General features: G+C 40.0%; 2 protein-coding genes and 1 non-coding gene across 5 annotated transcripts in view; 2 read left to right on the top strand and 1 right to left on the bottom strand.

The window, feature by feature from the left end:
• LOC132284485 (uncharacterized) overlaps window positions 1-3,772 on the top strand; it is an 8,571-nt gene extending 4,799 nt beyond the window's left edge. For 2 of the 3 annotated variants that reach the window (XM_059786597.1, XM_059786595.1), the window contains 4 exons: window positions 862-1,051; window positions 1,154-1,469; window positions 1,557-1,740; window positions 3,448-3,772. In XM_059786597.1, coding sequence (XP_059642580.1) covers window positions 862-1,051; window positions 1,154-1,469; window positions 1,557-1,733 — 683 coding nt within the window. In that variant the 3' untranslated portion in view covers window positions 1,734-1,740; window positions 3,448-3,772. Of the gene's footprint in view, window positions 1-861; window positions 1,052-1,153; window positions 1,470-1,556; window positions 1,741-3,417 lie in introns of all 3 variants that reach the window. The other variant, XM_059786596.1, reaches the window with a different exon arrangement.
• A 25,494-nt stretch (window positions 3,773-29,266) lies between these two features.
• On the bottom strand, window positions 29,267-29,371 carry LOC132287516 (small nucleolar RNA R71). Its single transcript, XR_009473050.1, has one exon. It is a non-coding gene; the product is annotated as a small nucleolar RNA R71 (small nucleolar RNA).
• A 244-nt stretch (window positions 29,372-29,615) lies between these two features.
• On the top strand, window positions 29,616-31,278 carry LOC132280906 (uncharacterized). The gene is made up of 2 exons (XM_059782661.1): window positions 29,616-30,497; window positions 30,580-31,278. The coding sequence occupies exons 1-2, from the start codon at window positions 29,616-29,618 to the stop codon at window positions 31,276-31,278; spliced, it is 1,581 nt and encodes a 526-aa protein (XP_059638644.1).
• The last annotated feature ends 40,811 nt before the right edge of the window (window positions 31,279-72,089 follow it).

The raw sequence follows: 72,089 nt of genomic DNA, 5'->3' as shown, positions 1-72,089 counted from the left end.
GGATTGTTGCCCATATTTGCCGATGTTGCTGACCATATATTTGTATTTTCACCCATGCATCAGTTTGGTCATTTGAAGATGAACCCACTGAGTTGTCGCCCTCATGGGGCTGTTTGGTCGCCCAAATGCCCTGGTACGATTAGTTACTTTCTCCATCTCCCCATTTTAGTAAGACGTCCCCTGCACGATGGTAAATGTTATACCTCTTTTCTTTTCTATTTTCTTTTTTCTTTTTTCACACAGGGCGCTCTGTCCGTACAAACACAGACCATATGGTGAAATGAGTTTCGAAGACGTAGTTACACTAGCACACCTAAAAAGTGTGGCTCAAAAAATCAAACACTTAATTTAGACCCAATTTCATTTTGACTTTGTTTTGAGTTAAATTGGTGGATTTGACACATTATTTTAAGGGGGAATGATTTGCCTTTGTTTATAGTTATCCAAACAAACATATCCCAATTGCGTTGCTGCTGCATCTGTGTTTTTAAATTCAGTAGCTCATGCTATTGCTGCAGAGGCTCTTATATTGATGTATAGTGTTACTCTGTTGCTTCAATGGGGGTGAGATATAGTTTTACTCTGTTGCTTCAATGGGGGTGTAAGGAGGTTGACGGGGATAACCAACATATTATCCACTTGAAGTCAATTGATGCAGTTACTCAAGTTATGGCTTTTCATGTTATTCAAGTTTATTGTAACTCTATTACTAGTTAATAATATCTGCTTTTATGTCAATATATATATATATATATATATAATAAAATAAAAAAATTTCATTTGTTTAATTTCATTACTCTATTATTGAGTCTACAGAATTTATTGTTTATGATATTATTGTTAATTTACAATTTTGGACAGATCCTGTGGAAGCTCTTCGCAAAGACATTCAAGACCTTGCTGATTTAGTTACCCTAGCGGTAGCTGCGCAATCTAAAGTTACGTTTGAAGAAGCGCAAACATCAAAAGTTGGCTTAATTGTATGTGTCAACCTCTTCCTGGATTTAATTGCAAATGTGCTACCCATTTGTCAAACACTTGATGAGCTCAAGTAAGTAAAAATTGTTTTCTAAAGGTAAATGTTACTTTTTTATACCTTTTCCTGGATTTAATTACATTTGTGATTTTTGTTTCTGTGATTTACTTTAATTAGGAAATTTTGGGGTTTTGTCAAAATGAACCCAATTTTTCAAGATGCCGAACAGAGATATGAGATGCAGATAATATTTAATGACGTGCACAGCAAAATCTCAATGGAAGTGTTTGAAAAAGTAACTTTGTGTAGTGCTGCAACAGAAATTGAAGGCTGGTGGTATACAAGGATTCCATCGGATAGTTTTCTGAAAGGTATTGGAAGTAAAAGACCCCTAGTTCAAGTGAAAGGAACAGAAAAATGGGTGCTACGTGGTTATGATATGCCAAACGCAATTTTTGATTTTCACGTAAATGCCTATGAGTGCGCCAGGGAGGTATGTTTTATTAATTTTTTTATTTTTTATTTTTTTCTTGGTTAACATTGTGGTTCATTTTTAATAATATTTCTTATTTATTGACAGGGAAAAACAAGAAAGACACCTATGGAGGTGTCGGAGGAATTATTTAAAATATTCCCGGACTATGGACCCAAATATTTTCATGAGCTAGTGCTAGCTGTTTACAAGCCACAAAACCGTACGACTGATGCAAATACTCTGCTTTCTGAACTAACGAGTAGAATTGATCCTTTGGACTAAATTTCTGGTTAGTGGCTGCCTTTTTTATTTTTTTATTTTTTTCCTGATGTGTGCTGTGTTTTGCCTTTTGCGTCGACACTCTAGTGATCTTCAGCAGTTAATTTTATTCTATACCGAACAAAGCCCTGCATTTCATTAAGTATGTCTCTTCGTACAAGAGTTGGGATCAAGTCCTAGACTGCCAGGGTTTAAGTGATATGTTTTGTTTCACATGTAGCATAAATTGAACTAATTTGTTGCAAATTGTTTTATTTGTTTCAAAGGAATCACCTCATTTAAGGGGAAAAAAAGAAGTAATTTGCTCACACTTCTGTTTATGCTAAAGATCTGGTCCGATCTGTGTCAACAAGATGACCATTAAGGATAGGTCCACACTAAATGCAATAGGGGAGATGGCCAGTGCATTGCCAGAGAGTTTAGAATTAAGTACCATAGGGAAAGCCTAGGTAAACTCTGGATCCATGGAGACTGATGGCGATAAATCACAGTGATGAGCAATGGAGGCAAACATCTACAACTCAGTCAGGTTGATGGCGCTAGGCCATACAAGGTTGACATTGGTATATAAAGTGGATGTAAGAAGCTCTAGTGGTGTGACCAAATTCCAAGTAAGGTACAATGGGATCAGTGTGCATGTAGGTGTAGGTGATAATCAACTGCATATGCTGAGATCTGGTTTTACAAGTATTGTAGAACCTCGATAACACTCCTCATGCCTAGATCCAAGACAAAGGCACTGTGTGCTTTAGTTTCTTATTGTTTCTAACTTTCAGATAGTTCTGTTACTGTATTTTCTGCTTACTGCCGATTATTAGTTTCTTATTGTGTGCTCTTGTTGCCAGTTGTCAAGCCTAGCTTGTGCCATAATTATTTGAATTCATTTATTGTAATTGAGAAATAAATGCTAGTTCTGCTTGTATTGACAGAAAATTGAACCTTGAAAAGGAGTGAATTTAAACAGCTCTGGTACATGCTTTCATTTATATTTCAAAAAAAAGTTTACTCATTTTAAATAATACTAGTAATATTAGTAGTAGTAACAACGACATCAACGATGATAATTGAACCTTGAAAAGGGGTGAATTGAAGCAGCTCTTGGTACTTGTTTTCACTTATATTTCAAGAAAAAGTTTACTCACCATAAATAATATACTAATAATAGTTGCAGTAATAACAGCAACAATGACGATGTCGATGACAATCATGGTCCTTGTTGTCTTTTGAGCTCTTATTTGCCAAACACCTTGCAATAATTATTTTTGGTGACTAACTGCGCAATAAATCATTGCAGTCATTTATTGTAATTGAAATATCAAGGCTACTCTGCTTGTACTGAGAGACGATGGAATACGGAAAAGCACTGTATTTATACTTTTATGAGGTTGAATTCATTGTTATTATAATATTTGTGAATGCAATTTAAAATAATTGTGTTAGAATGTTTTAGTCTTTTAGGTTAAAGAGGAAGCTATTCAAAGATTTAGACTTGGTCAATGCAACCTATAATCTTGTGGTAAATGCATGAGTTATATAACAATACTGTTCTTTTTACCTTTTATTTATTTATTTTTTTCGAAAAGTCAACCTTTTATTTTCTGTGCTAACTTACACTAGTTAGAATAGAAATATTTATATGTAATTGGTAAATATCCATTTGTGGAATTCTCTATAACTCGTATTTCAGTTTTGGATTTTCTTCAATCTTATAATGCAGATAGCGAGATGCACGAATTGTTGGAAGTTGCTGCAGCTAAGGGTAATTATGGCCAATCCAAGCTTTTACATAAAGTGGAGATTTAATTAACCGGCTATGTTTTTTTTATTTTTTCCTTGGTAAACTGAGTTCTTGCTTGTTCCCCTTTAAATCGGAACTCGGAAGTAGACTTGTGCTGGTTTGTTTAAACTATCTGTAAAGGTGTTATTATTCCGGTGCTCACTGTTTAAAATCTCTGAAGACTGATTAGGATAGATATATCAAAGGGATGAATATTGATGAACTTCCAATCTATTTATTATTATTATTATTATTATTAATTTTATATACTGTGTGTGTTTGCATCGCAATCTTTGATACAAAGATCAAGCAACTAGACCTGAGTTGGGTTTTATAACTTTGATCTTGAGAGTTGTCTATGTTGAGATGAACTTCCAATCTATTTTTAGGGTTGCATGGCAAAGTGACTCAGGATGTCTTGTCAACTTTTCATGCAACTAAATAAGTGAGATTCATTTGTTTGGATATAAAATATAGAAGTATATTTTTAATTTTTAGGTGTTTGGTTGTCATAAATTTACAAATATATATATATTAAAATTTAATAAAAATAACTTATTCATTAATTTAGTTATTTTACATGATAGATTTGATCTAGACCATTGTCAAATACCAAAAAATTTAAAATTAAAAATATTTTACCTAAATAAGAAAAATCTTTTTTGAGGAAAATATTTTAGTGTTAAGTTTTGAAGTAACCACGCTACATAATTAGTGGTTGGATAATTAGTGGTTGGAGACAATAATTTCATCAATTCAATTGCTAATTTAACTTGTTGACTTATTGATCACATAAAATTTATTATGAGAAAATAATATATATTTATAAATAAATATATAATAAAATAATTTTATCAAAACAATAGATCTAGATTTATGTGATGAAACAAATCTAAGTCAAAATAAATTATCTAACTTAGATACGTTGATGTGTAAATCCTCACGACCCGGAACGACGGCATTTACCTGCAAAACAAAGGTACGTCATTTCGAATGGTACCGGTGGGGTGCCAGTCAAGGACCCTCCGACGATCAAGCTAGTACTTGTAATCGTATTACATAATAACTATGTATCTTTTGTTTAGGAGTTTTTTCTCATACCATTATTGCCCGGTAGGATTTCCTTCTTATAGTCGCTCTACCTCTGTTCGGGATCAGAGGAAATCTGCCTGTACAAGATCAGAAGAGATCTGTTCGTTGCCATATTTGTAGGGATATGATTTAACCCTTTTGACTTCCTTGTGCTAGGATTATCCTTACCCTGTTGAACCACGTTGTCTTTCATTATCTTAGATAAGAAATATCATCATTCTTATCCAGTGAAATCGTTATATTTGATAACGAAATATTATCGCTCAAAAGTAGAAGAGGTCTGGTCAACGTTTAGTTGCCTTTTATCGTTAGGTCAAGGTAGGTCTATTTTTCCCTATCAATTGCCTCCCATTCCTAAGCTTGCTTGTCTAGCTTTGGGAATGTAAATTTTTTTTTTTTGACCTTGGGAACAGTACTCCGCGGGTACTGTTCATGTGAATAGTAGAAGATTATTTTTATTTTTTTTGCCCTAGGAACAGTACCCCGCGAGTACTATTCCCGCGAGTACTGTTCATGTGAACAGTAGAAGAATTTTTTATTTTTTTTTTCCTTGCCCTGGGAACTCTTCCCTCGGGTACTATTTTTAGTACCTTTGGGTAATCTCCTTACGGGTACTATTTTTGATACCCTTAGGTACTCTGCCCCTGGGTATTCTTTTTGGTACCCTTGGGTACTCTTCCCTTGGTAAGGAAATAAATTGGACGAGTTTCACTCAGGTCGTCACTCCTTTAATAAGGGAATTAAATTTTACGAGCTTTACTCAACTCGTCCCCTTTAGTAAGGAATTTTTATTTACTATCCCTTATAGTACGGGGATATTAATTACGGGATTCATTCAGCCCCGGTCCTTGTAGTACAGGACATTTATTTACTATCCCTTATAGTATGGGGATATGAATTGCGGGATTCATTCAACCCGAGTTCTTTTAGTACATGACATTTCTTTACTATCCCTTATAGTACGGGGATATTGATTACAGGATTCATTCAGCCCGTCCCTTTAACAAGGGAATAAATTTTACGAGTTTCACTCAGCTTATCCCTTTAGTAAGGGAATTAGGTTTTACGAGCTTAACTCAGCTCGTCCCTTTAGTAAGGGAATTAATTACCACATAGGTATAACACGTGAGGGGGAGGATCGTTTTTTGACCTGACCTTTGTAGGTTAAGTCTTGATCTCTGATGACCATACTTTCGTCAGTTAGGCCCTGGTCTTGGTCTCTGATGACCAGACTTGGGGTGACCGAGCACTGATCTTGGATGACCGAGCCTTTGTAGACTTTGGGCAATCAATTCTTAGTCTTGGTTGACTAGGCCTTGGTTTTGGATAACCAAGCCTTGATTTATGATAACCAAGGGTTGTACCCTTCCTGGTGTGTAGAGACTTACCTGGTTATGGTTTCGGAGGATCGAGCATTGGTCTTAGACGACTAGTGCCCCCGAGGGGTCGCTAAAGGAAAGAGACTAAAAACCCGACTAGCTCGATGCACCAAGGTATGTCAATCTTCTAAACCTTGTCATCATATGTAGATCAACGATTGATATCGTGTGATCCACTATTCTATCCCCGATGCTGGGATCTTGGGTGTTGACCCATTTTATGGACGTTTATACAACAGACGGGGTGTCTGGTGCTGCAACAATTTACAGTTGTCTAAAAATATTAAACTGTGTTAGAAAGAATTACTGAAAATTAACCTGCAATGGATTGTTAATCCAAAATTCTGCATAATCTGAAGTCGATAGGCAATTCCTGCAAGGGAAGAGAGGTGACGACGACTGTCGTCTAGTAGGTGGAGGCTTAATGTCGAGCGACTAGCTTGATGCTTGGTGGGTAGGGGCGTGGTATCCAACGGCTGACAGATGACGGTCTGGTGGCCAGTACCAGATGACGATCTGGTGGCCAGTACCTCGTTGGGTCCAATGATCGCCCTTAACTTAGGAACCTCCTTGGGAATACAGACCTCATGGGATCTTGAGGGACATTGAACTCCTTGGACCTAAAGGCCTTGATACATTCTTGGGTATAGAAGGCCACCCTGATTGCACGAAGGGACGGAGTAATGAGACTCCTTTGCTAGAGACATCCTTAGTAGTTGAGGCTTTACTAGTAGGTAGAGACCCCCTTGTTGGTGGTGATCTTCTTAATGGGTGGAGACCTACCCATTTATGTAGGTGCAGAATGACCAGGTCTTAGTCTTCAACGATCAGGCCTTGGTAATTAGCTGCTGCCCGATATGAGATGGAGTCTGGTCTTACACGACCAAACCTCAGTAGTGAGGGGACCAAGCATCGCTAGTTGGAAAACACCATATTGGACGGCCTAGGTCGACGTGCCAAATTTTGATTATTGTCATCGTACACTGGGTGGCATCACGCAACCCACTGTTTTGCCCCCAGTATGATGGACGGGTAATCAAGATGTAGAGTACCGTCCTTATATTAGAACATGGAAACCCGTTACCAACTGATGACTTTGGGATGATTTCCATGATCGGAAACTTTCGTCTTGCCGTCCGAGCCAAGTCGCGTCGGGATAATTATTTCTTCAGAGAACTAATCGTTCCCACAGACGGCGCCAGCCATTGATGCGAAAATTCTCACGACTCGGAACAATGGCGTTTACCTACAAAACAAAGGGACGTCATTTCGAATGGCACCGGTGGGGTGCCAGCCAAGGACCCTCCGACGATCAAGTTAGTACTTGTAATCGTATCACATAATAACTATGTATCTTTTGTTTAGGAGTTTTTTCTTATACCTTTATTGCCCGATATGATTTCCTTCTTATAGTCGCTCTCCTATAGTTTATTTGCGGGATCAGAGGAAATCCGTCTGTGCAAGATCAGAAGAGATCTGTTCGTTGCCATATTTGTAGGGATATGATTTAACCCTTTTGACTTCCTTGTGCTAGGATTATCCTTACCCTGTTGAACCACGTCGTCTTTCATTATCCTGGATAAGAAATATCATCATTCTTATCTAGTGAAATCGTTATATTTGATAATGAAATATTATCGCTCAAAAGTAGAAGAGGTCTGGTCAACATTTAGTTGCCTTTTATCGTTAGGTCAAGGTAGGTCTATTTTTCCCTATCAAATACCATTTGAGAATGCATGTTGCAATGCCAATGATTATTGATACTTAATTAAAATACAAAAATTTTATACCCTAGGGTCTATTGAAGACTTTGAAGTACAGAAAAAATAGTCACTAAAAAAGACAAGAGTCCCTATGTTTATTCTCTATTCTAATCATTTCACTTTATTTAGAAAGTTAGTTTGAATTATTTTATTAAAAAAATAAAAGAAGGGAAGACGAAAATCAACCAAGCATTAAGACTTTCATAAATAACTTTTGCAGTTTTACATTAATTGAATATGTAGCACGAGTGTTAATTCAAATCCCTATACAATTTCTTTTTCTTTTTTCTTTTTCTTTTGATAAGTAAGGATTCATAAAGGGACGCATCCCCTAAAAAACAACACAAGGTCAAATAGGGCTTCTAAACCCTCAACAAATCCAAAAACCCTAAAAGCTCATCGAAGGATTTGCAATTTCTTCTTAGGACCCAACAGAAAAGAGTGCTAAGAATGGAGAACTTCAACGACCCAATCAAACTTTAGTAGACCGTGGCATAACCCAATGAATCCTAAACAAACCCAAAAACAAAATCCAGCAATCTCGGACCACCGGGCAATTTTATACTACAAAATTGTGTCACGCTTCATGAATCATCATAAATTAAAAGAAAATAAAGACTATACTAGACTCTTAGGATTTTAGAATCAACAAAATGTAAAACATAAAGATTCCTGGTCAAGATTTTTCTTTAAGATAGTTAACCCTAAGGTTTCTTAGGACTTCTAATGTTTTATTCTCGGATTATTGCTTTTAGTGGTATCTAATTTTTCACCTAATTCTTCACAACTTTATTAATCTCATTGGACTCAGTTTCAGATCCTTTAGTAAATTTTTCTTCAAAGCATCATCCCTTTGAAGCAAGCCCTTGAATCTTTATTGATCTTCATTTAGTTTCAAAGATTTTGCCTTTTGAGAATAGAGCTTTCTTTTTTCAATAATCCTTTTTTATTGAAAAAAAAACACATTCCTGTGAAAGATTCCACCCCATCAAAATATCTACAATTCCACTCATTCGAGGTGCCCCACCAACACAAAAGTGAGCCACCTTCCAAAGATGACAAACATACCAAAAATCAAACCTCTCGAGGGAGCCACACCACACCCTCTCTAAGGGTTGATCAAACCTCTTGAGGATCAGGGCGTGACCCACTGTATACCAAACAGACCAAAAATCAAACTCCAACAGTGGTGAGCCACAGGGCAATGCAAAAAAGATAATCCACTGACTCTCCATCCCTCTTACACATGTAACACCAATTAATTGACCGTAACCTGTCTTCTCCTTCTGCAGTTATCAAGAGTCAAAATCTTGCCCCAAGCAGCATTCAAACAAAAAAAATCCACCTTAAGGGGAGCCTTCAAGCATCACACCGTCTTCTAAGGTAAATTAGCCCCTGCGAAGCCTACCTGAGAGGCAACAAGAACAAAAGGTTCAGACATCAAAAATCCCCTAGGGGAGGGCACCCAAAAAAGGGAATTAGGGCCTCCCCCATCCAGCGTCTGTCGATATAGCAAAGCCTGCAAGTTCCAATTCCCAATCATGAAACTGCCTCCAAAAATGCACATCCCAAGTGATCCTCCTACTATCAAGCCAATAATAGTCGGCCACCTAAGCATGTTTGTCAATAGTAATCCTGAAAAGCCTGGGAAATGAACGCTCACCACACAAAAAATCCTTCCAAAGCCGAGTGTTCGTGCGGTCTCGAACTCTAAATCTAATATGTTTAGAAAATTCATCCCAATCCTTCCGAATAAACTTCCAAACACCAACACCACAAGGAGATGTAACCACTCGGGAACACCACCCACCTCTCTCCTCCCCATAGAGGCACGAGATGACTGTCCTTCATAACCCGAAGTGTTCTTGCCGTCTCGAACGTTTATTTTTTTTAGAGAAGACCGAAAAATATTTATTCTGGAAAAGTACATTTAGATATGTTTTCTTGTTCAACACAAATGAGAACAAAATACATAAACAATAATATTTTTCTTCTAAAATTTTACCAAACTTATAATAAAATTTCTAAAAATTTCTTACAAAGTTTTCTTTCTAACCTAATACATGTTGAAAAAAATAGTTTTGCTTTCATCCACTTCAATTCTATTACTTCCACCTTCTAGTCTCTATTTCCTTCTAACTAAATAGAGCCTTCTAATTGTAACTTCAATATAATTTTATTTTTTACTGATTTATTTAGTATCCTTCTTATCATTTGCATAAAAAAAAAAAAAATTTAAAATTGCACATTTTTTTTCTTTTCAACAAGGTAATGATACAAGTCTCTTTTTTATATAATATATTTCTCTAGGGAATTAATTCATTCACAAATCACAATATATTGAAGACTAAATGAGCATCCGAAGTGAGTTTGACCATGAGAATGTAATTGGGCAAATTGACAACAAAGCCTGGTTTATACAGAGATTGTTAGTTTTTCTTTTCTTTTCTTTTTCTTTTTCTTTTTAACAACCTATTTAACTACAAGGGATGCAAAATAGACCCTCTTTTCCCACAACCAGTAGAGCTTTTTCATCTCACTCTAAAATGCCAACCCCCTCCCCCTCTTCTTTAATTGTATCTGATAAAAATGGTATACTGCATTAACAATGGCACTACCAGAACAATAATAAGCAGTGCCAAATTTTTGCAAAATGTTAAAGAGTTAACATAACCAAAAAAAAAAAAAAAAAAATTAGTGAAAAACTACTAAAATCATTTGCAACATTCAATATCAATAAACGTCTAAATAAAAGAAATTATGAACAATGGGGTAGCATGGGTTAAAAAGTGGAGAGCTGAAGAGTCAGAGAATTACTTACAACATTAGAGCACTGATGCCAGATGGTTGGCTGTCGCCAATTACATAGGATTTAGTGGAAAGGACATAACATGTCATACTATCCTCCCCTTTGGAAATTCGCATTCTCTCGCAGCGAACAAAATTAGGGTAGTCGTGCACAAAATCAGGTTCTGTTGGGAGAGATGACAATAAAAAACACAACGGAATAATTCTTCTCCCTATATGCAAGCAAATATAGTATATCTCTATTTTTATATGTGCTGAAAATAATAGAGAACAAATCAATCACACCAAGCCACAAGAACACAAGCAATTTTTTACGTGGAAAACTTTCCCAGTGTGAGGAAGAAAAACCACGGGACCTAGTCCAGTTAAAATCTCCACTATCAACCAAATAATGGGTACACAAAGTCTTCTCTAATCGCAATTAGAGGCTACAAAACATCTCATCAAGATAGCAACAATCTTGGCAAAAAACAAAGAGAATTGGAGAGGAAAATACCAAAACCCGGTTACTGTTCACGGGCACGAATCACTGTTCCCGAGCTCAAAATTTAATCTTCACCGTTCAGATTGTGCGTCACTAAGTCGTGAACCTCTTCTCCAAATTTCAGCTTGATCGGACCATGGACGAAGCAGGATCGGACGTTTGATCAAACCTGGGCAGAATGGAAAAAACCTGCGTTTTTCTTCTCTTTGTTCTTCCACTTGCGGCTAACCTCTCTCTCTTTTTATACTAACTTCCTTAGGGTTTTTTTTTTTCCCTAAAAGCTAGGCTTTGGGCTTTTAATAAAACCCACTTGGGCTTTCCTCCATATAGAAGGAAATAAATCCAACAAATCTCCCCCTTTCCGACTATGTGGAGGGAATCGCCATCCTGGCGATCGAACAACAAACTTCAAGCTTCTCTCTTGGTAATGTCTTTGTCAACATATCAGAGCCATTATCATCAGTGTGAACCTTCTCAAGTTCAAGTAACTTATTGTTCAACGCATCTCTGACCCAATGGTATCGTACATCAATGTGCTTAGATCTTGCATGGAAACTGGAATTCTTAGCAAGATGAATAACACTCTGGCTATCACAAAACAACACATACCTTTGCTGCTTGAAACCAAGTTCTCTCAAGAACTTCTTTGCCCATAGGAACTCTTTAGTCGCTTCCGTTGCTGCAAGAAACTCTGCCTCTGTCTTAGAAAGAGCAATATACTTCTGAAGTTTTGATTGCTAACCTACAGCCTCACCTGCAAAAGTGATCAAATAACCCAAAGTAGACCTACGAGTATCCACATCCCCTGCCATATCTGCATCTGTGTAACCAACTAACAATGGTTGTCCGTTTCCCAAACCAAGTCTCAAACTGGAAGTGCCTCGAAGATATCTCATGATCCACTTTACTGCATTCCAATGCTCTCTTCCCGGATTTGACAAGAATCGGCAAACTACACCAACTGCATGGGTTATCTCTGGTCTTGTGCAAATCATTGCATACATCAAACTTCCTACTGCTGAGGCGTAAGGAACTCTTTCCATGTCTCCCTTTTCCTTATCTGTAGAAGGACATTCCTTTGTACTCAGTCTGAAGTGGGTAGCAAGAGGAGAGCTAACCACTTTAGAGTTGTCCATATTGAACCTCTGAAGCACTTTTTTAATGTACTCCTCCTGTGACAAATATAATTTCTTGGCACTCCTGTCACGACTGATTCTTATGCCAAGAATTTTTTTTGTTGGCCCCAAATCCTTCATAGCAAATGACTTACTCAATTGCTTCTTCAACTGTTCAATCCTTGAAGCATTCCTGCCAACAATCAACATGTCATCCACATAAAGCAGTAGAATAATAAAATCATCATCAGAGAATTTTTGAACAAATACACAGTGATCAGAAGTTGTCTTCTTGTAGCCTTGCTCCCCCATAACAGACTCAAACTTCTTATACCACTGTCTCAAAGCTTGTTTCAAACCATATAGGCTTTTCTTCAGCTTGCACACATAATCCTCTTTCCTTTTCACTTTGAAACCCTCTGGCTGCTTCATATAAATCTTTTCATCCAAATCACCATGAAGAAAGGCAGTTTTCACATCCATCTGCTCAACTTCTAAGTCAAGACTAACTGCTAGGCTGAGTGCTATACGGATCGTTGACATCTTTACGACTGGAGAGAAGATCTCATCAAAGTCAATACTTTTTCTTTGACCGAACCCTTTGACAACCAATCTAGCTTTGTACCGTGGCTGTGAAGATAACTCATTTTGCTTCTTCCTGTAAATCCACTTGTTTTCCAAAGCTCTTTTTCCTTTAGGTAGCTTCATTAACTCAAAGGTGTGGTTATCATGCAATGACTACATCTCATATTGCATGGCCTCAACCCACTTTGTCTTTTGTTCATCTTCTATGGCTTCTGCAAAACACTGGGGCTCTCCCCCGTCAGTCAATAACACATACTGCTCTGCTGAATATCGAGTGGAAGGACGTCGGTCTCTGCCAGACTTCTTGGATGGAATTATTGGTGGAATCTCTGGCGCTATCAACTGTTCATCAGTCTCAACATCTCCCTGAACCTGTAAGGAAACATCCACATCACCTGTACACTGGTGGTCATCCTGACCATCATTCTCAACCCGAGATGGCAGATTCTTCAGAGGAGCTGGATCCATATCAGTCAAGATATCACCTTGTTGAGACATAGATTTCCCTGCTTTCTCAATATCCTTAATCGTCTGATCTTCTATAAACACGACATCTCTGCTTCTCACAATTTTCTTCTCAACTGGATCATAAAGCTTGTACCCAAACTCATCTTGGCCATAGCCAAGGAATATACACTGTCGCGTTTTCACATCAAGTTTGGACCTTTCATCTTTTGTAATATGCACAAATGCTTTGCACCCAAAAACCCACACCTGTCCAAACTCGGTCTGGCATATCAAACTGTAGAGGAACACAGGGTGTAAGATTCAACACATGAACAACTGAGCTCAATGCCTCCCTCTAAAAAGATTTTGGCAATTGGGCTTGTGAAAGCAAACATCTCACTCTCTCAACCAGTGTCCTGTTTATCCTTTCTCCTACGCCATTCAACTGAGGAGTTTTTGGAGTTGTCTTTTGATGCCGGATACCCTGTTGTCTACAATACTCATCAAAAGGACCAAAATACTCTCCTCCATTATCAGTATGAATGCATCTCAGTTTCTTCCCAGTCTGTCTCTCAACTAAGGCTTGGAATTACTTGAACACTGCTAACACTTGGTCTTTTGAATTCAAGGTATATACCCACAACTTCCTTGAATAGTCATCTATGAAGGTCACAAAGTATCTAGACCCACCAAGTGTTCTCGTCTTCATAGGGCCACACACATATGAATGTACCAAATCCAGTATCTCTGGCTTTCTCGAATGAGGGGAATTCTTAAAGGAGACTCAGCTCTGCTTCCCTGACAAATAATGAGTACACCTTTTCAGAAGTGTACTTTTCAGTCCACATAGTAGACTTTTTTTCCCTAGTAGAGCTAATCCTTTCTCACTCATGTGAGCCAGTCTCTTGTGCCACAATTCTGTTGTATCGTTATCCTCCATCGCATTAACAATGTCGTTGGAGATCTTTGTTTGCAGAACGTACAGTGCAGAGTGCTTCATACCTCGAGCCACAACCATAGCACCCCTAGTGAGCTTCCACTGGCCATCACTGAAAGTGCTGCAATACCCTTCATCATCAAGTTTACCTACATAAATTAAATTCAAGCGAATGTTAGGAATATGTTTCACATCTCTGAGAACTAACCTCGTGTCATTATTCATCTTCAGATACACATCCCCAATTCCAATGACTTTAACCAAGCCATCGTTGCCCATCTTTACTGTTCCAAAATCACCAGATTTATTAGATGTAAAGAAATCATTCCAAGATGTAGTATGAATGGAAGCACCACTGTCAATCACCCAACTAGTCTCATGGTATGCAACATTTATCATCTCATCATCATAAACAATGAGGAAGCCTACAGGAGTGGTGGTAACAACTCTGTCATCACCATCTTTATCATCTCCATTCTTCGTTTCCTTCCCTTTCTCATTCTTGTTTTTTTTCTACAATTGCCTGCAATATTTCTTAATGTGTCCCTTTTTCCCGCTGAGGATGCAGCAAGTGGCATGGGCCGGATATAGTTCGCTGGAACGGGATCGGGTCGAACAATTGAAGTAGGATCCATGCCAAAGCGCCCCGGAATGGGCCAAACCTGGGGGATCCACCGAGGAAGATCAAGCCCAGAAGGAGGAAAACTTTTGAATATAGGCCCAATGTAATCAGTTAAGAACAATAATGGTAATGGCCTATAAATAGACCATTACAGATGGAAAATAGAAGGAGAAGAATTCTAGAGAGAGAGAGAGGGAAAGAAAGAAGAAATGAAATCTTGCATCTTCAATTGGCGCCGTCTGTGGGAATTGAGGACGAAGATCAATTCGAGCCCGATCAGTACCATATTAGTTCAATCGAGTTTATGAGTACACAGTGTGGTTTCTGGAAGTTGAATCCAGATCAGTGAGATTGTAGTTTGTTCAGAGAGAATTCTTGCTTATTGTGGATTCTGAGGCATTTGCTTCGGAATGACGCAATTGTGATTTGCTCAATTGCAGTCAGATCCGATGAGTTCGAAGCTAGAAAAGTTCAGATCTAGTAAACAGTGATCACGATTCGGTGAAGTTAAGCCCAGATCTAACGGAGTTTGCATCGGTGACGCTTAGATCTATTTCGGAGTTCGTAATTCATGCCTTTGCTTCGATCCGGAATCATGATAGGGAGTGACAACTCTAATACGGTTGAGAACGTCCAGCAAGTGAAACTTGATGAGTTGATGAACATGATTGAAGCTCTTCGGAGAGAAAATGCGGATCTAAGGACTGAAATGCAACGTCAAGAAGCTCCAGTAATTCCACGACCACTCCCGGTTGGAGAAGAAGGTACACGTACCAATGCAGCACATCACGGTGAGGAGGTTGGAAACAATCTAGTAGATCCTCACCGCGAGGAAATCCGGCGAGACGGTTTGCCGCCAAATCTTCGTCGTATTGATGATCGTAAAGGATCAACTCATATAGATCCACGGCATGAGCAGATCAGGCGAAACGAAGCAATGAGTTTTGATCCACATCAAGAAACGCTCAGCCGAGGTGAAGCAACAGAGTTGAGTCGTCAGAAAGCTATGCCTCCATGGCGCAAAGACTTTGTTGAGGACAGATCATTCGATCCGACCTATTGGCCTTCCATGACGACGTTCAACTATCACAGCTCAGAGAGGAGATCAGTAGACCAGAGAGCAGCCACGGGGTTCTAGAGGGAAAATGAAGCACTCCGTTCAGCAGCTCGAACGGTTGATTCACCGTTTACCAATGAGATTCTGAATGCTCCGAGTCCGAGGAAATTTTCCATACCCGTTTTCATTCTGTTCGACGGAACGACTGATCCGATCGATCACGTGTATCGCATCCAGTTGAAAATGGCTCTAAACACTGAGAATGACTCTTTGATGTGTAAGTGCTTTCCTACGAGTCTGGCCGGACTAGCTCTGAATTGGTTCAAGAACCTGCCGAGGGGTTCAATGGATAGTTTCCGAAGCTTGTGTGATCGGTTCATAAGCCAATACTATGGAAACAAGCATCCAGCAAAAGATATTTTGAGCCTATTCACAATGAAACAACATGCTGAAGAACGTCTCCAGGCTTTCCTAACCAGGTTTAACCTTACCAAGAGCATGGTTATTGAATGTCACCCTTCAACGGCAGTTCAAGCATTCATACTGGCCATGAACCGTGGCACCCCATTCCACACAAGCTTGGTGGTGAACACGCTGAAGACTATGGATGAACTTAACGAAAGAGCCGATGGATTTATGCGCTTGGAAGAAGAAGAGGCGGCAAACGCTCGAAAGACATCTGTCATATCCATAGAAGAAAAAACCAAAGCAAAGATCAGGCAAAAACAGGTTCAGCCGCAACGCTCCTCGTGGAAATCTGAGAAGAGGCCCAGAGAGGAAGAGCTGGTTACTCCATTGAAAGTTACCCTAGCGAGACTGTACTAAGAAAATAAAGATAAGTTCCGACCTCCTTTACCAATCAGACAACCTCTCGAACAGAGGGATCAGTCTAAGCACTGTGCATTTCATTCTGATTTTGGCTACCAGACTAACGAATGCAGGAACCTAAGGAGACAGGTAGAGATGCTGATAGCCAGAGGGGAGTTCGCAAGTTATATTCAAGGACCAGCGGTGGAGCAGAACCGACCAATGGAGCACGTGAAGAAGAATCAGAAGTCGAATTCTCACAACACGCAACCAGTTCGAGTAATTAATGCAATTCACGGTCGGCCAGAACCTGCCGAGGAATCAGATGAACTGCTTCGAACACGCCTTCGCCAGGCACGGATGAAGAGAAGGATAGGCAGTGTAAACACTCTGCACCAACAAAGCACTTCAACGCAGATAAAGTTTGACGTAACAGGCTTGTTGCGTGTTCAGATCCCTCATGAGGACCCGCTGGTCGTAAGTTTGACAGTGGCCAAATACTTGGTGCGCAGAGTTCTAATTGACCCTGGAAGTAGTGCGAACATCATGCCAAGAGATACATTCGATCGGCTCGAGATCAAACAGGATCGGCTGAAATCCACCGGGAATCCACTATTAGGGTTTGATGGAAAGCGAGTGGAGCCCGTCGGCACGGTGGAGGTAGCGGTACATGCTGCCGAGAGGGTTTTGATGGAAACCTTTGTGGTTGTTAAAATTCATCCCTCTTACAATCTTCTGATGGGAAGAGGGTGGATCCACAGAGTTCAAGGTGTTCCTTCCACTCTGCATCAGGTAATGAGATGCCTGGGGCCAGACGGAACCAAAGTGATTGACATTTATGGAGACCTGGTTGCAGCTAAAGAATGTTACTCTGTAACGCTGAAACATGCCGGAAAGGGGAAAGCTCCCATTCGTTCAGCAAGTCCGAGATAGCAATTACAGGAGCCTCCCTCCAAGCAGAGTGGGGAGGAGGAACCAGTAGGCTTGACTGAAGAACCCCTGTTTGATGTGCAGATCGATCAGTTCCGACCGGAACGGACAACCAGAGTGGGGGAACGACTCGTTGAGGAGGAAAAGCAGGAATTAGTTGATTTTTTGTCTTAAAACGTAGATGTGTTTGCATGGAGTCACCTAGACATGCCAGGGATCGATCCTTCTGTATCTTGTCACTCCTTGAACGTTAACCCCAATGCAAAACCTGTAAAGCAGAAGCTACGACGGTTTGCCCCCAAGTGCAACCAAATTATTGCCGAGGAGGTTGACAAGCTGCTTGATGCGGGGTTTGCAAGAGAAGTGTACTACCCTGACTGGCTATCGAATGTGGTCATTGTGCAAAAGAAAAATGGGAAATGGCGCGTATGCATTGATTTTACCAATTTAAACAAAGCCTGTCCGAAGGATAGCTTCCCGCTGCCAAAGATTGATCAGATGGTGGATGCAACTACTGGATATGAACGCTTGACCTTTTTAGATACTTATTCAGGTTATAATTAGATCCCCATGGACCCCGCTGATGAAGAAAAAACTTCTTTCGTTACCAAACGTGGGACGTATTGCTACAAAGTTATGCCATTCGGACTGAAGAACGCCGGAGCAACTTACCAAAGACTTATTAGCAAGATTTTTAAGGAACAAATAGGGAAGACAGTTGAAGCTTACATTGATGATATGGTGGTCAAAAGTAAGAAGAAAGCTGATCATGTGCAGCATCTTCGAGACGTGTTTGATGTGTTGAGGCGATATGGAATGAAGCTCAATCCGACCAAGTGCTCGTTCGGTGTAAGTTCAGGCCAATTCCTAGGGCACGTGGTTAATCTTAGAGGCATCGAGGCAAGCCCTGCCCAAGCAGATGCTCTGACTAAGAATGCCGAGCCGACGACAATCAAAGAAGTGCAAACACTTACGGGACGGATTGCTGCACTGAGCCGTTTCATTTCCAAATTGTCAGATTGATGAAAACCATTTTTTGACACAATACGAAGCCACGGCAGGCAGGTTTGGGGAAATGAACAGCACCTAGCGTTAACTGCTCTGAAAAAATATATGCAGAACCTTCCGGTACTGTCAGCTCCAGAATCGGGCGAAAAGCTGTTTTTATGTCTCGGAGTATCCAGCATCGCGACAAGTGGCGTTCTGATCCGCTACGCAGAAGGGAGGCAATATCCAGTGTTCTATGTTAGCAAGACAATGACTGAGGCCGAAAGACGTTATTCAAAGGCAGAACGGGTGATACTCTCGCTAGTGCGTGCGAAAAGAAAGCTCAGGCATTATTTTGAATCCCATCCTATCATCGTTCTAACCACTTTCCCTATCAGAATAATCCTGCACAAACCAGATCTCTCAGGAAGAATGACGAAGTGGGCCATAGAGTTAAGCTCATTTGATATCACATACGAACCTAGAACAGCAGTCAAAGGGCAAACGGTGGCAGATTTTTTACTTGAATGTGATTCAGAGGACGTGGAGGAGGATCTTCGTAGTTGCTTATGAAAACTCTTCGTTGATGGATCCTCAAATCAGATGGGTGCAGGCATTGGGATCAAACTGCAGACGCCAGAAGGTACAGCCTTAAGCCAAGCGCTTCGGCTTGAATTCGCAGCCACGAACAATGAGGCAGAGTATGAAGCGTTGCTGGCAGGAATAAAGCTTGCCAAGGAACTTAAGGTCAGGAATTTGAATGTTTTTAGTGACTCACAGTTAATTGTTCGGCAGGTGAGGGGTGAGTATGAAACCAAGGATGAAACGATGGAAGCATATCGTTCTGCTGTTATGCGGGAGGCGAAGAACTTTGAAAAAATTGAATTCATTCAAATTCCGAGGGAGTATAACGAAGATGCCGACCGGCTAGCATGTAGTGCCTCGGGTTCTGGAGAAACATTGGTAAGGGTGATTCCAGTGGGAATATTAAACCAGCTATCCATTTTCGAAGAACCTTCAGGCTCGGATCCTTGGCAAGTGAATGTTATTCCATATGAGCCAAGTTAGATTGATCCGATCATAACTTACATCCGAGATGGTACTCTACCTGAACAAAGAGATGAGGCTAGGAAAATTAAAGCGAATGCTGCGAAGTACGCCGTAGTGCATGACCAGTTATACAGAAGATCTTTTTCCGGACCGTACTTAAAGTGTGTTACCCCCACAAAGGCTCGGTAAATACTACGAGCTATTCATGAAGGTGTATGTGGAAACCACTCAGGGGGGAGATCTTTAGCACACAAAGCAATGGCTCAAGGGTACTTCTGGCCGAACATGTCGCGAGATTTGGAAGAATTGTCCAGAAGGTGCGATAAGTGCCAAAGACTTGCACATAATGGCCACACCATGGCCTTTCGCACAGTGGGGGATGGATGTAGTTGGTCCTCTACCAACTGCCAGAGCTCAGAACAAGTATGTGCTGCTGGCTACAGACTACTTTACTAAGTGGGTGGAAGCAGAGCCATATCCGAGCGTTACTCAAACTCATGTGAGAAGATTCATTTGGAGTAATATTATTTGCCGGTTTGGTGTTCCGAGGTCAATCGTCATGGATAATGGTACCAACCTTGACAGTAAGCAAGTAAAAGAGCTGTTGGAGGAATATGGAATTAATCAAAAGCTGGCGGTAGTAAGTCACCCACAGGCCAATGGACAGGCGGAAATTACAAATAGAACAATCTTTACTTGTATCAAGAAGAAGCTAGAGGAAAAGAAAGGAAGGTGGTTAGATGAACTGCCAAACGTCCTGTGGGCCTACAGAACGACCCCTAGACGATCGACCGGAGAAACCCCATTCACCATGGCGTATGGAACTGAGGCAGTTATACCAGTCGAGCACTTAGTTCCGACTATTCGAAGCTTGGCATGGAACCGTGAGCATAATGACAGTATGTTAAGGTTTAACCTTAATTTGCTGGAAGAAAAAAGAGACGCAGCAGCGGTAAGGCTCGCATCCTACCAGCAGAAGCTTGCGAACAGCCATAACAAGAAAGTAAAGCACAGAGACTTTAGACCAGGTGATTTGGTTCTGAAAAAGAAGGTGGGGATAGTCAAAAAGATGATGCCACCATGGGAAGGCCCATATAGAATTGCAGAGGCCATAGGAAAAGGGGCATATACCTTAGAAACCATGGCCGGAAGGCTAGTTAACAAGCCTTGGAATGCTACTTCTCTGAAGAGGTATTATCAATAAAAAGTTGAGATTAAATACTGCATTTTGTTCATTTTCAATTGAATACAGTCGAATGTACAAGTTTCTGAGATTTATAAAGATTACACTCCTCTTTAAAAGGCTGAGCAAAGTAAGTGGCAGCTTGTACTATGAGCCGAACACCAAACACTTGCTAAGAAAAATAGAGGGCTAAGTGGCAAGTGGTATTCTAGCCGAGCGCCAGGCGCCTGAGCAAAGTAAGTGGCAGCTGGCACTATGAGCCGAACGCCAAACACTTGCTAAGAAAAACAGAGGGCCAAGTGGCAAGTGGCATTCTAGCCGAGCGCTAGGCGCCTGAGCAAAGTAAGTGGTAGCTGGCACTATGAGCCGAACGCCAAACACTTGCTAAGAAAAACAGAGGGCCAAGTGGCAAGTGGCATTCTAGCCGAGCGCCAGGCGCCTGAGCAAAGTAAGTGGCAGCTGGCACTATGAGCTGAATGCCAAACACTTGCTAAGAAAAACAGAGGACCAAGTGGCAAGTGGCATTCTAGCCGAGCGCTAGGCGCCTGAGCAAAGTAAGTGGCAGCTGGCACTATGAGCCGAACGCCAAACACTTGCTAAGAAAAAGAAGAGAGGGCCAAGTGGCAAGTGGCATTCTAGCCGAACGCCAGACGCCTGAGCAAAGTAAGTGGCAGCTGGCACTATGAGCCGAACGCTAAACACTTGCTAAGAAAAAGAAGAGAGGGCCAAGTGGCAAGTGGCATTCTAGCCGAACGCCAGACGCCTGAGCAAAGTAAGTGGCAGCTGGCACTATGAGCCGAACGCTAAACACTTGCTAAGAAAAATAGAGGGCAAAGTGGCAAGTGGCATTCTAGCCGAGCGCCAGGTGCCTGAGCAAAGTAAGTGGCAGCTGGCACTATGAGCCGAACGCCAAACATTTGCTAAAAAAAAAAAAAAAAAAATGTTTACATAAAAAGCTTGATCAAAAGTCGGCCATCTCATTAATAAAGTTCAAAGAGTTATAAAAAAAAAATGAGGTGTAAAGATGGCGAATATACCAAAGTTAGTACATTTAAAAAAAAAAAAAAAAAAGAGAAAAAAGAATTCTAACTAAGAGGCGTTTGCCTCGTCAGCCTCTTGATGATGCTGGGCTGTCTCCTCATTATTGGTGGTATCACCATCCTCACGAGGTAGAGAGTCGAGGTGAATGACAGAATCGTTCTGTTGAGTCCTACCCTCAATAGCGTTGGAAGAATCATTCTGCTGAGGGTTATCTTCAACAGTAACAACAGATGGAGTCAAGGTGGACAGAGGAAGAATGTCCAAAGTCAGAGCAGCAGAAGGAGTAGGAGTGATCCGAGAAGAGGCAATCTCCTGACATTCATCAAATATGCCCTCGGCAGCGGTAGAGTCTGGATCGGTATAAACACCAGGAGGGTCAATATCCAGTTCTTTATCAACATTATCAGGGGTAGAACCGGTTTGACCCTCATCCGGAACACGATCGGCGTAACCCTCTCGGAACCCCTGAGCATATCTGAGGGCTCCAACTCTAGAAAACCGAGCATGCAAAGCTAGCATACCACCATTTACCCTACTGATGGTATCAAGTAAAGCGTTGCGCTCGTCCAAGGCCCTTTTCTCAAAGGCCATCCGAGCGGATTGTTCATCACTCAGAAGGCGTAGCAGTTCTTCCTTCTCAGCCTTAAGGGATTCCCGCTCGGTGTGCCAGACACTCTTTTCAAGCTGCAATGCATTCCTCTCATCCTGAAGAGAGTCAGTCTCCTTCCTCAGCGAATCTCTCTCCTTTTCAATCTTACCAAGCTGAACCATCAACCCGGTTTTCTGAGCAGCCAAATCATCGTTCTCCTTGTTCGCTGCATTAAGGCTGTTAAAAAGCGCGCGGACCTTGGCATTCACATGCTCAACTTGTTTCTGCATAGCCATCATCCCGTACAGGGTCTGTAGAGATATACAGGACAACTGGTTAAGCCGAGCAGATGGTTAGAAGAAAATAAGTGTAAAGAGTGTGTAAAGATTTATTGACTAAGGGGCAGAAGTTACCTCCATGGCGGATAAGGGAAATCGGCTGAACACTTCCCTCTGAGACAGACCTTTGGCTACCTCGATGTCCTTGGGAGTCCACATACTCCTGTAGTAAGCCATTGCGGTCTGACCATCTTTGAATATGGTCTCGGTCGGTTTTACAGACGATCCGTCTGTTCGAATAAAGCGAGGGTTCCATGGCGCCGTTCCTAAAGCGGAGGCATGCCCAGAAGGGGTAGGGGGCCTAGTCTGAGGAGGTCTTGCTAGGGATATCACATTCGGCCCAGAGGGCCTAACCCTCTGAGACAAGGGAACGTCATCGATGCTGAGGGCACTATCAGGTTGGTGCCTTTTTCCTCTGGCCTTTTCCCGTGCGGAAGCAGTAGTAGAACCAGGAGGATTGTTGACAGAAGGGGTAACGTTCGGACTGGCAATCGATGTGTTAGCGACCGGGTCAGCAGCCATCACGGATGGATTGGTGGAAGGAGCGGTATCAGAAAGGGTAGCAGAGGAAGATACTGAAGCCGGTGAGGAATTTGATGCAGGGGTGATAGCAGGCCTGGGGGCAGTTTTCTTCCTGCCGAATGAAGGGATCTGGAGTTGGCTCATTGTCTTACCGAGGATTGAGATATCGAGGAGATTGTCTGAGGTGAGAAGGTCCAAGCAGGAGGGAACGTTGGTCAGAACGTACCGCTTCAGGTAGTTATCCCTATCCCTGCACAGACCGTAGCTCAAATCATCACAAGGAATGCCTAAGGAATGGCACAAGAAAGTACAAAAATGAGGAATGCAAATCTCGCAAGGACAGTCACTCTTATGGTTTTAATATTTCTTGTAAAAAGAGACAGAGCACTCTCCAAAAGTACTCGGGATAGGGAATTCCTCCGCAGCTGGAGAGAACTGGGCTCCCCTAACCCCAATTATATTTTTCCTCCATCCTTTCTCGGATTTGATTTTATCCGTGCAGATGGACCTCTTCTCAATGGGGAAAAAGTGGTAAAATGGTTCATCAGTTCTGATCTTGCTGACCTTGTAACAGAGGAGAAGATCTATGAGGTCCAGATCCAGACCTCTGTCACGAATCAGGAGTGGCATAACAGACAAAATCCTAAGGAAATTGGGGTTTACTTTCAAAGGGGAAAGATTTAGCTTGTTGAAAACATAGCAAAAGAAAGGATGCAAAGGAAACCTAAGGAGATTAAGATGGAGGAGTGAAAACAGGACCTTGCTGGGAAGAAGGCCAGCACCGGTTCTAATATTCACCTCTCGGGGGCAGTTTCTAATTTCTACATCGTCAGGGAGGTGAAGTTTCATACGAAGAATGTCTAGATCTACTGTCATGGTGAGAATGAATGAAGATTCCGAGGAGGAGAAAGAAGTCTTCCAAAAGAAAAATGCAAATGAAACTAACCTTAGAGAGTGAAAACGGCAGAAAGTACTGCAAGGCCACTGGAAGGAGGATCTTTTGCAAGAGATCACCGGAGAGTATTCGAGCAATAGAAAGTGAGATGGAGATGGTAAAGAGGATCGATGGAACATCTATGAAGCTTATAAAGACAAGGTGAGCCCAAGGGCCGAGGAGTCAGGAAAGCGATGAGTTTTTTTAATCTCGAAACGCCGACCCCTAAATCTAACCGTCCATTCTCCCACACGATCTTCTCGAGCCGCCAGGTTATCATTAGAAGCCTCTAATAATTACCCCCTAATCAATAAGGGGTAATTATGGGGGCAGTTGAGGATGCAGCAAGTGGCATGGGCCGGATATAGTTCGCTGGAACGGGATCGGGTCGAACAATTGAAGTAGGATCCACGCCAAAGTGCCCCGGAATGGGCCGAACCTGGGGGATCCACAGAGGAAGATCAAGCCCATTGGAAGATCAAGCCCAGAAGGAGGAAAACTTTTGAATATAGGCCCAATGTAATCAGTTAAGAACAATAATGGTAATGGCCTATAAATAGACCATTACAGATGGAAAATAGGAGGAGAAGAATTCTAGAGAGAGATAGAGGGAAAGAAAGAAGAAATGAAATCTTGCATCTTCACCCGCAATGATAACACTCAACATTTGCAAACTTGTTGGGCTTGCTTCTGTTGTTATCTCTGTTCTTCGGACCTTTGCTCTTACTTCTCCCCCTCTTATCTGTAACCAAGATCTCTGACTGTGAAGAGGATCCCTGTGTTTTTCTTCTCATCTCTTCATTTAGCAAACAACTTTTGGCTATATCCATTGTGATTACACCTTCTGGAGCGGAGTTAGACAATGAAGTTCTGAGCGTCTCCCATGAGTCCGGTAATGAACCAAGCAACCATAACCCTTATATCTCATCATCAAACTTAATACCCATTCCAGCCAGCTGATTAATAATTCCTTGGAATGTATTCAGGTGATCAGATAAAGGAGTCCCGTCCTGGTATCTCAAAGCCATCATCTGCTTAATCAGAAATAATTTATTATTTTCAGTCTGTCTAGCATATAGTTGTTCAAGCTTACTCCATAGAGAACGTGCATGTGTCTCTCCACTAATATGGTTCAAAACATTATCATCTACCCGTTGCCTGATATACCCATACACCTGTCGATGTAACAAAATCCATTCCACATCAGATTTGTTTTCTGGTTTTTCAGCACTAAACACCGGTAGGTAATAATCTTTCACATAAAGAAGATCCTCCATTTTTCCTTTCCATATGTGATAATTTGAACCATTAAAATTAATCATTCTACTCGTATTTGCTTCCATAACTCAAACTGCCAACCTGGCAATCTTTCAACCTAATGCTCTGATACCACTTTGTTGGGAGAGATGACAATAAAAAAACACAGCGGAATAATTCTTCTCCCTATATGCAAGCAAATATAGTATATCTCTACTTTTATATGTGCTGAAAATAATAGAGAACACCAAGCCACAAGAACACAAGCAATTTTTTACGTGGAAAACTTCCCCAGTGTGAGGAAGAAAAACCACGGGACCTAGTCCAGTTAAAATCTCCACTATCAACCAAATAATGGGTACACAAAGTCTTCTCTAATTATAATTAGAGGCTACAAAACATCTCATCAAGATAGCAACAATCTTGGCAAAAAACAAAGAGAATTTGAGAGAAAATTACCAAAACCAGGTTACTGTTCATGGGCACGAATCACTATTCCCGAGCTCAAAATATGATCTCTACCGTTCAGATTGTGCGTCACTGAGTCATGAACCTCTCCTCCAAATTTCAGCTTGATTGGACCACAAATGAAGTAGGATCGGACGTTTGATCAAACCTGGGCAGAATGGAAAAAACCTGCGTTTTTTTTCTCTTTGTTCTTCCACTTGCGGGTAACCTCTCTCTCTTTTTATACTAACTTCCTTAGGGTTTTTTTTTTTCCCTAAAGTTTGGGCTTTGGGCTTTTAATAAAACCAACTTGGGCTTTCCTCCATATAGAAGGAAATAAACCCAACAGGTTCCTCGTGCACAAAATCCGGATCAGGGTTGTCGTGCCAAATCAAGTAGAACTCATCACCATGGAAATGAAGAAATTGTATTGCAGAACCGCGGCAATCCCAAAAGTAAGTATGCACACCCACAATAGGCCCGTAAAAGAGTTTTTCATTATCGAAATCGTAAGCATATAAGCCGCATTGACGATAGCGGTTTTCCACACTCTTAATCCAGTAAAGAGTGTTATCAAACAACATAGGGTTGCTCCTACCCACAACATAACAATCTGGAGTGGTTGGCATTGGCATTGGGCGTGGGGTATTCCAAGAAGCAGCTCTGACGTTATAGGCAAGTAAAAAACCATTTATAAGAGAACCCAAAAGAACCCTACTTGAAGTGTCATCATACACTGCGAAGACATGATCATGAATGGCTTTAACTTGTAAGAAGGGCAGTGCCTCTGGAGGAATTGGTGGATTAATGGGCTCCCACTTATTCTTGCTCGGGTCGAAAACCTCGCACAAATATTTATCAGCAGTGGGTTTAGCAGCCTTGTCAATGCCGCCAAAGACATAGATCTTACCATCAGCAACTAATACTGCCCTGGTAAAACTGAATTCCCTTCTAATAGAATAACCGGCTTCCCTTTTAATGTTCATTGCAGCAACTGGTTCCCAGCGGGGAGTAGTAGTGTTGTTGGTGATGTCGCGAGAGACGTGTTCACCATCAACAGAACCACCGCAGTATATAGTGGAGCCTATATCTATACAGTAGCTACTCCGCCGAATCGGCTTGTCGGCCAGGAACGGTTTGATATAAATCTCTTTTCCCCCTCCTATATTCTTCTTCCTCTTCTTCAGACTGCAATAATCCTTGCTTGATAATTTAATTGCGTACCATTAAGTCACTGGTAAACCATCCACACACATACTCCCACAAAGATAAATACTTTTTTCGACCTCCTCCTCCTCCTCCTTTTTTTCCTTTGGCGAAGACCCGGACTTCTTCCGGGATGATTTTTGTTAGGCGCTGAATGTGACGCATTTTAGCCCCTTAACTTGCATGTCATATTCAATTTGTAGTAGTTTATTTTAGATTTTACATTGTTTTATTATTTTTACTTATTTCAGGACTTTAATTGTAAAATCAGTTAGGACTAGTGATTCTGAGATTTAAAAGATGACATTTCGTGGGACCGAGCAACATTGAAGATCCAAGTCTAATTATACTTAGAAAATAGTCCAAAAGAAGCCACAAGTTGAGAAGAATGGAAAGAAGAACAAAAAGAAAACTCCTTCTCCAAAAAGGAAACTTTCGCCAAAGTTGGTAGCTCAAACCCATTTTGGTAATCTGGCTATATCTCTCTCCTCGAGCGTCAAAGCAACTAAATTCCCACGTAAGTTTAAAGGAAATTTGAAGAGCTACAATTTTGTATTTCATGAGGATTCCCTAAAACAGCTGTTTACCTTGTCAAAATTGGCCTAGAAGTCTGTACAAATTTTGGAGTCCTATGTATGTCTCCTATATGAAAAAGGGAACTTTAGGGCTGATCTTTTATTATTTAAAGGGGGGGTCCTCTACAACATTGGACGATCATACAGAGGAGCTTGAAGCTACGATCAGAGAGGAGCATTCAGAAGAAAGAAGAGATCAATCCATGGCGGTGAAGATGTCTTCCTCAACCATGAAGAATTCCACTCCAGTCATGCTTGGCTAAACGCTTTGCTAGGGTTATGATGTAGCCTTAGCTTAGCACCCTGGTTTGATTGTATTTAATTATTGGAGAATAATTTTTATCATGCATGATTGTGTAATCTATAGGGTTTTTAATTGAATTTTCAATAAGAATCGGTTTTAAAGTTTTAATTCAATTACAAATATTTTTCTATCTTGTCTTAGATATTTTAATCTTGTGATCGAACACAACTCATTCACTTCTTGTAGTTGTGAATGATATGATTACACAATGGTTTTTATCTGAATATAATGTTAGAGATTTGATGGATTATGCCTAGAAAAGATAGACCATGCTACACCCTAGCGTAAGGTAGATAGGTAGATGGTTTATGCCAATTGAAGATAGTCCATGTTTAGCTTTAAATTATATTATTTTCTAGCTGAATTAATATGTGCTTGAAGCCATGATTAATTCCCTGTGCATGTTATATATCTCCAATAAATTGATACAATTAACTGGTGGTGTGACGTTAGTGGTGAAATCATACCCCTAGTCATCTCTCTCTATTTTCTACATCCTATTTAATCATTGTTCTTTAGTTTATTTTATTTTCTGTTTATTTAATTTAGAATTAATCATCATAATTCGATTATCCTACTTTCAAGTTAATTTGGAATTTAAGAAATCTGTTGACAAACTTATTTTACACAAGTCCTTTGGGTATGACACCCTTACAAGTAAACCCTATTTGCAAAGATTCGTGCACTTGCGAGTGGTATATATAAATCTCACAACAATTTTTTAGCGCCGTTGCCGGGGACTTGTTTTAGTTCTTGACAGATACTATTAAATTCTACAATTAATTTCAATTAGGATCTTAGTTTAGGATTTTATTTTATTTTATTTATATATTTTATTTTGATACTGTTTTCTTTCAATCATTGCAGGTGACATTATATGTTTGGAAGACATTCTTTGTCACTCCCTCAGCTTCCGTTAGACCCAGAAATTAAAAGAACTCTTAGAAACTTGAAGAAAGAAAAGATGGCGGATGGTCCACTAGTTACAGAAACAGTTCGCTGTTTAAAGGATCACTACAAACCTGGTGCATACAATTCTTCATCTGCAGTTACTGCCTTCTTTTTACGGCCTATCAAAAGAGGATCCATACCGGCACTTGGATGACTTTGTAGAGGTGTGCAGAACAATAAAAATCCAGAGTTTTGACGATGATGTGCTCAAGCTACACGTTTTCTCCTTTTCATTGAAGGACAAGGCGAAGGATTGGTTTAATTCATTGCCAGCTGACACCATCACTACATGGGCTAAATTGCAACAAAAGTTTTTAAATAAGCATTTCCCCATGGTGAGAACTACTCAATATCGAGATGCTATTACTCGTTTTGCTCAAGGGCCTGACGAGCCTTTTTATGAGGCTTGGGAAAGATTCAGAGACCTCCTTCGGAAGTGTCCTCATCATGACATGCCAAAATGGCAACTTGTCAACTTCTTTCATAAGGGGCTCAATGAGGCACAAAGGTATATGGTGGATGCCTCTTGTGGTGGAAATGTTATATTGAAGAGTGTAGAGGAAGCATGACAGCTTTTCGAAAATCTATCTGATAATTCTACACAACATGTCTTACCTCCAGTAGCAAGACCTCCTACTATATTGAGTAGAGCAGAAAGTGTGAATGAAGCAGGGATAAATCAAGGGCTAGTAACCCAAATGGAGGCATTAACCAAGAGGATAGATCAATTGATGACTTCACAGTCAAATTTTACTCCTCCTTCGACTAATGCTCAAGGCTTTGAAGTGTGCTTTTTTTGTTCCGGTCCAACTCACCATGTGTCCATTTGTCCAAGTGCAGCTCAATATTTAGAAATTCCACACGAGCAAGTTAACGTTTCCTATGGAACCCCCAGAGGGAATAATATGTATTCAAACACTTACAATCCGGCTTGGAGAAACCATCTAAACTTTTCATGGAGAAATCCAGCCATAGGGACATCAGCTCCTACACCTCAAGTACCTCAGGTGCAAGGTAATTTTCAATCTCAAGTTCAGACTTTAAATCCTCCTGGATTCACTCCTATGAATGCCTTCAGTCAACCTCAACAATTCTTATTAATGCTCGAGGCAATGATAGCAAAGCAGTTAGAGCCAACTAATCAACTTGTGCAGTCTCATTCTCAATCCCTTGCCAAGTTAGAGACTCAAGTTGGCCAACTAGCTCAAGCCTTGAATAGAAGAAAAGATGGCAAGCTTCCTAGTCAACCAGTAGCTAATCCAAGAGGTGTGCATATAATTGATGACATTACTGGCCAAGAAGTTCACCATGAACAAGTGCAAGCAATTACTACTTTGAGAAGTGGTAAGAGAGTTGAAAACAAGGTGAAAGAAGAGGAAGCAAAGAAAGATGAAAATTGGAAGAAAATAGTTGAAGAGAAAAAAGAGCGTAGTGAAAAAGTACAAGAAGTACCTCCACCTACTGAGCCATCTAATGAGCAGAGGCATGTTGTTGTGCCATTCCCTCAGAGACTACAAGAAACATCAAAGGCAGCAAAACAAGCAAGTAAACTTCAGGATATAATGGAGATGTTCAAACAGGTGAAGATTAATCTCCCATTGCTTGATGCAATTCAATAAATTCCAGCTTACGCTAAATTTCTGAAAGATATGTGTAAAGAAGAGGCGTTCAAATAGTCATGTTCCTAAGAAGGTGCTATTAACTGAGCAAGTCAGTTCCATAATCCAGCATTGCACTGCTCCAAAATTCAAAGATCTAGGCACTCCAACAATTTCATGCATAATAGGGAATCATCAAGTAAAGCGAGCTCTCCTAGATTTGGGTGCAAGTGTAAACCTTCTTCCTTATTCGGTTTACTTGCAACTCGGATTAGGAGAATTGAAGCCTACCTCCACTATTCTCCAATTGGCAGATAGGTCAACCAAACAGCCTCGTGGTGTTATCGAAGATGTGATCATCAAAGTAGATAAATTCTACTTCCCAGTGGACTTTATTGTGCTCGATACCGAGCCAGTTCTGGAGCCAAGGAGGCACATTCCAATGATCCTTGGTCGTCCTTTCCTTGCGACAGCAAATGCAAGCATAAATTGCAGGAATGGCGTCATGGACTTATCTTTTGGCAATATGAAGGTGCGCTTAAATATTTTCAATGCCAGTAATTGCCCTTCAGATGATAAGGAGTGTTTTTTTGTTGATGCCATCAATGAATGTGTTGAAGAGATGGCTCCATTTGCCTTGACAAAAGATCCACTAGAAGCATGCCTGTCTTACTTTGATGCTGAGTCATTTGATGTTGAGAAAAATATTGAAGAGGTAAATGTCATTCTTAATGGAGCCAATATGCATAACATTCCACCATAGAAAATTTCTATTGAGCCACTTCTACCATTGTCAAGTGAACCACCTACGCCATCTTTGAAGTCTCCACCAGAGCTAGAACTGAAGTCGTTACCCTCTCATTTGAAGTATCTTGGACTAGAAAACACTTTTTCATTGCATAATTCATTCCCGGATAAGCAACTATTTTAACTTTAAAAGGAGACTTCACCATAGTATGCTGACATTATGAATTAGAAGGCATCAAGAAAGAAGACAGTTTGACCAGATCGGAAGGATTGGTACTTTGAAGATTCCGTGTCTACAGAAGGAGTTGAGTCCGTCACTTTGACGGATCCCATTTACTCCACCTAATCATCCAGGTATCACGTCGCCTACCGACGTTAAATGTATGAATTGTAGATAGGATTTTTCATTTATGTATTTTTTTTTTCTCTCTCTTTAATTTTATCTTTTATTTTAGTAGATTAGTATATTAGGATAATTTAATTTGTTTTGTAGGATTTTTAATTACTTGTGCAGGATACAAGTTGTGCAATGATGACTGCGCTGTGCTTGTTTGGAGGAAAATAAAAAATTTCATGGCATACAAAGAAGAAAAGGTTGATTTGCGTAGAACAGATCATTTTTTGGATCCAAACATCGATCAAACCATCTACGGTAGTTTGCATTGTGTAGATCTCGAAAAAATACCCAAAATGAAAAAAAAAATTCATCCAAAACGGACTTCCGATGATAAAGTTATGGCCGTTTGAAGTTTGCATTAAAAAAAAATAAATAAAAAAAAGAAGATCTAACCCAGCAACAGGCTCGGGCGAATGATTGCCTGCCCATGGGCGACCATCACCCGGGCAGGATTTTTTTTTGGGGAAAGTAGCAGTGCCGGGCGCAAGATCGCTCGGCTTGGAGGTGACAGTCGCCCTTGGCGACCCAGCGACGAAGAGGACAGTGACTGCCAGGCGAATCATCGCCCGGATCGACGGCAACTATCGCTCGGGGGTCTTTACCGGCAGAGAAAGCTTCAGCACCGGCAAGGCGGCGACCATCGCCCAGCCACACAAATATCCGGCGACAACCAGCATCCTATACCATTGCCGGGTGATCACGGTGACCATCGCCCGGAAATTTCTTTCGGCGATAACTACAGACCATCGCCTGGGTGGAAGAACATCGTTTCAAATGGTCGCCTATGGCAACTCATTAGGAATAAGTAACAACAACGCCTGGAATAGCAACGGTGGTTGTTTTTTCTTCGGCCGGAATGGTTTGGTTGTTGATTACAGCGTCAATTACAGTGGCTGAATTGGGATTGTGAATTTGGTGTTTTACAAAGGATCCGCATAATTATCTATAGGTGTTAATAAATTGATTGATTCATTATAGAGAGATGATGGCTTGTGAGTGTTTTATGAACTTTTGGGTTATGAGCACAGTGATCTGAAATTGTGACTGGAGTGTTTAGATTTGGATTGTTAATTACAAAAGTTTGGGGTTGATACTTGTGGTGACTGTGGGAGTTTGGGTACTGTTTAGTGGTTGATTGGGTTGTTGCACTTGGCTGAATTATAATTTGTGGGTGGTGATTGCAACTGAGTGAGTTTGTGATTTTGTTAACGGGTATTATTTGGGTGATTGTTTATTCATTGATTGTTGGGTTATGAAATTCATCAGGTAAAGTCTGCACTATAATTGATGCTTATATCATGGTGCAATTTTTTCCACTGCCTACCACATCAAATTACCTAAACCCATTATCCTTACATCTTTCCAAATTACCATATTCCATCTCTACATAAACCACCACCAAATTCCTTCCATCTTACCATAATTCATTATAATTCCCTACAATCACAATCTCCACATTTCCTATCCCATTAGAATATTTCCTACCCCGGCTGCCGCTGATGACATTGATGAACACCTAATTACTTGGTTGGTGAGGTGACCCAACTCCGAGCTGAAGTTCAAGAAATTCTTGAGGACCAAAGGATAATTCGTCAGGATCAAAGATCGATGATGGACAAGATATGCACTCTTATGATTCATAACGGGCTTAATTCCGATGCTCTGCCATCTCTATTCTGGCTATCCTGTCAGGTGCTTTCGTTCTTTATTTTTATTTTCTTTTTAGTTCTTATTTTTCTTGCTTTTGATTTTTGCCTAGTGAGGACACTGTCCAATTCCAGTTTGGGGGCATAATGTCTGCTTTAGTTGTATTAAAATACTCTAGTACTTCAATTTAAAAAAAAAAAAAAAAAATCAATTCTTTTTCTTTGGCATATTGACTTTAATTCAAGTATTTGCAAATTGTTAGGAGGATTAAGACACTTATATACTTTTTAAAATTCTTTTCTAAGATCGTCTTGAATCCCTAATTTTCGTACTTTATTTTATATGGGTTTCATTACCTATTATGATAGGAATTTTAGTAATTGTCAGTCCCTGATGGATTTTACACACACACTAGAATTTTATCTATGGGTATTTGTATTGTTGGTTGAATTCTGATGACTATGGATGGATATGAATTAGTGAACTTTGAAGGTTATTACTATGGCAAAAAAAAAAAAAAAAAAAAAAACAGAAAAATATATATATATATATTTCGTAACCCTTTCATGGAGTAATCGGGGCTCATGTTTCATATGCATAGAGTGTTCGCATGAAGAAATGGGGGTAAGGATAAAGAAAAAAAAAAAAAAAAAAAGAACAAAAAAATAATATTTTGCCATAGAAAATAATTTGAGAAGGGAACTAAGGAATTGAAGTTATAGAAGTTGGGTTCAATTAAAAAGACATTACTACATATGTGATTTGCTAGTTCACAAATTTCACAACATTGGGGATTGATTTTGCTATTGTTCTTGTTATATAAGTGTGTGGGAAACATTGGGATTAAGTATGAAAATAGGGACTAAAGAGTATAGTCAGATGATAATTTTTAAAGTATTTTTGTGTAGTTTTCCCTTTGATTATTATGATGATATGAGAATAAGTTGATTGCTAAAGGATTGAATTGTGTTGTATGTTTGTGGGTATCATCTCTGGAAACCCTCACGAGACTTCGCTCGTCCACTAGGGGTAACCTAGGGGTTTAAAAGGTTTGTTGCATATGCTAAATGCAATCGTGATTCCCATGAAAGCGGCATTTATGTTTTCTTTAATTTTATTGCTATGGGACTAGTAATATGTAAGTTTAGGGGTGTGTTAGGTGCTGAATGTTACACATTTTAGCCCCTTAACTTGCATGTTTTATTCAGTTTGTAGTAGTTTATTTTAGATTTTACATTGTTTTATTATTTTTATTTATTTCAGGGCTTTAATTGTAAAATCAGTCAGGACCAGTGATTCTGAGATTTAAAAGATGACATTTCGTGGGACCGAGCAACGTTGAAGATCCAAGTCTAATTATACTTAGAAAATAGTCCAAAAGAAGCCACAAGTTGATAAGAATGGAAAGAAGAACAAAAGGAAAACTCCTTATCCAAAAAGGAAACTTTCGCCAAAGTTGGTAGCTCGAACCCGTTTTGGTAATCTGGCTATATCTCTTTCCTCAAGCGTCAAAACAGCTAAATTCTCACGTAGGTTGAAAGGAAATTTGAGGAGCTATAATTTTGTATTTCACGAGGATTCCCTAAAATAGCTGTTTACCTTGTCAAAATTGGCCTAGAAGTCTGTACAAATTTTGGAGTCCTATGTATGTCTCCTATATGAAAAAGGGAACTTTAAGGCTGATCTTTTATTATTTAAAGGGAGGTCCTCTACAACATTGAAGGATCATACAGATGAGCTTGAAGTTGCCATCAGAGAGGAGCATTCAGAAGAAAGAAGATATCGATCCATGGCGGTGAAGATGTCTTCCTCAACCATGAAGAATTCCACTCCAGTCATGCTTGGCTAAACGTTTTGCTAGGGTTGTGATGTAGCCTTAGCTTAGCACCCTGGTTTGATTGTATTGAATTATTGGAGAATAATTTTTATCATGCATGATTGTGTAATCTATAGGATTTTTAATTGAATTTTCAATAAGAATCGGTTTTAAAATTTTAATTCAATTACAAATATTTTTCTATCTTGTCTTAGATATTTTAATCTTGTGATTGAACACAACTCATTCACTTCTTGTAGTTGTGAATGAGATGATTATACAATGGTTTTTATCTGAATATAATGTTAGAGATTTGATGGATTATGCTTAGAAAAGATAGGCCATGCTACACCCTAGAGTAAAGTAGATAGGTAGATGGTTTATGCCAATCGAAGATAGTCTATGTTTAGCTTTAAATTATATTATTTTCTAGCTGAATTAATATGTGCTTGTAGTCATGATTAATTCCATGTGCATGTTATATATCTCCAATAAATTGATACAATTAACTGGTGGTGCAACGTTAGTGGTGAAATCATACCCCTAGTCCTCTTTCTCTATTTTTTACATCCTATTTAATCATTGTTCTTTAGTTTATTTTATTTTCTGTTTAGTTAATTTAGAATTAATCATCATAATTCGATTATCCTACTTTCAAGTTAATTTGGAATTTAAAAAATTTGTTAACAAACTTATTTTACACAAGTCCCTTGGGTACGACACCTTTACAAGTAAACCCTATCTGCAAAGATTCGTGCACTTGCGAGTAGTACATATAAATCTCACAACAATTTTCGTATTAGCAAGAGCTTCATTGCCGTCGCCGCCATCAATCTCCGACTCCGCTATCCACACTCTGCCTTTATTTTTAGGGTTTCCCTTCGCAATTGGATCGATAAAGACTTCTTCTGTGCTGCCCTGTTGCATTTTAAATGTTTTAAAAATTATGTTAGGGCTCGTTTGTAAAATATTTTTTATTTTCATCTTTTAGGTAAAATATTTTTTTTATTAGTACTTTTGAGTATTTGGCAAAGGTTTAGGTTTAGGTTTAGGTTGAGGTCGAGTTCTTCGGTTGGGACATATAAAATAACTTACCAAAAATTGATGAATAAATTATTTTTGTAAAATTTTAATATTTTTTTCGTTCGTAAATATTTTACAACAACCAAACACCAGAAAAAAAATAAATCCAAACAAAAAAATTTCAAAATATACCTAGCTGTGTCTAATTTGTGTTCCCCATGTGTCCATTCCATTTCGTATCTGATAGGGAAAAATAAATCTAGCCTACCTTGACCTAGCGATAGAGGCAACTAAGTGTTAACCAGCCGCCAGATCTACTCAGTGATCAAACGATAATATTGCGTTATTAGGGGTAATGATTTCCATGGATAAGAATGATGACGAATATTATTTAGGATAAGATTTCCATGGGGATGATGAAAAATCTTATCAAAGATGAGATTTCCATGGGATAAGTTCCATGGGATAAGGATGATGAAATTTCCTTATCGTGAATAAGGGAAGCGATAATAAATAGGACGACGACTTGGGAATAAGGGACACACAAAAAAAAACTCTTACTAGGGAAATTAAGATTGAAATTCTTTCTCTAGAAACCCCTACTAACTTGATCGTCGGAGGGTCAACGACCGGCACCACACCGGTGTCGTACCAGGTCGTGACGAATTTCGACCTCAACAGTTGGCGCTGTCTGTGGGAACGACGATTCCCTTGAATCAATTAATCACTTGGTTGGGTATATAAGTTTGCGGTCCGGTATGGTTACCGAAGGAACACTGTCATAGGGATCTGGTTAAAGGGAAGAGTCGGGTGAAAACCTAGACGTCCCAAATGACTAAACACGGCTTGCAGCGTTGGAACTGCAAGTCCAAACTCTAAATCAGGGTATAGACCAGTTGATCCAGCAAAATGCAGCACTCCTGCAACACCTTGTTCCACCGGTTCAACAGAACTTGCCACGACAAAAGCTCTCGAATCCAAACAGAGGTAATGGGAATCTGGAGGAGCAGGATAATCATCCTCCCCAACATGAGACCGAAGTGGAATAAAGCCAGGTAGGGAACCGACATAGAGAGGTGATCCACCCATCTCTTCCACGGAGTTCCCGACCCCATGAAGACACAACTGTCATTGAAAAGACAGAGGAGATTTCTTACGTTGACCTAGAGATGCGGGATCTCAGGGCAAAGATGGAGGATGTGATACAGGCCATGAAGGGGAAAGGCATTGCAGCCATAAATGGTTTGGTGCAGAAGACCAACTTGCCGTTCAGCCCCTCGGTTATGAAATGCCCCTTGCTAAGCAAATTTAGAATGCCCACAATTGATAGTTTCGATGGAACTAAAGATCCCCTCGACCACTTGGAGACTTTTCAAGCGCTTATGCACCTGCACGCGATGCCAGATAAGATCATGTGCAGGGCCTTCCCAACGACCCTCAAAGGATCAACACGGGTATGGTTCAACAAACTGAAGCCAGGGACCATCGAAACCTTTGAAGAATTGAGTAAGGGCTTTGTGGGCCATTTCATTGCTGGCCAGAGGCATAAAAGGCTGACTACCCACCTTCTTACTGTGAAACAACAAAAGGAAGAGTCACTGCAAGATTACATTAGTCGTTTTAACACGGAGATGCTGTAGGTGGAGGAAGCGGATGACAAGGTGGCCCTAGCCGCCTTTTTGGGAGGACTCCAAACCTCGACATTCCTCTTCTCTTTATCAGAGGAACCTCCTACCAGCATGGTTGAGTTACTAGTTCGAGCTAAAAGGCATATGAATGCTGAAGATGTAATGATTACGAGAAAGGAAAAAGAAGGGGAGGATAAGAAGGCAGACAAGAAAAGGTCGGCTCTGGCAACCAAAGATGAAAAGGAAACCAAGTATAAGAAACCCATGGTCAACTAGAATGAAAGGGCGTTTCGCTATAAGAACACGGAGAGGTTTACAAATTACACTCCTTTAAATATGCCAATAGATCAAGTTTTCTTGCAGATCCAGGATGAACCATATCTAAAGTGGCCACCGAAGTTTAAGTCAGATCCGGCGAGGAGACCTCGTGATAAGTACTGTAGGTTCCATAAAGACCATGGGCATGCCACAGAGGATTGCTTCGACCTCAAGGATCAGATTGAGACTTTGATCCGAAGGGGGCACATGTGAAAGTTTATTGTGGAGAATGACAGAACTGACATTAATCCACCTAGTGCAGGCCTAGATAACCACCTTCCTGATTAACAATAACCAATGGGAGAAATCAGGGTCATAGCCGGGGGATGTGCAAGAGGTGGAGAATCAAGCTCAGCCCATAAAGCCTATACCAGGAGAATACGAACCTCATCTGAGGTGTGCGAAGTTGGAGTATAGATTCAACATCAAAAGATACCTCGTCTAGGTGATCTTGTTATTACATTCTCAGATGAAGACATTAAGGATGTGCAACAACCTCATAACGACCCTCTTGTTGTCACCATGATGATCGCTAACTATAGTATTCGGCGAATCTTGGTAGACAATGGAAGTTCGGCTGATATCATTTTCCTTGATGCATTTAGCAAAATAAAGATTAGTAAGGAGAAACGCAGACCTACTAGATCACTATTGGTGGGATTCACGAGAGACAAGGTCTAACCTCTGGGAGTGGTCATTCTTCCCGTCACTGCAGGAACCAGCCCAAAACAAGTTACTATCATAGTAGACTTCCTGGTGGTGGATTATCCATCTGCTTATAATGTCATCCTAGGAAGAGCGACCTTAAATTCGATGAGGGCCATCACTTTGACTTATCACCTCTTAATACGCTTCCCTACAGAGCATGGTGTAGGAGAACTAAGAGGAGACCAGACCACTACTAGAGAATGCTATGCTACGTCTCTCAAAGAAAAGAAGCAGCAGAAAGCTTTGGTTGTCGATGAAATTGAAGAAAATGAGCAAGATCGAGCCAAGCCAATTGAGGACCTGGTGAAGATATGCCTAAATGACACTGACGTAACAAAAAAGGCAAGGATAGGGTCTCTGCTTCGCTCAGATTTCACCAATATTCTTATACAGTTCCTCAGACAGAATCAAGATATGTTCGTATGGTGACATAAAGACATGCCTGGTATTAATCCAGCTACGATCGAGCATCGATTAGACACGGATCCCACATTCAAACCTATCAGCCAGAAACGAAGAACATTTGCCACGGAAAGGAACTTGGCTATATCAGAAGAGGTGAACAAACTTATGAAAGCTGATTTCATCCAAGAGGTTCATTATCCCGACTGGTTGGCCAATGTTGCTTTGGTAAAAAAGGCCAATGAAAAATGGAGGTTGTGCGTAGACTTTACCGATTTAAATAAGGCGTGCCCCAAAGACAGCTTCCCTCTGCCAAGAATCGACATGTTGGTAGAAGGAACGACTAGCCATGACCTGCTCAGTTTCATGGATGCATACTCAGGGTATAACCAAATCTCAATGCACCCACTAGACAGAGAGAAGACCTCTTTCGTCACAGACAGAGGTTTATATTGCTACAAGGTGATGCCTTTTGGGCTCAAAAATGCTGGTGCAACATATTAGCGGCTAGTCAACCTGATGTTCAAGGACCAAATCGGAAGGAATATGGAAGTATATATGTGATACCCCCAGATTTCCGAATGCGAGTTGGCCAGGCCCACGCCCGATTACCCGAGGATATTAAACCAATTAGTAATAAATGAACACAGAATAATTAAGATAACAAGAATAAACAAAATTTGCTAAAGAGAAACTACAATAATAATCCAAATTTGAAAACCTCAGAATAAAATTTTATAAATAAAGAATTAATCTGATACATCCAACCTCTCCAATTCCAATATAACTTGGGAATCCATCCGGTGGACCCCTAATAAACTCCAACACTGAAATCAACAACTGAAGAACTCCAATGCTAAACCATAAAGAAACTCCTACATCGTCGGAAGAATGAGTAGCCGTCTCTGCTCAGCATGAACAAACTCTATCACCTGGAACCGTCCGTTACCTGAAAAAAAATAGTGGGTCAGGCCCACGAACAAGTTCTATCCTAACTGTAATCCAAACAGAGACCCGATACGCAGATACATCCTAGATGTCTCAACCATATCTTTATAGTTCGTAAATAGATATATATATAACCACACTACAGGACTCTCGATAGCCTATGTTGAGGGTCTCAACCTGAACAGAAGGCAACATGCAAAAATGCACCTGAGTGGGCATGACTACCTAAGCCTAACAGGGTATACCTCAACCAACATATCTAGCTATGCATCCTATTACATAGAGACTCCCTAACCGTCGACTATGAACTCAAGCTCAGATCGCGATACCATATATATATATATAAAGTCCTGTCCTATCCATCCATAAGAAATCCAGTTAGTCATTCAACTTGTGCAGCTTCTTTGACATAACGTAGATATCAAGTGGTCCAGTTAGTCATTCAGCTTGTGCAGCTTCTTTGACTAACCTACATTATTATGTGTATAAATTCCATCCAAATAAAATGTTGTAATGGTCAACTGTTCGTCGTTCAGACATGACATATAATTAGGGTTTAAGTGTTTTAATTAAATCCCTATCCATCCTAGTACAGAAATATAACAACCATCCAATATGTCGTTCAACTGTTTTAGTTGACAGGATATGAAACATGTAGGATTTAACTGTTTTAGTTAATCCATTCCATATATATGAATGGGTAGAGATTAACGTTTTGATCTAATCCATCCCTCCGTATGCCACCGTCCCATACTGGTGCAAACTATGCAAATGATCCGTAAATGATGCAACATTATGAACAATACATCAAATAAAGTCCACATAATCCATATAGTTGATAAACATAGAATTTAACAAGTCATCAACTAAAAAATCCAGAATCCATCCATGTAATTAATGAGACAAAGTTTAATATATCATCAAGTTAAAATCCAGCATCCATCCGGTAATTGACAGAAAATATATGATTAATTCTTCAACTATTTCCAAGCCAACATCCAATTAGATTGCCAGAACCTAAGTATTAGTTCAACAATTTAGGTCCAAATCAATAACCCCAGTATTTGCAGAATAGTGCTTAATATTACTGCAATTACAATCATAGCTTAAATCCATGTATTGAATAACAGAATTAGCATTTCAACAATTAATATCCATGGTATGCATAGAGCAAACTTGATAAATAAACGACCCTCGCATGCAAACAAAAAAGGATTTATAAATATATACATATTCCGTTAAATTGCTAAAATTAAATTAGGCAATTAAACTCATTCCATCCGTTAACAGCCTGCATCGCTATATACTTTCCTACGGTTAAATCCGTAAGTACAAAGACATTAATTTATTAAAAGTGGCTCTAATATAGCATGGTATAATGTTTGGAATCCATGTTCCAACCCTTTTAATTGCTAGACACAGTTTGAGCAATTAAATCCTTACTGTCCATTATGTCCGTAAACAGCCTGCTACTTGTTTTAGATTTTCTCACTGTTTAAAACATTAGCATATAAATAAATTGATACATCCTAGGGCTTTAACATTTCATGAATTAATATATAAATCCATCTCCCTAACCCAAACACAGCTCAGAAAAACCACAATCGAACCAAACAACGCACAAACAGCTCTAGTACACACATAGGATCATAGAGCCTGCTCTAAGAAACATGGAGCAGGCTCTAACCTGCCTATAGCTGGCTCTCCCACTAGGGGAGCCAGCTCTCCTTGCCTTAGCTCCGGCTCTCTCCTTGGGAGAGTTGGCTCTCACTCCTTTGAGAGACTCTGCTTCGTTCCTTCGCCGTTTCCGATGATCTGCTTCATCTCTGACCCTTTCCTACCCTTCTGTTCCTTCTTAAACCTGTTCTTAAGAGTCCTAGAAACATCAAGTAGATTTTCAGTTGGAATCAATTACAGAGATTAAAAGTGCTACCGATTTAGCATGTATAAAGATTTAAAAGTGAAACCAAACTTGCAAGAATGATTCCAATTTAATTTCAACACATACAAATAATTAATTTAACCTATACTAAGCATGCATGATCCATTTAATATCCGTTTAAGATCCTAGAGAACATCTAAGAATGCACAGAACACAAGCCAAAGGGAGAGAGATAGAATAAAACTTACCTTGACCGTTTCTGAATTTTCCGATGAAATCTCCGATGACTGTTCCACCTCCTATTGCTTAGTCTTCCCTTCTCCTAAGTCCAACCCTTAAACCATAGCCGAGACCTTCACCCAGATTGCTCTGTTTCCCACACAGCCACTCTCTATTTCTCTTTTGTTTCTCGGTTCACAGAATAACATTTTTAAGTTTTTCAAAAACCCTAACCCATAGTAATGTTATATTTATAGACTTAAAACATATAACAATATATATATAGGCACTAAGAAACCCTAAGCCCAATCCTAATCGGATGAGCGCTGAAAAGTGCATATCTAAACCCCTTAAACTTAGGTATTCTAGTACCTTTATCTATCTTACTTTACCGTTTTAGATTGATTTCGTGTTACTTCCATTTCCAGGCACTTATCCCAAAAATAAGCTAACTCAGGCAAATAAGAACAGAAATGAAGTAATTCTGGGATGAATCAAAAAAAGGAGCCAAGTGGAAACAAAAGGAAGCAAAATGTGTAATTCAACATCTTCGATCGATCCAACATGATCAATCTCAGCACTTCAAGATGGATCAGAGCCATGATGACATTTTCAGAGATCTCAAAAGTTCGATCGATCCAACATCATTCTTTGATCGATCGAACTACCTTGTCCTTATCCAAATGATTGATTTTATCTAGTTGTACCACCCTACCAACTACTTTTGTCCTTTTCTCAAAAATATCTTCGAAATATCTCAGATTTGTTTTTATCCAAAAAGGCTCCGCCATTGAGGATCAATCCAACTTCAGTTCGATAGATCTCAGCCATGTTCGATCGATCCAAGTCCAAGGTTCGATCGATCGAACTTCCTCCAGTGCGAAAAAGTTAAATTTCCAACTCATTGAAAGTTGTCCTTATCCAATCATTGGGGAATATTTTGTGCACGACCCCAGCTCATTTTGTGTGTCACTTAACCTACTTATATATAGAATATGATATACTTTTTGAGAGGGATTCATCTATCACAATAGAGGCTATTCTTAGGGAGGAAGAAATGAGGAGAAGGCTAGAGACACAAGTTTGGGAGCTCTTCATCAACCAAGGAGTAGATTTCTTCCATGGAGTTTGCCCTTGAGGGTTGGAGAAGCATTACCATGAGTGGCTAAACATCCTCTTGGGGCTAGAGTTAGCCCCAAGCATGTTTTCTACATCTTGATTTTGTGTATTATTGAGGCACTAATGTTGTAATACATGTTTTTGGCACTTTTATGTATATAGATCTTATTTATTCAATGATTTATGTAGTTTAATGCTTCCAATTGATCATTTCATTCTATCCATATGTCTATGTATGCTAAAATAGATGCTCATGTGTTTGTCTCTATTTCTTATGTTATTGATGTATGTCTATGTGTATTAATGCCATAGATCTAGAGGTTGTCAAAACATAGTGCATAATGGAATGCTCTTGTGATTTTTTTGATGGTTTATGCTCATTGCTTGATAGATTGTGCCTCTCCCTTAGCTTAATTAGTTTAATTTCATGTCATTAGCTTAATTATAGTGTAGTGGTAACATAGTTGTTAGATGGGAGGACAATCCATGCTTCTTGTTTGATGTTCCATACTTTTGAATGCAAGTAGCATATGTCTCTAACCTTGTAGTGTATTTGGCTTGTGAGCTTAATGAAAGGAATAATGACTTGCTAGATATATTGTGTTTTTCACATGCTACTTAAACAATATATACTTAATTTTTAGATATATTGTGCTTTTCACATGTTGCTAAGACAATATATACTTAATTGGTCACCCTTGCTAATTGAATCAACTAAACACGCACACACACATCAATATTACAATACACATTTCTCTCATTAGTCACTTGTTAAGGGTGTAGAAAAGTATTATTTGGTGGTGATCTCTAAACCCCAAGATCCCTCTCTCTCTCTTACTTACTCTTTATTGCATTCAATTATTTAGTTTAATTTGTTCTCTAGTTTAATCAACCAACCAACTATTTGTTTGATCACTCGACCTACTAACCCTAATAGTGATTCCACAAGCTAATACGATAACTCAATCCCTTGAGACGATCCCTTCTCACTCATACTACATAGTATAGGTGTTAAGTGGTTTATAAATTTAAATTATGGTGCCCACTTGACACTAATTTCCCAACTCAAAGTTTCATGCATCCTTTTGTGCGATCACCCGATAAGACACCATAGTTTTTGTCACCATTGCCGGGGATTGATTGATTAGGCAATGTCGTATTTGTGGAATCAATTAGGAATTAGTACTCTTTTGATCGTGTCTTTACTTTTTTTTATTTTTCTTTTGATTACTTATTGTGTTTGTTCATCTTTGACAAGGTGCATTGAGCTAGGAGGCAAGCAAAGGAGCTACCAAGCAAAGCAAAGATAAGCAAAGAAGGAAAAAAGCTAAAAATTAAAAAAATTGCTAAGCTAAGCTAAATTTGGAGTTGAAGTGCTAAAGGACCTTTGTGAGACTTTCTTTACTCAATCCCTTAGTTAAATCGTCGGCCCGCGTGGAGGCTTGTTTTTTAAAAAAATTCTTAGATAAATTGTGAGCCCGCGTGGAGGCATTCTTAATTGTTGTTTGCATCATTGTTGTAAAAGCATAGGAGTATGGGTTAAGTGTTTGTGGAGGTAGTTTCATTGAATTGTTGTGAAGTCGAAGTGTTTGTTCATTCATTGTGTTTGTATGTTTTTACATTATGCATGCATGGTCATAGATCACTAAGACCAACTCTTGTCCCTCTTGATTTGCATCTTGAATCCGTAGTTAGAAATCCTAGGGGAAGAGGAAGTTCTAGTTCTACCCTATCCATTACATCAATGCAAGGCCATAATGAAGACCATGTAGAGGACCTTGGTCACATAGACCAACAAGGTATCCTCCCTCCAAATGTGCATCATGACAACATTCAAGTACCATTAGGCATGCCAAGGCCATATGTTCATCCACAACAACAACAAGGCCAAGTTCCATTGGGAATGCCAAGGCCAATGTATGCTCCACAACCTCCCATCATTCAAAGAAATCAAAATCAAGGTGCCCATGTTGCACCTCAAATTACTAATCCTCCACTTGCTTTAAGAGATCACTATGTGCCTAATGAATACAATGCACCCACGTGCATTCAATTGCCACCATTTAGAGCACATCACTATGAAATTAAGCCACAAATTATTCAAATGCTTCCTAACTATCATGGACTTCCGAGTGAATAACCTTACAAGCATTTGGATGAGTTTCTTGAAGTATGTTCCACCGTAAAATATACAGACATGCCGAAAGAGGTCTTAAGACTCAAACTTTTTTTATTCACCTTAAAAGACAAGGCAAAATATTGGTTTAACAATCTTAGGCCTTTTTCAATAATTTCTTGGGTAGAAATGCAACAAGAGTTTTTTAAGAAGTACTATCCGGTTTGTAAGACCAATGTCATGAGAACTTCCATTAGAGAATCCACACATGGGGATGGAGAAACATTTCATGAGGCATGGGAACGCTTTAATGAATTGCTTAGGAAGTGTCCATATCATGACATGCCCAAATGGCAATTAGTTCAATATTTCTTTGAAAGCTTATCGGACAATTATAAGGGCATGGTTGATGCTTCCATGGGTAGCTCTTACATTGATAGGCATGAGGATGACGTGTGGCGTTTTTATGAGAGCATGAGTGAAAATTCTTTGCATAGAACATTATCATCCAAGAATGGTAGAAATTCACAAGGTAGGAAGAGTGTTAGCTTATATTAAGTCGACCATTCAAATGAAATAGCTGCCGAAATGAAGTCTTTGTCTCAAAGATTTGATCAATTTTTAATTAACCAAAACTCGGCGAACCAAGTATCTTCCGTCCCTAACCATTCTTATCGTGCATCAAATGAAACATGTATGACTTGTTCTAGTGTTCTTCATTCTACTTCTCATTGTCCTCACGGACAAGTGCAAAATGAACCTAATGAACAAGTCAATGTAGCTTTTGTGAACCAAGGGAACAATCCTTATGGTACTCATTATAATCCAAGTTGGAGAAATCATCCGAATTTCTCTTGGAAAAATCAAGGAGAGGACTCAAACCCTTCCCAAGGCAGTTTTCAAGGGAAGTACATTCCACCTCCACTTCAAAGCCAAGGATCCCAAGGTTATAGACCTTATTGATCACAAGGGAATCAATTTGCTAACTCTCATTTTCCCAACCAATCTTATTCCCAAGGAAACGCTAGAAGTCCTGCCTTTGAAGAAAAAGTTTTGAATGCTTTGGGCACTCTTGAGACAAACACACAATTGTTTCATTCCCACTCTCAATCTATTGCGAAGCTAGAAACCCAAGTAGGGCAAATAGCAAGCACTCTTAATGCAAGAGAGAAGGGAAAGATGCCTATGAATGCCCCACCTAAGCAACAATGTGTTGTGGAAACCCATTCCTCATCGAAAGGCCACACCATTGAGCATGTTAATGCGGTGACTACCTTGCGGAGTGGTAGGATTGTGGATAATTAAGTTGAAAAGTTCAATGAAGAGAGTGAACCAGTACAACCTCAAGTTGTCACCCGTCCCGTTTCACATCCCATTCCTCCTTCATTACATATACATGATCTTGTGAATGAGAAAGCTTCAAAATGTGATTTGAAGAATGATTTTGAAAATTATTTGAAGAAAGATTTGTCGAAAAATGAATTTGAAAAGGTTTTGTTGAAAAATGATTTGAAACAAAGTGATTTGAAAAATTATTGTGTTGAAGAGTTTTCAAAAAAAAATGCTGAAAAAGTATTTGAGCCAAAAGCTCCATTTCCGGATACCTTAAAAGGATCCATTTCAAAAGACAAGCAAAAGGCAAAAACCAATGAAATCATGGAAATGTTTAGACAAGTGAAAGTTAATCTTCCACTTTTGGATGCAATCAAGTAAATTCCGGCTTATGCTAAATTCTTGAAAGACTTGTGCACCCAAAAGCGGAAGAACAAAAGCCAAACACCAATAAAAGTGGTTTTAACCGAGCAAGTGAGCTCAATTTTGCAACATAACACTTTACCAAAGTTTAAGGACCCCGGTTCACCTACTACTTCATGTATCATTAGTGATTATATCATTAATCGGGCGCTTCTTGACTTAGGAGCAAGTGTTAACCTTCTTCTATACTCGGTTTATGTCAAATTGGGCTTAGGTGAATTGAAACCGACATCGGTAGTGTTACAACTTGCCGACCGATCCATTAAGAAGCCTAGGGGTATCATTGAGGATGTTTTGATAAAGATTGACAAATTTTTCTTCCCCATTGATTTTGTTGTCATTGACACAGAACCGGTCCCCAATCCTAAAAGCCAAATTCCCATTATCCTTGGCCGTCCTTTCTTGGCAACCGCTAATGCCAACATTAATTGTAGGACGGGGATAATGAAAATCTTTTTTAACCACATGAAGGTGAAGTTAAATATTTTTAATCCCACACCCAATTCATTTGACAAATATGAAGGAGAGGTTAATGTTGCAGAAAAATGTCATGATCTTCAATGTCAAGGAAGTGAGCTTTTGTGTAAGACCAAAACTTCAAAGGGATCTTCTTCAACCTTGCATTCTCAAAGTGTTGTTTCAAATTCTTGCTTTGAAAGGGCATGGAAGCCCAAAGATTGTGATTGCATTGACAAGGGATCAAAAGTTTCTTTTGAGCTAAATCCAACAAGTTCTTCAAAGAACCATTTGTTGGAAGGAGTTCAAAGCATCTATCACCCCAAGAAGGAGGGGATGTATTACAAGATCTTTGATCTAGGCTAAAAGAGCCCAATGTCTTGCTAGAGGCGTTAAAAACTAGCAAAAGTATTTGTAGGGTGTCAAAACCCTATTCTTACCTCATTTCTATCTTAAATTTCATTTCTTGCGAAGTTTAGATACTTGTTTTTGGTTCATATGCATTGCTAGGAACTGTGGTTAGGATTGCATGAGCTTTCATATTGGAGTTGAGCATTTTGCATAAGTTCAATCGATCTCAAATGAGAGTTCGATCGATCGAACTTCTCTCTGCATCCAACACTTAGAAAAATTTTCGACCTGCATCCAAATCACCTCTCTATCCCATCGTTCGAACTTATTCTCAAATCGATCGGAAGACCTTAGATCGATCCAACTTCAAAGTTCGATCGATTTTGAGTTCCAACACTTAGCCAAATTTATGAACCAAAAACCTACATATATTTTTGCTCTCTGTCTGATCGATCGAATATTTGTTCAGATCGATCTCTATTCTTCAATTCACTATTCTTACTTTTGTTTGACTTTTTAATTTTAAAAATCCAAAAATATTTTTATTTTTATTTTCTTTTATTTTCCAAAAATCCCAAAAAGATTTTATTTTATTTTTAAAATTCAAAAAAAAAAAAAAACTTTTATTTTCATGTTTAACTTTCAGTTTTTTTTTTTTAAATAAAAAAAAAAGATTTTACTTTATTTATTTCAAAAATCCAAAAAGATTTTATTTTATTTTTATTCTTATTTTTCAAAAATCCAAAAATATTTTCTATTTTTCAATTTTAATTTTTAATTTTTCAAAAATTCCAAAAATACTTTGAAGAGAGATCATCACAGTTCGATCGATCAGAAATCTCAGTTCGATCAATCGAACTGGACGGGAAAAGTTTTTGAAAAATAGAACCTGTGGGTCTCAAGATCGATTCATTAGATCGATCCAACCCTCTTCCAAACCCTCAATCCCTTATTCCCATCGCCACTGTGCACCCATCTTCATCATCATCTCCGGCGAGATCCAGGGAGCTTTGACTCTCTCTCTCTCTTCTCTCTCCCCTCGGATCTGAGTTTGCATCACCTGTGATACTCCTCGGATCCGAGACACTGGTTGATCAGGCCCAGGCCCAAACCCGAGGGAATATCAAACAATTAATATTTTATAATGAACACGGAATACAAAATAAATTAAGAAATGAAATTAAAGCTGGAAGGAACTAAAAATAGAATCCGCAAAATATTATAATTATTAAAATCCATCAAACCCAAACTCCAAAACTCCATCAGTTTACAACTTGGGAATCCATCTCTAGTGGACCCCTATTAAACATCCAAACGGAAGATAGAACAACTGTAATAACCGTCCAGAAATAAAACTATAGAGAGAGCCCTACATCGTCAGAAGAGTGAATAGAGACCTCTACTCAGCACGAACACGTCTAAGCCTGGAACTGTCGTGTACCTGAAAAAAATAGAAGTGGGTCAGGCCTACGCGCAAGTTCTATACTACTACAATCCAAACAGAGGCCCGATACGCATGTACATCCTAAACAATTCAACAATAGCTGATAGTCCGTAAATATATATATAGTCACACTAAAGGACTCTCACTGGATTACAGGCCGGTCTCAACCTGAATAGAGGTAACATGCTAAAACGCACACGAAGTGGGCATATGTACCTATACCTAAACAGGGTACACCTCCAACCATCGTAGCCAGCTACACATCCCGATGCATATACGCTCCCTAGCCATCGGTCCTGAGGCTCAAGCTCATACCGAGGCACCATAACAGTACATATATAAAATCCATCCAAAATCCCTGGTATTGCCGCTCAACAAGTAGTTACCATGACAATACAAATCCACGGGACTTAACTTTTAGTTAATCCCATCCTTATTCCAAGTAGGTGGGTAATGGTATTGTTTTAAAAACCAAACCCATCCTTAGTATGCCACCGTCCCATACCGGTGCCTACTTTCCAATCCTCCAGTAGTCAATAATACCAATAAATCAAGTATATATCAACTAAATTCCAACATCCAACATTCAATGTTAGCAGTGATAAAATAAGCATTGATAAACAGGGTCACAACAACAACATATACATGCCCAATTTAAGTTGTTCCCTTTAGTCTGATATAAAGACATAATTAATTAAAACTTCCATTTAACACCTTACAAATGACATACAGATATGTAGGGTATGTATCACAAAATCCTCACCTCCACAGTTGATACTAACTGTGATAATGTAAGCATCAAAACAATATTCATAGTATGTATGTAGACATGCTCAAATTATAATGTTCCACAAAACCGATCTAGTGTTAAACTCAAATCCTCCTAATATTTAAGTTCCAACAGTTGCTATTACAGAAGTTAAGATAGCTATCATCTAGACCCATCCTTCCAATAATTTATACTAGCAGTGGTAAGGAAAAACGTGAACCATAGAACCACAATGCATCCACAAACATGCTTAGTCTAGGTCAAACAAGCATACAACACTACTATAACTACCAGTTTCATAGCAAAACAGATATCATTTTAGTTTCGTTTAATCTTCATTAATCCTGGAATCATTTAAGAGTGTAAAGAGTATGAAGCCTAAGGGAAAGAGTAAGGATAGAATCTTGCCTCAGAAACTTTTCTTCAAAGTTTCAACGTCGTCTTCTTAAAAAATCCCGGCGAGTTCCAAAACCCGGTTACTGTTCACAGGTACGAAACACTATTCTCGAACTCAAAATCTGATCTCCACCATTCAGATTATGCGACACTGAGTCATGAACCTATCCTCCAAATTTCAGCTCGATCGGACCACGGATGAAGCGGAATCGGATGTTTGATGAAATCTGGGCAGAATGGAAAAAAACCTGTGCGACCCAGTTACTGTTCACGAGTACGAATCACTGTTCCCGAGGTCAAACTCTGATCTCCACTGTTCAGATTGTGCGTCACTAAGTCGTAAACCTCTCCTCCAAAATTCAGCTCGATCGGACCACGGACGAAGCGGAATCGGAGCTTTGATCAAACCTTGGCAGAATGTGAAAAACTGCGTTTTTCCTTCTCCACTTCCACAAAACGTGTGCTTTGTTTAAAAAAACCCTACACAGACATCTACCTTATACTTATAGAGTTTTCCTAAACCCTAGGTTCATTTAAGTCCAACTTACAATCCTAACTGGCCCATCCAATTAATGTAGAAACCTACGACGGCTATAATATAAAACCCTAATTTATACTGTAATTAAAACCCTAATTAGATGTATTTACCTAATTACCCAATTCACCATTAAATACTTAACAAATAATCTAATTGAACAAAATAATAATTAGTAAACCCAATTAAACCAAATAAGACACACATAAAATAAGACACACATAGAATAATTAAACCAATTACACTTAAACCATTAATGCCAATTAAATAATTAAAACACTAACAAGTAATTCCAATCAAATAACTAAACCAATTACGCTTAAACCATTAATGCCAATTAAATAATTAAAACACTAACAAGTAATTCCAATCAAATAACTAAACCAATTACACTTAAACCATTAATGCCAATTAAATAATTAAAACACTAACAAGTAATTCCAATCAAATAACTAAAAATAAATATCATTTAAATAAATTAAATCACCATAAAAGAAAACAATTAAGCACCTAATAAAAAAAAATAATGACACATAATCAAATAAAATGCACTTAAATAATAAATTAAATACCATTAAATACCAGGAATATCCTTTTTAAAATTAGGGGTATTACATTCTTTTCCCCTAACAAAAGGAATTCCGTCCTCGGAATTCACTCTTACCTTCTTCTAATATTTTAGGAAACCGTGAGCGAATGACATCCTCTCGTTCCCAAGTGGACTCAGACTCATTGTGATGCCTCCACTGAACACGAACCAAAGGAATAACCTTACTACGAAGAATCTGATCTCGTCAGTCGACAATACGACACGGTGGCTCTAAATAAGTTACATCCGGCTGCAACGCAATCTCCTCAACATCGATATGCTGATATCGATCCTCATCTCGAAGAAATTTCCGCAACATGGAAACATGAAACACGTTGTGGACGCGATCCAAAGTATCCGGAAGTGCTAACCGATAAGCAACAGCTCCAATGCGATCCGTAATCATGAATGGACCAACAAATCGCGGTGACAACTTCCCTTTCTTCCCAAAGCGCATAACACCCTTCATAGGAGACACTTTGAGTAGAACCTGATCCCCAACCTGAAACTCCAAAGCCCGAGTACGACGATCAGCATAGCTCTTCTGCCTACTTTGGGCAGTACGCATGCGATCTCGAATAAGAGCAATCTTTTCAGAGGTATCCTTGATGAACTTAGGACCTAAGAATCGATTCTCTCCAACCTCCATCCAACAAACAGGTGACCGACATGGTCGACCGTACAATGCCTCAAATGGTGCCATACCAATAGTCTTCTGGAAACTATTGTTATAAGCAAACTCCACAAGTGGCAAATATTCCTCCCAGTGGCCTTTGGAATCCAGAACACACGACCGAAGCATATCTTCCATAATCTGATTCACCCTCTCAGTCTGTCCGTCAGTCTGAGGATGATAAGCAGTACTAAGGTGTAACTCCGTACCTAAAGCTTGCTGAAAACTCTTCCAAAATCCAGATACAAAGCTCGAATCCCTGTCCGATATAATAGACAATGGAATGCCATGTAGCTTCACAATCTCTGAAATGTAAAGCCTCGCCAAATGCTCCGAAGTGTAGTCAGTGCAAATAGGCAAGAAATGAGCTGACTTGGTCAACCTATCCACAATGACCCATATGGAATTATGCCCCTTGAAAGAATTTGGCAACCCTTCCACAAAATCCATAGATATGCTATCCCATTTCCACTCCGAAATTGGTAGGGGCTGTAGAGCTCCTGGCGGCCTCTGATGATCAATCTTAACCATCTGACAAGTACTACATTGAGAAACAAAAAGAGCAATGTCCCTCTTCATACCTGCCCACCAAAACTGCCGCTTCATATCTTAATACATCTTATCGCCTCCTGGATGAACAGAGAACTCAGAGTGATGAGTCTCAGTCATCACATCCTTCCTCAAATTATCAGCAGAAGGTACCACTAACTGTCCTTTGTACCTTAAACCTCCATCAGCCCCAACATAGTAGAATGGAACCTCTCCGGAAGCTATCTCTGCGACCTTGTCGACACACTGCTGATCGGTGAGTTGTGCTTGTAAAACCTTGCGAATGATGGAAGGTGTAACCACCATGCAAGCCATAAAAGCATCCGATAACTCATCCACACTCTTTAAAGCATTCCACTCAGTAGTGAATAGAGCAGAAAGACTACCAACAGGTCGGCGACTGAGTGCATCCGCCACTACATTCGCTTTCCCTAGATGGTACTGTATAGAAAAATGATAGTCTTTTACAAACTCCAACCACCTGCGCTGTCTCATATTTAGCTCCTGCTGAGTGAACAAGTACTGCAGACTCTTGTGATCACTGAATAATCTGAAGGACTCACCCAACAGATAATGCCTCCAAATACGCAAGGCAAAGACCACTGCTGCCAACTCCAAATCATGTGTTGGATAATTAAGCTCATGAGGCTTAAGTTTCCGAGATCCATAAGAAATCGGTCGCTCCTCCTGCATCAATACACATCCAAGACCCTGCAACGAAGCATCCGTGTAAACAAGATACTCTATCCCGCTCTGCGGAGTAGCCAGAACCGGTGCAGAAGTCAGCTTCCTTTTCAGCTCATCAAAAGCTCGCTGACAGTGTTCATCCCACACGAACTGTACACCCTTCTTGGTCAGATGAATGAGTGGTCTTGCTATCTTGGAGAACCCCTGGATGAATCTCCTGTAATATCTTGCCAGACCGAGAAAACTCCGAATCTCAGTAGGTGATGTAGGCTGTCCCCACTCAACCACCGCTGAAACCTTGGCCGGATCCACTGCTATCCCCTTTTCTGACACCACGTGACCCAGAAATTTCACCTCCCGCTGCCAAAATTCACACTTCTCAAACTTGGCATATAACTGGTGCTCACGAAGCGTCTGCAAGATTATGCGAAGGTGTCTAGCATGATCATCCTCCGACCGAGAATAGATCAAGATGTCATCAATAAAGACAATAACAAACTGATCCAAATAAGCCCGGAAGACTCTATTCATTAAGTCCATGAATACTGCAGGTGCATTAGTCGTCCCAAACGGCATAACTCGAAACTCATAAGAACCATATCGCGTGAGAAATGCTGTCTTAGGAACATCCTGCTCCCTGACCCTCAGCTGATGATACCCAGAACGCATATTAATCTTGGAGAAATATGTGGCTCCCCTTAACTGATCAAACAAGTCATCAATCCTGGGCAAAGGATACTTGTTACGAATCGTAACCTTGTTCAACTCCCTGTAATCTATACACAGACGAAGCGAACCATCCTTCTTCTTTACAAACAAAACCGGTGCTCCCCAAGGTGATGTACTCCTACGAATAAAACCCTAGCTGAGTAACTATTGAATCTGATCCCTCAGCTCTCTCATCTCTACCGGTGCCATCCTATAGGGTGCCCTAGCAATAGGCGTAGTGCCTGGAGCTAAGTTTATCACAAAATCGATCTCGCGACTAGGTGGCAACCCTGGAATCTCCTAAAATACATCTGGGAAATCCTGTACAATCGGTATGTTATCCAATGACACAGTAATCCCCTCATCAATTTCCTCCTCCACATGGAACAAATAGGTGCTACCGCCCCTTTTAGAACGTGGCATAGTTACTACATACATATCCTGACTAGGTATGGTAAAAATAATAGATCTATCAAAACAAACAACTTGGGCATGGTAGTGAGACAACCAATCCATCCCAAGTATCACATCATAAGTGTGCATGCCCAGGACCAATAGATTGGCTAGAAATCTGAGTCTGCCAATATCTAGTGTCACAGGCCCATCACTCTCATGTATAATAGCTGTATCACCCAATGGTGTAGAAATACCCTGAGGTCTAGTGCATACCCTCGTCCTTATCCCAGACAAAGCAACAAAAGTCCTAACTATAAATGAGTGTGTAGCACCCGTATCAAATAAAATAGGTCCATGCAAACCATGAATAAGAAACTTACCCTCAATAGTCTGAGGTGCCTGAACATCCTGTGGCATGGGGTTATACACCCTGCCATAGTGCAACTGCTGTGGTGCCTGTCCCTGAGTCTGCGGCGGTGCCGGTAAAGCCAGATGTGTCTGTCTCTAAATCCGTGGAACCTGTGGAGCTGGTAGAGGCACTGGCGCCCTCTGTCCCTGCTGCACATATTGTCTCTGTCCCTGTCCTTGTCCTGCTTTAGGGCACTACCTGATGGTATGACCATACTCTCCACAAGTATAACAACTACCCTAGAAAGTACCAAATGGCCTCCTCTGTCGGTTAGCTTGTGGCTGACCCTGTCCTGCCTGTGGTCCCCTATTCTGTTGCCTCTGAATAGGTGCCCCATTCCGGTGAGCATCTGAACCACCTTTGTGCATCTTCCAAGGCTGTTGTCCTTGGAACTTGCCTTTGTCATTCTGCCGGTGACCATTGCCATTCCCCTTTTCAGCTGACTGACTAGTAGAGTCTTTATCTCCCTGCTTCTCACCACGAGCATGTCTGATGTCCACAGTCAACTGATACTGTTGTAGAGCGGCGTCTACCACCTGAGCATAGGTAGTATAGGCTGGACTACCTGTAATAGCTCTCTTGATAGACCACATCAGTCCCTTGATAAAACTGTTGCGCTTCTTCTCCTCTGTATCCACCTCCTCCGATGCAAAGAGAGACAAGCGTGTGAACTGCTGCTCATACTCCACCACTGTCATGTTTCCCTGCTGCAGACTTAGAAACTCGGTCTTCATAGCTGCCCTGACTGCATAGGGAAAATATTTCTCATCAAAGCGAGCATTGAACTCATCATAAGACAATGTCATCCTCTCCTCTGAGGTGGTAGTTGACTCCCACCACTGTAGTGCATCCCCAACTAGCTTGAAAGTAGCAAGCATCTACTTCTGAACCTCCGTGCACTGAACCAAACGAAGATGACGCTCAATGTCCTGTTTCCACTGGTGAGCTGCTCTCGCATCGGTTGAGCCTGAGAACACAGGTGGACTCCCCTTTGTGAAAGAGCTCCTAGCCTTTCCCCAAGAATCCGTCTGAACCACTGGTGCTGATATAGGTGCCGGCTGTACCTGAGGCTGATTCCGAAGTGTAGATGTTACCCCAGCCTCTATAGCCCGAGCAATAAAGTCATTGAGGTGAGGAGGAATCTCTGGATCTCTGACCTGGTCCAGAGTCTGTTGAACATTCTCCTGTTCCTCCTGAAACTGATCAATGTCATCATGAAACCCAAGCCTTTGCTGCTCTTCCTCCATTTGCTGACGCCGTAGGAGATATTGTTGCCTACGTGCCGTTCTCCTTTCCTTCCTAGTTCCTTGCATGTTCTGTCCAATTCTAGCGTTAACCATCTGTTAACACGAAAAGACAGACGTCAGTACCCTTTCTATACGAACCGTAAGGAATACAATGAATCCTAACTTAAGCTCTATTCAAGAGAAAATGCTACGCGGAAGACTTAATACGAAAACATCCTAGAGACACTTGAACCTGGAGTGCTCTGATACCAACTGTGATACCCCTCGGATCCGAGACACGGGTTAATCAGGCCCAGGCCCAAACCCGAGGGAATATCAAACAATTAATATTTTATAATGAACGCGGGATACAAAATAAATTAAGAAATGAAATTAAAGCTGGAAGGAACTAAAAATAGAATCCGCAAAATATTATAATTATTAAAATCCATCAAACCCAAACCCCAAAACTCCATCAGTTTACAATTTGGGAATCCATTTCTAATGGACCCCTATTAAACATCCAAACGGAAGATAGAACAACTGTAATAAACGTCCAGAAATAAAACTATAGAGAGAGCCCTACATCGTCGGAAGAATGAATAGAGACCTCTGCTCAGCACGAACACGTCTAAGCTTGGAACTGTCGTGTACCTGAAAAAAATAGAAGTGGGTCAGGCCCACGCGCAAGTTCTATACTACTACAATCCAAACAGAGGCCCGATACGCATGTACATCCTAAACAATTCAACAATAGCTGATAGTCCGTAAATATATATATAGTCACACTAAAAGACTCTCACTGGACTACAGGCCGGTCTCAACCTGAATAGAGGTAACATGCTAAAATGCACACGAAGTGGGCATATGTACCTATACCTAAACAGGGTACACCTCCAACCATCATAGCCAGCTACACATCCCGATGCATATACGCTCCCTAGCCATCGGTCCTGAGGCTCAAGCTCATACCGAGGCACCATAACAGTACATATATAAAATCCATCCAAAATCCCTGGTATTGCCGCTCAACAAGTAATTGCCATGACAATACAAATCCACGGGACTTAACTTTTAGTTAATCCCATCCTTATTCCAAGTAGGTGGGTAATGGTATTGTTTTAAAAACCAAACCCATCCTTAGTATGCCACCGTCCCATACTGGTGCCTACTTTCCAATCCTCCAGTAGTCAATAATACCAATAAATCAAGTATATATCAACTAAATTCCAACATCCAACATTCAATGTTAACAGTGATAAAATAAGCATTGATAAACAGGGTCACAACAACAACATATACATACCCAATTTAAGTTGTTCCCTTTAGTCTGATATAAAGACAGAATTAATTAAAACTTCCATTTAACACCTTACAAATGACATACAGATATGTAGGGTATGTATCACAAAATCCTAACCTCCATAGTTAATACTAACTGTGATAATGTAAGCATCAAAATAATATTCACAGTATGTATGTAGACATGCTCAAATTATAGTGTTCCACAAAACCGATCTAGTGTTAAACTCAAATCCTCCTAGTATTTAAGTTCCAACAGTTGCTATTACAGAAGTTAAGATAGCTATCATCTAGACCCATCCTTCCAATAATTTATACTAGCAGTGGTAAGGAAAAACGTGAACCACAGAACCACAATGCATCCACAAACATGCTAAGTTTAGGTTGAACAAGCATACAACACTACTGTAACTACCAGTTTCATAGCAAAACAGATATCATTTTAGTTTGGTTTAATCTTCATTAATCCTGGAATCATTTAAGAGTGCAAAGAGTATGAAGCCTAAGGGAAAGAGTAAGGATAGAATTTTGCCTCAGAAACTTTTGTTCAAAGTTTCAACGTTGTCTTCTTAAAAAATCCCGGCGAGTTCCAAAACCCGGTTACTGTTCACGGGTACGAAACACTATTCCCAAACTCAAAATCTGATCTCCACTGTTCAGATTATGTGACACTGAGTCATGAACCTATCCTCCAAATTTTAGCTCGATCGGACCACGGACGAAGCAGGATCGGATGTTTGATGAAATCTGGGCAGAATGGAAAAGAACCTGTGCGACCCAGTTACTGTTCACGAGTACGAATCACTGTTCCCGAGGTCAAACTCAGATCTCAACCGTTCAGATTGTGCGTCACTGAGTCATAAACCTCTCCTCCAAAATTCAGCTTGATCGGACCACGGACGAAGCAGAATCGGAGCTTTGATCAAACCTTGGCAGAATGTGAAAAACTGCGTTTTTCCTTCTCCACTTCCACAAAACGTGTGTTTTGTTTAAAAAAACCCTACACAGACGTCTACCTTATACTTATAGAGTTTTCCTAAACCCTAGGTTCATTTAAGTCCAACTCACAATCCTAATCGGCCCATCCAATTAACGTAGAAACCTACGACGGCTATAATATAAAACCCTAATTTATACTATAATTAAAACCCTAGTTAGATGTATTTACCTAATTACCCTATTCACCATTAAATACTTGACAAATAATCTAATTGAACAAAATAATAATTAATAAACCCAATAAAACCAAATAAGACACACATAAAATAAGACACACATAAAATAATTAAACCAATTACACTTAAACCATTAATACCAATTAAATAATTAAAACACTAACAAGTAATTCCAATCAAATAACTAAACCAATTACACTTAAACCATTAATGCCAATTAAATAATTAAAACACTAACAAGTAATTCCAATCAAATAACTAAACCAATTACACTTAAACCATTAATGCCAATTAAATAATTAAAAGACTAACAAGTAATTCTAATCAAATAGCTAAAAATAAATATCATTTAAATAAATTAAATCACCACAAAAGAAAACAATTAAGCACCTAATAAAAAAAAAATAATGACACATAATCAAATAAAATGCCTTAAATAATAAATTAAATACCATTAAATACCAGGAATATCCTTTTTAAAATTAGGGGTATTACATCACCACCTTCGCATCTCATCTTCTCTCCTCGATTTTGGGTAAGATCTGAACCCAATCTTTGATTTCAAGCTTCAAGTTATTAAATACATGTTTTAAATGTTGAATCCATGATATATTGATGATGATTGCCTCCATTGATGAAGCTTGAGGCACTATGTATATATGTGTATATATATGTTTATATGTTTTGTATATTTTTTATTTTTGAATTGATTTTGGGAGTATGCGTTTTGTAAAGTGAGTAGAATTGATTGTATGATGTGTTGATGGGCCCACGACACTGTTCGTGAAGGCCCCGTGCCATCCAAGTCACAGATCTGTGACCTTTCGATTTTCATCTTCGCACAGTTCGATCGATCGAACTTCTATCTCGGATCGATCTGGTGAGATCGATCGAACTCATTTTTTTCAGTTTCTCAGATCGATCGAAGTTTTAAGATCGATCTCACAATTTTTTGTGATCGATCGAACTTCACAGATTTCATACACACATTCCATGCATCTTATCTTATGTCCATGTTATCTCATTCATGCCCAATGCCTGTGATTTTCCACATTGGATGCATTTTACACTTATACTGCTTAGCATGCTTCACATACTGCCACTTGTATAGATTCATGTCATATATGTTTTGTCTATCTTATTTGACATACATGTCTCTATTTTGTGCTTTCAATTCTTTATTTTAGTGCTGACTCCCCTTGCAAGTTTTGAATTATTTTCAGGCCCCTAAGTGCAAGACTGTAGCCCGCGGACACTATCACCGCCAGGGCAGGCACACTTTTGATGCCGAGGTCGGTCCTTCTCATGTACAGAACCCTGCACAGGAGGAGCCATTAGAGCCTATTCCACCTCAGTCACCTTCATAGGCTCAACCTGCATTTACACCATCTCCATCACAGGATGAGGCTGAGGCTGAACATTCGCCATCACCATCTCCACCACATCAGCCAGCTCAGCCAGCCCAGGAGCGTGACAGGCCCGCGCCTAGATATACACAGATGTCAGTGGCTCATGAGTCAGTTTTTGATGTCGATTTCTTCTCCAGATCGATGCTGACCCGATCAGCTTATGATAATATTATCCGGAGGGGCCTTGCAGCTATTCTTGCCCCAATTACTAAGCCAGTCTACCCGCGGCTCGTACGGATGTTCTTCCAAATCCTCCGACCGTCCCCACGTACCACGGCAGAGCTGGTCACTACCATAAATGGCCACCAGATTGCTATTATAGTGGACACACTAGCCAGATCATGACATTGTCCACACCGATGCCCTTCGGAGCTATAGGAGCTATATGTCACGATCCGATTCCTAACGACGCCATGAACATAGAAGACACGCATGCTGGTTGGCTAAGAACATTCATTGACTGGGAATGGTTCCAGGGAAGGGGCGTGCAGGACCACAGGATGGTACCTCTTCAGAGTTCAGGCAGGTCGACTCGGTTCAGTTCGAGGTGCTTGTCGCTAGTCTTGGACTTGACTATGAAGAAGGGAGTTGGCCATCCCTGCACAAACTGGTCGGGAGCTGGAGCCGTTCCCCTGACGAGGCCATGGCAGGCCGAAACCAGTCAGCATGTATCCTTGGGAGGGCAGGTCGTGGTGGCTGACCAGGGCGCTTGCGCGAGCTGAAGCAACGCCTTGGTGCCGCACGGGCCGTGCCGCTGCGCCAAATCTCTAGACCCGTGACAAATGGTATCAGAGCAGGACTTGGGGTAAAGCACAGTGGGGTGCCCCCTTGTCGATCCGGGGGTCTTGAGAATGAAGACGGTGCACTAGAGCGTCGGTGGGCAATCAATGCTGTTGGAGGAGAGCCTCCATCTCCCCATGAAGACGCGTCCTTGAAGGGCCGGAGGGCCGCGCGCATCGGATGGCCGGAGGGCCGCGCGCACCAAAGTTCTTGCAAGTTCAAGAGGCGTGCAAACCGTTGTGAAGGGCGGGTATCAAGTCAGCCGGAGGGCGCTTGTTTGCTCGGGGTGTCGCGGAGGCGGCATAACGTGGGGTTGCGTCCCGAAGAAGTGGGCGTCCCTTTAGCCCGAAACCCTATCATTGGGCGAGTGCAGCCAGGGGTTGTACAAGGAAGCGATGGTGGGCAGGCGAGCATACCACTTGGAGGAGACAGGCTTTGGAAAGTTGGACGCAGCGGAGTCAGCGCCGCACTGCGACGAGGGCGTCGCAGGATTTGGGTGGGGGAGAATGTCACGATCCGATTCCTAACGACGCCATGAACATAGAAGACACGCATGCTGGTTGGCTAAGAACATTCATTGACTGGGAATGGTTCCAGGGAAGGGGCGTGCAGGACCACAGGATGGTACCTCTTCAGAGTTCAGGCAGGTCGACTCGGTTCAGTTCGAGGTGCTTGTCGCTAGTCTTGGACTTGACTATGAAGAAGGGAGTTGGCCATCCCTGCACAAACTGGTCGGGAGCTGGAGCCGTTCCCCTGACGAGGCCATGGCAGGCCGAAACCAGTCAGCATGTATCCTTGGGAGGGCAGGTCGTGGTGGCTGACCAGGGCGCTTGCGCGAGCTGAAGCAACGCCTTGGTGCCGCACGGGCCGTGCCGCTGCGCCAAATCTCTAGGCCCGTGACATATATCTGAGGCTATACAGGCGTTCCGTTCGGTTCTCTTTCGGAACATATAGTCCTTTCGCCACCCACCACTTGTCTTCCAGATGACCTATGGTTCTTTCATTCCGTTCTCTTTCGGAACATATATATGGCCGGACACAAGATTCAATGACGAGGAGACTATCTGACAGCCCTCTACGCATTTTATACATGCCACTGGGTATCTATCCCCACGCTCATCTGGAGCGTGATGAGGAAGCTCTACGATGAGCATATCAGCAAGGGGAGGCCCAAAAGGGCTAAGTCTCTCCCATTTGGCCACCTCATCACCCAGATCCTGATTGATTAGCGCTATCCTTTCCATCCTCAGGAGCACCCTAAGAGAGGTTCCTGTCACTTCTTGAAGAAAGACTGGGATAAGAGCTATAATGCTATTATTGCCCGACTATGGGAGGATGCAACTCAAGCGGCAAAGGACTTAGCTTTAGAGGATTTAGAGGCTAAGGCCCCAGCAGCAGCAGTAGACCTGGCAGCGGACGACACACCAGTTGATCTGGCTGTCGAGCGTATGGACATTGATTTAGAGCGACCTGTAGATGATGCAGAGCAGCACTCTCCAACTGGATCACCCATTCATGCAAAGGAGTAGACTCAGGATCTTTCTTCTGACTCATCTGTTCCTGAGGCTCCTAGTCAGATCCCCAGCTTTGGAGGGTGTTTTTAGGCTCTTGAGGATGCAGTGGTTGCTATCAGAGCTAATACTGCTACCATTTGAGCCGATGTTGTGGCCCACCGAGCTGATTTAGCTACATTCCGCACGGATGTCATGACTGCACTCCGAGACTTATCTCACGATATCCGCGGAGCTCGCCCTGCCCGTCCAGCCTCGTCCACCTGAGATTCCCAGTTTCTTCTATCTTTTCATACTACACCTCTGCGATCTATACTTCATTTTTGTCACTGTGTATTATTTGCAGCCGGATATGTCGGCTTTGCTCTTTTGATGTACTCTATACTTTATTTTCTTTATATATACTTTTGTTATGGATGTCATTTATCATATTCTTATATCTGTCTGTTTGACTCCATCAGGTGCATCACAGTGTCTGTTTGTGAGAGAGAATGCTACACAATTTTCAGGACCACCCTTATATCTCTCTCCCTACTTTATCTGTTTCATCCCATTTACACTTGCATGTCCACTATGCACTGATTATCCCTTTTGTTATCTGATAAATTTATCTGAGTGCCAAATTTCAGGACCACAGTTAATCCCAAGTTTGGGGGGCCATGCCACCCACTTTAGATACTTCTGTCCCGATCATTCTTTGCCTTAATTGCACTGGTATACTCTTTCCTTTTGTTCTCTTTGCACATTGAGGACACTGTGCCGTTTAAGTTTGGGGGTAATGGTGTATGTTACAGTGTTTATTTTTAAATTTAAAATTTTGAGCATGACGTGTGTATTTGAGAGATTTTCTATGATTAGTACATATTAGCGATATACTCCTTGTATGTCTTGTGGATGCCATTTATGAGTAAATTTTTCGAAAGATTAATATCTTGTTTGCACTTGTGGTCAACATCATCCTGATTTTGTGATTGTTTTGAGATTCACTCTAGTATTCTACACTAGCACAGGCACACACTAGAATTCATTTATGGGGTACATGCTTTGTTGATTATTGAATTGGCTATATCCCAATTGGACTAGTAGTGCATTGAAAGCTTTCATTCTTGATAAAGGTGGATAACAACCCCTTTTCACTAAGTAGCCGGGATTCTAGCCTCATCAAGCGCTGAACTTCTCGTGCCGAAAGGTGGAGGGCCCAAACTCTAGGTTAATAATTGAATAAATAAATAAATAAAAAGTAAAAATAAAAAAAAAAAGAAAAAAAAGTTGCAAAGGCAATAAAAAGTAAGGACTTCTCCCAAATGGTGAGAAGTGGGAAATGATTAAATGGAGGTTGTCTTGATTTGTAGCCTAATTGATTTGAGCTTGTAAGTCCGTAAGGTTGTTTGAATGCCTAATGCCCTAAAGCTGTCTGGTTTGGGAGTCATTGACCTAACGCTCGACCTCATAGATCACTAAAAAGCTTAATAGATCAACACATTGCACCATGCTTCCATCTTTGATCCTAAAAAAAAAAAAAAAAAAAAAAAATAGAATGAAAAGAATAAGCGCACCTAAAACAATAAAGCTTTAATAAAAGGTCCACTTTTTGTCTTGGTGATCAGTACTAGATTTGTGTGCTAGTTTGAGGGTAAAGATGTGATTAATTCTTTAGTTGGCTAAGATAGCAACATATTTGATGCCGGTCCACTCAAAAAGGATTCTAGAGTTGTTTTGATTTTCATGATCATTTTCTTGATGTGTGAAGGACCATACTTACTTGTTTGATGTTGAAATTTTGGGAGATTACTTGGAAATGGTTGAAAAATTGCATACTTGAGGTAGTTTTCTCCCAATGCTTGTTTGTAATATTGGTGCCTCTTTTGAAAGAATGAGCTTAATGTTTGTGGGTATCATTTCTGGAAACCCTCACGAGACTTCACTCGTTCACTAGGGGTAACTTAGGGGTTTAAAAGGCTTGTTACATATGCTAAGTGCAATCGTGTTCCCTACAAAAGTGGTGTTATCCATGTATTGCTTTCTAGTACATAATTGTATAATTGTTCATTTCATTCCTTTACTTTCTAGTTCATTGCTAGGGACTAACAATATTTAAGTTTGGGGGTGTGATGAACGCTAAAAAGTGCGTATTTAAACCCCTTAAGCTTAAGTATTCTAGTACCTTTATCTATCTTACTTTACCGTTTTAGATTGATTTCGTTTTATTTCCATTTTCAGGCACTTATCCTAAAAATAAGCTAACTCAGCCAAATAAGAGCAAAAATGAAGCAATTCTGGGATGAATCAAAGAAAGGAACCAAGTGGAAGCAAAAGAAAGCAAAAGGTAGAATTCAACATCTTCGATCGATCTCAGATCAAAGTTCGATCGATCCAACATAATCAATCTCATCACTTCAAGATGGATCAGAGCCATAATAACATTTTCAGATATCTCAAAAGTTCGATCGATCCAACATCATTCTTCGATCGATCAAACTACCTTGTCCTTATCCAAATGATTGATCTTATCTAGTTGTACCACCCTACCAACTACTTTTGTCCTTTTTTCCCAAAAATATCTTTGAAATATCTTAGATTTGTTTTTTTCCAAAAAGGCGCCGCCATTGAGGATCGATCCAACTTCAATTCGATAGATCTCAGCCATGTTCGATCGATCGAACTTCCTCCAATGCGAAAAAGTTAAATTTTCAGCTCATTGAAAGCTGTCCTTATCCAATCATTGGGGAATATTTTATGCACGACCCCAGCTCATTTTGTGTGTCACTTGACCTACCTATATATAGAATATGATACACTTTTTTAGAGGGATTCATCTATCACAATAGAGGCTATTCTTAGGGAGGAAGAAAGGAGGAGAAGGCTAGAAACACAAGTTTGGGAGCTCTTCATCAACCAAAGAGTAGATTTCTTCCATGGAGTTTGCCCTTGAGGGTTGGAGAAGCATTACCATAAGTGGCTAGACATCCTTTTGGGGCTAGAGTTAGCCCTAAGCATGTTTTCTACATCTTTATTTTGTATATCATTGAGGGATTAGTGTTGTAATACATGTTTTGGCACTTTTATGTATATAGATCTTGTTTATTCAATGATTTATGTGGTTTAATGCTTCCAATTGATCATTTCATTTTATCCATATGTCTATGTATGCTAGAATAGATGCTCATGTGTTTATCTCTATTTCTTGTGTTATTGATGCATGTCTATGTGTATTAATGCCATAGATCTAGAGGTTGTCAAAACATAGTGCTTAATGGAATGCTCTTGTGATTTTCTTGATGGTTCATGCTCATTGTTTGATAGATTATGCCTCTCCCTTAGCTTAATTAGTTTAATTTCATGTCATTAGCTTAATTGTAGTGTAGTGGTAGCATAGTTGTAAGATGGGAGGACAATCCATGCTTGTTGTTTGATGTTCCATACTTTTGAATGCAAGTAGCGTATGTCTCAACCTTGTGGTGTATTTGGCTTATGAGCTTAATGAAAAGATTAATAACTTGCTAGATATATTGTACTTTTCACATGCTACTTAGACATTATATACTTAATTTTTAGATATATTGTGCTTTTCACATGTTGCTTAGACAATATATACTTAATTGGTCACCCTTGCTAATTGAATCAACCAAACACACACACACATCAATATTGCAACACACATTTTCCTCATTAGTCACTTGTTAAGGGTGTAGAAAGTATTGTTTGGTGGTGACCTCTAAACCCCAAGATCTCTCTCTCTCTCTCTTACTTACTCTTTATTGCATTCAATTATTTAGTTTAATTTGCTCTCTAGTTTAATCAACCAACCAACTATTTGTTTGATCACTCGACCTACTAACCCTAGTAGTGATTCCATAAGCTAGTACGACAACTCAATCCCTTAGGACGATCCGTTCTCACTCATACTACATAGTATATGTGTTAAGCGGTTTATAGATTTAAATTATGGTGCCCACTTAACACTAATTTCTAAACTCAAAGTTTCATACATCCTTTTGTGCGATCACCCGAGAAGACACCATAATCCACTATGGAAAAACCCTAATTCTAGTCAGCGTGAGATATCCCAGACTACAATCCTAATTTAACATTACAATTAAATACACTAATAATTTAAACCTAATTAACTTATTTAACTAAACTCACAAAACATTTAAACAATTAAAAATGAATTTAATTCAATTACAGAAAATAAAAATACAATTAAACACATAAATCATTCAAAATCACTTAACAAATAAATTTAATTCATAATCATTTAAATTCACCCAACACTTAATTTAATTTCACATAAAAGAGAAAACCACAAAAACACCTTGTCACGTAAATACCAAAAAAATAAATAAATAAATAATGAAAACAATAAAATAAATATTAAAATTCCAATTATAACCCTTTTAAAACTAAGGGTATTACAATATATAGATGACATGCTCGTAAAAAGCTTGAAAGCTCAAGACCACCTAGCTGATCTACAGGAGATATTCCAAGTCCTTAGGAAACACCAAATGAAGCTCAACCCAAACAAATGTGCCTTTGGTGTCTCCTCTGGGAAATTCCTTGGTTACATGGTAAGCAGAAAAGGAATAAAAGCCAACCCCGAGAAGGTCTAGGCGATTCTCAACATGCGATCTCCAGCATCGACCAAGGAACTTCAAAGATTAACGGGAAAGATCGCTGCTCTGAACAGGTTGATTTCCAGTGCGACGGATAGGTGTTTGCCTTTTTCCGTGTGCTCAGGAAAGCTTTTTTATGGACACCTGAGTGCGAGCAAGCTTTTGCAGAGCTGAAGAAATATCTCACTTCACCACCATTACTATCACGGGCGATGCAAGGAGAACAATTGTATTTTTACTTAGCGGTTTCTCCGTCGGCGGTAAGCTCAGCCTTAGTCCGCGAAGAGGATGGAAACCAAAAACCAGTATATTATACTAACCATGCATTCAGGGGGGCAGAAGAAAGGTACCAAAGGGTAGAAAAGTTGATATTTACTCTAGTTGTCTCCGCGAGGAAACTCAGGCCTTACTTCCAAGTGCATACAATAATAATATTGACGGACCAACCACTTAGGCAGGTTCTCCGTAAACCTGATACTTTGGGGTGACTCGTGAAGTGGTCGGTAGAACTTGGAGAGTTTGATATCCAATACAAACCCCGAACGGCCTTAAAAGCCCAGGTACTGGCAGATGTTATAGCGGAATTCACACAAGAAGATAGGCACGAGCATGGCATAACTGAGCAAGAAGAAACTGAATCTACTTGGACATTATACGTGGATGGGTCGGTCAACGCCCGTGCAAGTGGGGCAGGGCTAGTAATTGTCTCCTCGAATGGGGAATGCATCAAATATGCACTCAGGTTTGGATTTAAGGCAACCAATAATGAGGTGGAATATGAAGCCCTCCTAGTAGGCCTCAGGATGGCTAAAGCTCTGGAAGTTGAGCAACTAATAGTGTATACTGATTCTCAACTAATAACTGGACAAGTCAAGGGGAAATATAAAGCCAAGGATGAGAAGATGAAAACTTATCTACATAAGATAGAAGGTATCAAGGGCTTTTTTAAGAAATTCTCTATTCACCGGATCCCCCGAGAAGATAATGAGCAGGCAGACGCCCTAGCTCGACTGGCAACCGCAGAGGAAGATAAAGCCATACATGTGGGATATTTGGATAAGCCTAGCACAGTCTGGGATTGGCCACAGAAAATACACTAGGTGATCCAAGGCATGGAGTGGGCAGAACCCATTATCAGGTACATAGAGAACGAAGGCAACCCCAGGACCGCATGGAAGCACAAAAGATCAGGATGCGTGCGGTAAAATATTCCCTCATTAATGGAGTTCTCTACAAGAAGGGATTTTTTCTACCCTAGTTGCATTGTGTCTCCGTTGATGGGCAAACTACATTCTAAAGGACAAACATGAAGGCCTTCGTGGAAACCATGTTGGGGGCAGATCACTAGCGCATAAAGCTATCCGACAAGGATACTTTTGGCCTACTATAAGGAAAGATGCGCTTGATTTTGTGAAGAAATGTGACAAGTGCCAGAGATTCGCTAATGTCCTAAAACAACCAGCAGAAGAGTTAACCTCTCTTACAGGCCATGGCCTTTTGCCCAATGGGGGACGAACCTCATCAGCCCCTTACCCCCAGGGAAGGGACAAACTAAGTATGCAATTGTGGCTATCGATTACTTCACCAAATGGGTGGAAGCTGAGCCATTAGCTCATATTGGAGCAAATGAAGTAAAGAAGTTTTTCTGGAAAACAATAATCTGCAGGTTTGAAGCACCAAGGGTGATTGTGATAAATAATGGAAATCAGTTTGAAAATGAGCAGTTCCTGGATTTTTGTAATGAACTTGGGATCAAAGTTCATTTCTCTTCTCCTGCCCATCCCCAAGCCAATGGGTAAGTTAAGGTCGTGAATAGGATAATACTGAAGATGATCAAGACACATCTAGAAAAAACCAAGGGTTTATGGCCTGAACAAATACCTGGAGTCTTATACGCCTATCGCACCACCATGAGAACCCCCACTGGAGAGACCCCCTTTGGGTTAGCTTTTGGAAGTGAAGCAGTGATCCCAGTAGAAATAAAGGTTGCCACCTTCAGAACCAAGTATTTCGAACCTCAACAGAACGAGATAGAACTACGGTTAAACCTAGACCTAGTAGAAGAGAAAAGGGAGCAGGCCCAAGTCAAGGTTGCAGCTTACCAACGGATGGTATCCAAGTACTACAATGCCCGGGTCAAGCTAAGGAGGTTCGATCTAGGAGACCTGGTGCTTCGCAAGGTTACCCCGGCTACTAAGGAAAAAGGGGAAGGAAAGTTACCTCCCAACTGGGAGGGCACCTATCGAGTAACCCAGAGCAACAGACCGGGGGCATACTGGTTAGAGACACTTGGTGGAAGCCAGCTTCCCCACCCATGGAATGCAGAACATTTGAAGAAATATTACCAGTAGGTACTTATGCCAGGCTATGTTTTATTTTATTATCTCACTTTTAAAAGTGATAGTATGTTTTTAGCTTCAATAAAGCGGACCAGTGTTTAATGGATGTTGATGCTCGACTATCGAATATTATTTTCGATAAGTCTTTAATAAAATAATTATTCGTCTTTATTTCACATGTTTCTACTGCTGACTACGTTACTATTGAATTTAATAAGTCACGAAAGGACTAGTAAAGCATTAAGTCAATTTATGTATTAGAAGAAATAATTAACATTCCCTTACTAAAGGGACGAGCTGGGTGAAGATCGTAAAAATACATTCCTTCAAAAGAAGGACGGGCTGAGTGAAGCCTGAAAAGTAAAAGGAATTCTGCATAAGGAAATAACAAGTATGAAGCAATATCATGAAAGACAAAATGTCAAAAGTAGAGCAACTATTCTCTGAATTGAGAGATATTCTGAAAAGTTGTAAGGGATCGACATGCTAAGAAAACAAAAAAAACCTAATCTATATATATATGACTGCTACTATGGAATTTAATCTTCCTCTTCGCTCTCAGCTAGAATATCATACATAAAAAAATTTATGTCTAGACGATCTTTGCTGACAAGAGCTTTGAACTGGTCAAAACCATCACAGCAAGCCTTGCCTATGAGCACCTTGAACTCATCAGAATTTTTAAAGCTCTCCACGGTAGCTAGCTTCTCAAGTTCCAGCTTATCGAAGTATTCTTTGGTAAGTCTCACTTTCTCATCTTGAAGGTTTAATTTTGCATTAGACAAGTCATCTTCTTTATTTTTTAAGTATAGAAGTAACATCTTCGTATTTAATTTTGAAGGAAGCCATCTCTAAGGAAAGCTTCTCGTATTCTTTTGCGATAACAACAGAGTATGTAGTGCCCTATAAATAAATAAATAAATAAATAGTGGCAAATAGTTAAAAAAGAAATAGATGCACATGATAAGGGTAAAATCTCACCTGGCTAATTAAATGAAGTAATTTCCTTGAAAGCTCAGTGCTAGCAAATTCTGCAATCTGGCAGCTTCATGTTTTACTACCATTTTATGTAGCCTATCATGCACGACATTAGCATTATTGAGAATCGACTCCCCTTGGGAAAATGCTTGGTTGGTTGATACCGAACCAAAACTCTCGAAACTCGTAGGAACCCCACCAAATTCGCTGAAACCTAGAGATATAGGAATAGGACCTAATAACACTCCAGGGCTTGAAGATTTACCATGATTTTCCTTTCCTACCCTTCGTAATTTTTTGGAAGCAGGAATAGAAGGAAGATTACTTGACCGGACTTGGGCCAGGAGCCTTTTACTAAGTTTCTTGCCTACATAAAGAGTAGTTTGGGAAATATTTAATAAAATATAAATTAAAATCAGTGAGTTTACGTAAGTGCCTTCGTTTTTCTTACCTTTCTCTGAATGGGTGGGGGTTTCAGTTGAGCTAGTAGCTCGTATGTACAAATCTAAAGCCTCGTCAGTTATGAGATCGCTAAAGGTCTTCACTGGGTAAGTAGAGGCCTTACCGACATACTTTGCTTCTTGAGTTGAGAGGATTGGTTTGTCCCTAAACTCTGAGAAAATGAATTATAAGTTGCAAATAAAATTAAAAAAATACTATTCATGAACAATACCCGCGGGTACTGTTCCCTCCGGAACAGTACCGGGGGCAAAAAGTACTGTTCCCGGGGCCAAAAAAAAATAAAAAATAAAAATTTTTACCAACAAGGGATTGGAAAATATATACATATATATAAACCTTACCTGTTGGATCTGAATTATTTCAAACACTTGGAAGTTTCCCGTATGCACCGGAAATAAAAAAGAAACGACTCTTCCAACCTTTATTATTTTCAGGGGTTGCAACAATGAGGAATATCTTCTTTGATCTACACTGGAAGTACCAAAAGTTATCCTTCTTCTTCTTAGGATAATAAAAATGCAAGAATTGATTTACTGTTAGACGACCATTGCCACACTTTCCCCAAACAATCAAACAGCCTATAATAATTCTCCATGAATTAGGGGCAATTTGAGAAGGGGCTATCTTCAAACGGGAAAGTATTTCTTCTACAAATGGATGAATCAGAAAACGCAAACCAGCAGCGAAAGTCGTTTAAAAAAAACATACCTCACCCAAACGAACAGAAGAGCATCTATCCTCCGGTTTGGGTTTGTGAAGGTGAATAGATGAAGGAATGGAATATTTAAGTCTACAATTACGTAAATTTTCCTCCTTAATTAAAGGATTCTCCTTCGCGTGGAGGTTGCTTGGAAAAAGCAGTCCTTGGTCTTGAGGAGTAATCAACACTAGATTCACCAGCATAGTTAGGATCAAGTTCTTCAACACTCTCAGAAGTTGAGTCTTGAGACCGAGATTCAACATTCAAGTTATTTTCATGCATAGACATGATGAGATTTTGGATATCGAGAAAATAGCGAAACCACTTTGGAATTACACCAACAACTTGACAGAGACGACTGGACCCAGTTATGTATCTCACAGACTGAG

Source organism: Cornus florida, unplaced genomic scaffold (genome assembly GCF_030987335.1).
Source record: "Cornus florida cultivar Cherokee Brave unplaced genomic scaffold, ASM3098733v1 CherokeeBrave_3.0.0_Hap2_Chr11, whole genome shotgun sequence".
Taxonomy (NCBI): Eukaryota; Viridiplantae; Streptophyta; class Magnoliopsida; order Cornales; family Cornaceae; genus Cornus; species Cornus florida.
This window is presented reverse-complemented; position numbering and strand designations above follow the sequence as displayed.

Excerpts from the sequence above, each read along its gene's own strand:
- LOC132280906 (XM_059782661.1), top strand. The coding sequence starts at position 29,616 with ATGGAGGCATTAACCAAGAGGATAGATCAATTGATGACTTCACAGTCA. Across the intron at positions 30,498-30,579 it reads TAATGGAGATGTTCAAACAG|AGGCGTTCAAATAGTCATGT; the intron begins GTGAAGATTAAT and ends TGTGTAAAGAAG.